The sequence below is a fragment of the Anser anser genome, assembly GCF_964211835.1.
Source record: "Anser anser genome assembly, chromosome: 16".
Taxonomy (NCBI): Eukaryota; Metazoa; Chordata; class Aves; order Anseriformes; family Anatidae; genus Anser; species Anser anser.
The window spans coordinates 10,417,875-10,485,991 of NC_139737.1; the positions used below are offsets into that span (position 1 = coordinate 10,417,875).

The 68,117-nt window shown below is 54.6% G+C and overlaps 4 protein-coding genes and 1 long non-coding RNA gene across 9 annotated transcripts in view; 3 read left to right on the top strand and 2 right to left on the bottom strand.

Annotated features, from left to right (window-relative positions):
* The first annotated feature begins 10,004 nt into the window (after nt 1-10,004).
* On the top strand, nt 10,005-27,398 carry PKIG (cAMP-dependent protein kinase inhibitor gamma). 3 transcript variants are annotated; one of them, XM_083801051.1, is made up of 4 exons: nt 10,005-10,637; nt 17,357-17,424; nt 25,181-25,356; nt 26,460-27,398. In XM_083801051.1, exons 3-4 carry the CDS (start codon nt 25,206-25,208, stop codon nt 26,537-26,539), a joined length of 231 nt encoding a protein of 76 aa, XP_083657177.1. In that variant the 5' UTR covers nt 10,005-10,637; nt 17,357-17,424; nt 25,181-25,205; the 3' UTR covers nt 26,540-27,398. The 3 variants fall into 3 exon arrangements, with proteins under 3 accessions (XP_083657177.1, XP_083657176.1, XP_083657175.1); XM_083801050.1 differs by lacking the exon at nt 10,005-10,637 and adding an exon at nt 10,708-12,063; XM_083801049.1 differs by lacking the exon at nt 10,005-10,637 and adding an exon at nt 12,072-12,320.
* LOC310882376 lies at nt 12,327-25,170 on the bottom strand. Its single transcript, XR_014572922.1, has 3 exons — nt 19,124-25,170; nt 14,364-14,477; nt 12,327-14,281 (listed from the first exon to the last, which is right to left on the bottom strand). It is a non-coding gene; the product is annotated as an uncharacterized lncRNA (long non-coding RNA).
* A 1,782-nt stretch (nt 27,399-29,180) lies between the features above and the next one.
* On the bottom strand, nt 29,181-46,317 carry ADA (adenosine deaminase). 2 transcript variants are annotated; one of them, XM_083801032.1, is made up of 11 exons: nt 46,216-46,317; nt 39,602-39,663; nt 37,392-37,514; nt 37,152-37,295; nt 35,832-35,947; nt 33,858-33,982; nt 33,152-33,223; nt 32,917-33,018; nt 32,458-32,525; nt 32,041-32,170; nt 29,181-30,891 (listed from the first exon to the last, which is right to left on the bottom strand). In XM_083801032.1, exons 1-11 carry the CDS (start codon nt 46,249-46,251, stop codon nt 30,790-30,792), a joined length of 1,080 nt encoding a protein of 359 aa, XP_083657158.1. In that variant the 5' UTR covers nt 46,252-46,317; the 3' UTR covers nt 29,181-30,789. The 2 variants fall into 2 exon arrangements, with proteins under 2 accessions (XP_083657158.1, XP_083657159.1); XM_083801033.1 differs by lacking the exon at nt 46,216-46,317 and adding an exon at nt 40,124-40,214.
* Nucleotides 46,318-62,660: 16,343 nt separating this feature from the next.
* On the top strand, nt 62,661-67,682 carry CCN5 (cellular communication network factor 5). 2 transcript variants are annotated; one of them, XM_083801188.1, is made up of 6 exons: nt 62,661-62,858; nt 64,825-65,032; nt 65,558-65,583; nt 65,686-65,809; nt 65,971-66,164; nt 66,703-67,682. In XM_083801188.1, exons 1-6 carry the CDS (start codon nt 62,799-62,801, stop codon nt 66,709-66,711), a joined length of 621 nt encoding a protein of 206 aa, XP_083657314.1. In that variant the 5' UTR covers nt 62,661-62,798; the 3' UTR covers nt 66,712-67,682. The 2 variants fall into 2 exon arrangements, with proteins under 2 accessions (XP_083657314.1, XP_083657313.1); XM_083801187.1 differs by having other exon boundaries at nt 62,673-62,858; nt 65,558-65,809.
* Nucleotides 67,683-67,821: 139 nt separating this feature from the next.
* The window catches only part of LOC310882431 (P2Y purinoceptor 1-like), a 4,295-nt gene continuing 3,999 nt past the window's right edge, over nt 67,822-68,117 (top strand). The window contains exon 1 of the mRNA XM_083801186.1: nt 67,822-68,117. This exon is cut by the window's right edge and continues 3,999 nt beyond it. The gene's annotated coding sequence lies outside the window, so the exon portion shown is untranslated.

The following is a 68,117-nucleotide window of genomic DNA, read 5'->3' on the forward strand; positions in this document are numbered from 1 at the left end:
GAGTATTCAAGGGTCCCTGCTCTGCATAGGCTGTATTTTTGCAGGTAACAGATCCAGGTTATAATCAAAAATCCTTTGACTGACCAGGATCTTTCAGACAGGTGTTTAACTGGGGGAACTGCAAATTAGAATGGCTGAGTTAAATCAACTGTAAAAAAATAAAAAATAAATAAAAAATCGGTGTTTCTGTATACAGGACCTGTATACAGGTCTAAACATCTTGTTGTGCTCCTGCCTGCATAAACTTCAGAAGTTTGAAGTATTGGTGTCAGCTTTCTAGTAAAACTCACCAAATTACTGGGCTCCTGTGAAGTGTTTAGCTTAAAGCAGTATTTTTAACTGTGCTTCGTTTGGATCTCCAGAGCATAGTTACAGGGTTTTCTTAGGGGAGAACTGTTTTTACAGCTGTTTAGTTCAGGCTTTGGGTTGAGCTATATTCCACAGTACTGATCTTAAACCATGCTTTCAAAGTAGCCATCGAAGCACACTGTCTCTGAGGAAGTTAGCAATTAGATAACGGGCAAAACCCTGCTAAGGCTGAAACCACTAGTGGGTTGAGTTTGCCTTTACATGGATAGAGTTAATAGTTTCTACAAAGTCATGATGTTCCAGCAGGGTAGAAAGTCCTCCCAGGTATAAATATCATTAAGTTTATGGAGCTCCCAGATCATTTTTGGTGGGGCATATTCTTATCACATGCCATGGATACAAGTATGCATTCCCCACTAACACGTCAGGGCTGACAGGTATCATTTGGTGTGATTCCCCACGAAGCACGGGGACCAGTGCCAGCAGCATGGTTTTTCATGGCTTACAGGCTGGCTTTAGGCTCACAGGTCCCTGCAGCTGGAGACCAGTGAAAATCAACCTAGTCCACAGTCAAGTTTTTAAATATGCTAGCTTCTTTTCTTCTCAGTCCTTTGCTCACGATTTTATAATTTTCATGTTCCCTTCACTGCATGCATTGTGACTGCATTAACACCTGCCTCTGCTCTTCTTAGACTATTTTCCTATCATGTCATGGACACATGAGTCATCTTATTTGTGATCTGCTGAGCTGAGTGAGAGTCATAGTAACGTTGTGCGCTTCAAGGCCATTAGTAACGCTGCTAAAACTTGCATAATATATTCTTCTGTGTCTAAATCCCTAAGAGATTGAGTAACTGTTTTCTTTTTCACCCTAAGTGACTATGCAACTGCATGAGTCACTCCTGTTACGATAGAGAAATTGTAATCTTTGTGTCTTTCCAGTTTTGTTTGGCCAGAAATTTATTTTATAGGACACCTTTGTTCATTCTCCTCCAAGTCCTTATATGTCACTGGAGATGTTTTCGCTGACTTTGGTTCACTTCAAATCATGTGCTTTCGTCTGGAAACTGCTTTAGTTTTGGTTATTGGTAAAACAGATGGAGAAACATTCATTTTTACCCAATGATATTACTAAACTGTTTCATCTCGTTACTTATGGAAGCATTAGTGAGACTTAAACATATTTAAATAACAACAACAAAAGCTTATAATAATAAAAGAAATTTAAAAAAAAAGGAAAAATAAATATGCTGGAGGGAATATTTTGTACAAAAGATCTGCAGTGACAGCTGTGAACGAACCATGAAAGGGACTAGCAACAGATGGCTGGTAAAAAGGAGGAGGGAGTGAAAGGTGTCCTTCTGTAATAGGTGAACATGATACCCCTGCAAACAGCACAGGGCGCTCCCCAAACGGAGCGGGATCTTGCACGGAAAGGCCATCACAGCTCTTCCAGGGCTGCTGAAGCAGCATTAGCCCTGCTCCGCCGCTGCTGTTAGCAGCTGTCCCAGGAGGAGCCTTGCAGCCAGAAGAGCTGCTGGACCTGGGCACCTTGTTCTGTCACTGCGAGCAAGACTGTGTTAGTGCAGAGCCAGGTGTCAGCCCCTGCTCGTCAGCAGAGCTGAGCTGGGCTTGGCTTTGCTGCTAGAGCACCTCGGGCTGGGCAGGACATCAGAGGTTCTGCTTTCAAGTATCCACTTCAGCACTCAGTAGTCACAAAGCAAATTGATCTCCTACTTGAGCAACGCACAAGTACACTTAAAAAATGTTGCTGAATTTATTGCTCGAAATGTTTTCATGATTTCCCTCTTCTGATACGCATTTTTTATTAAGCCAGGACCTTTTTCCCCTTCTCTCTGTCACCTCATCTCCCCGCCAAAGCCTGCACAGACACCCAGCTGGGCAGCCCCGTTGGGTCAGCAGTCACTGCGGCACAACGTACACCGAAATGCCAGTGGAAGGAAAAGTCAGGAATTTCTGGATTTGAGCCTGCCTCTAGCAGCGACGAGCTGTGCAGCTTCAGATGAGCCACAGGACTATGTGAGGCAATACGTCAAGTGAGAAAAGGAGCGTATCCTGCAGCGGCGTGGCAGTTCATCTTTCAGAGAGGGAAATGCAGATCCCGAGCAGCTGCTCCCCAGGCTCGCCGTTACTCGGAGCCGCAGCCTCGCTGGTGCGAGCGGCTGCACAGCGGGACTGGGAGCCGGCAGCAGGCAGGAGCCTAAAACTTAACCAGAGCCCATCCCCAGCTAGGTCTGAACTGACTTAACTACTTGAGCATTGCCAGCTTAAAATCAGATGAGTGCTTCACCAATCTTTTCTCACAATAGAAAGCAATGTAGGATCATACCGGCTATGGCCATTTCTTTTAGCTGTTTTTATTTTATTTTTTTTCCCCTCTTTTTCCACTGTTCCCTATTCTAGGGCTTCTGCTTTCCAAGAAGATATTCTGAAGCTGATTTTTTTTTCTCATAAATCTTTTACATCATGTAAATCCCCTCAGTGTACCAGCTGACATTTTAGAGGTTACATTTTTGCACTTGAGCCAGGAAGCGTTTAGCATGTTACAGTGGCTTATGTTGTTGTATTTTTTTTTAGGAAGGGAAAACAGTTCCTTCCTCTTGTGTCTCCAACAGAGACTGTTTCTCCTTGGGGAAGGAGTTCACATGATCGTATAGATGCGTCAGATAAATCCCTTCCCACGTTTGATATTTGCTAAGTTGAATGATTGTTATTCCAAGCCGATAGCTGGAATGGCTGTGTGATTTAATATCCAAAACTTCTTTCTTTTCTTGTGTTCACAAGCTTTAAAGAAATTAAATATAAAAATGAAACCCGTCAACTTAGACTCACTAACCAAACACTCTTGACCACATTATCTACACAAATATTTCTCCCTGTTTGTTTGTTTAAAGCTGGCCAAGAGTGAGGCCGTGAGTTCCAGAAATACTTTTAAGATAACAGAAATGGGCATCCAGATCGAAAAGGAACTCTGTATTTAGAAACTCTGAAATACTACTGGGGGGTGGCTGTGCTGTTAACTGTTTTCTGTCTGCTCTGCATCTCCATGGCTTTGGAAAGTGAGTCATGACATTCTTCTTTATATAAACGTTTTTCCCATCCTAGATGACTTTAAAAAAATACCCTATGGGAGTCTAATAATACAATACCCATCTCTAGTCACATAGCTGTTTTCAATAGGGCTGTTGCTTGAGTGAGGCTAAATCGAGCCATTTCCCAAAGGCAGTGTTGGGCAAGAGCTGACAAGGCTCAGCATTCACGGAGCCCACGTGCACCCCGTGCAGAAGCAGGCACAAGCGTAATGCTGGGAGGGAGGGCAGGGCAAGAACTGAGGGGTGAGTGTTGGCTTATCGAGGCATCTTACAAACTTGGCCTTCTGCTGCAGAACACCCTTGGGAGCACACTGGACCTCCGCTAAAAATTCACACAAATTTTAAAACACCTTGGGCAGGTGTCACAGTACTGCAAAATGTAAAATATTCCCAAGAACACAAAAGTAAGGCACCTCGCTGAGCTTGACTTCCGCTGGCATTTCAGAATCAGAGTAATTTTCCCTTAATCTAAATATTAGCTCAGTTCCAAATTTACTCTTCCTCAGAGAGAATGGCAGAAGTTTGGTGTGGTTTTTTTTTTTGGTTAAACTAAAGAACTGCTTACAGTTTTTAAAATGTGTGTTGGTATCATTATATTTTTTACCGTGTTTTAGGGAGTCATGTGAAACCGAATGCTTCGACAGGCCAGCAATGCACTTCTCATGGGTATTTTCTTTCTAGATGGAAGAAGCCACTGCTTCTTAGTCCCAGCCTCTACTTACTGCCATGGGTACATTGGTGTCTTATCTTTAGATGAATTTTTGTGGTTCTATAATGTGAGTCTGCTTGTAGCCAGATATTAACTTCAGTGAAGATAATAACGTGCAGAACCTGCCGCATCCTGGTCAGCAAGGAATGTGCTGGGCAGCTGTGATCTCTGCTCAGTTATCTGCAGAGGCTGAAATTTGGTTAGTGTTTTATGCTTAGGCACCAGATAGAGCTAAGATATTGCTTAACTGAAGAGCTATTATTTACCGTTAATAAAACTGACACCATGACACATTCCTTATGGCGTAGACGTGCTATCATATCTTGGCAACGGTAACAGAAGGAATTATTCTGCCTGGCTTGCAGTCTTTTCTTCATTGTAAAAAGAAGAAATAATGAGGCTGTAATTACCCAGCTTGGAACTAAATGAACCCAACTGAAAATGCTGAATGATGAGCGATGACTCCTAACAGCTTCCCAAACTTAGCTTGTTTGGATGCCATCACTGATAGTGCCAATGCCAGCATCAGATCCCGGCTCTCGCTGGGCTGTTTCCATAGCCAGGAGTCATAGTTCATTTGTTCGGACTCAGCGGTGCCCCAGCCTGAAGTAGTGGTGAATAAATAGTGGTAAGCATACCATAAGCCCTGCCAAAATGATCCGTTTACATGACAAAGTCAGTGTGTTGCAAATTAGGATGAAATTTATAGCACACAAACCACTCCACCCCACATTTTGGGGTAAAGATCTGTAGTGGTTTGCTTCAGATTAGGAATTACTTTGCATGAAGTTTCTCCATGCAGTGTGGTTACTAGTTAGCATGCTATAAACTTCCTCTCCAGCCCCAGATGAACCATATTCTCTGCGTAGGCAGGTCTTGAGGACAGGCTGTCACCACGCAGCGAGCAGTCATTCCAGGGCAAGCAGGATCACACACTCCTCCCTCCAACCTTTCCGTATCAAGTCTGTGAGGCTTCTCTAATTTTGCATCTTAAATTTATCTAATAAACCAGCCGATTCAAAGTCGTCTTTTTTTTCTTTCCTTCCTGCAAATGCAGAAGGGGATCTGTTATTCCATTAATTCTGTTTCTCAGTGTCACACAATGTCTTGTTAGCCAGATATGCAACAGCTCACAGACTTGCTTCCCGGCTTGGTATAGACACTGCAGAGCTGGTGGCCTGCTGCACCCAGCACAGGAGGAGCGTGTTTGGCAGAGCTGCAGGAGAGAGCCGGGATGAACTTCCCATAGCAATGAAGAGGCATAAAGGAATGCTTCTAGGTGCCCAGCTGGCTCCATTCTTGTTCAACTCATCCTTTAAGACTGCTGAGAGTTAATTGTATTAGGAACAATATGTTGCAATGCCTAGAGACCTGGCTAAATACCAACTAACGAGGCATCTTAGTGAAAAGAAATAGGATTTTCCGTCGTGGTTCCTCTGTTTGAACCCTGATTTCTGCAGGAAGGCACACAGAGCTGCTAGGAAGCGCACACCTCTTGCCCAAACGCTGTGCTCTCTCGCTGGTTGCCATAGCAATGGGGAGAGCTGAGGCCATTTGGGTTGTCGTTCCCAAGGCACACGCCAGCGAGGTGCAACAGCCCTGCGCCGAGCCTCAGACACCTTCCAGCGACCACATCCAGCCCGAGGAGGGCAGCTCCCAAAGCGTGGCCGTTTTACAGACACGTAGCTTGTTGTGGAGGTTGCTCCCTTGAAGGAGCCTTTGTAGGATGGCCAAATATTACCCATATAAAAACAACGGCACGCCTGTCACACCAACGGCTTGCAGCATACGTGGCAGGTCACAAGCACTGCAGCCACCTCCGCACGCAGGGGAGAGCTATCGGGCAGCAGAGCGCTTTGAGCAAGGGATAGTTTGGATGGGGACCAACATTTACTTCTCGCTCACTAAAGGGCGAGGAACACTGGAGCAAACCCAGACTTGGGGATCAAATATGACTGACGCCTTTGGACGTAGGCAGGACAGCCTGGATGGCGGGCTTTTACTGAAGGGCCTTCTGCCAAGAACTTCTCAAAAGACATCTAACTCAGGATTGTGTGGAGATAAAGTTTTAACATATGACTTGAAAAAGCTGATGTCTATTTAAACACCACTGCTAGATTATTATGATGGGTAATCTGAATAAAGATACTTGATGCTCTATCAGGACAACTTTTACAAAGTTGGAAACGATTACTTTAGAGTTGTTATGAAAAGAAATAACTTAATCCACACAAGTGAGTGACAGCAGGGAACTGTATGGAGACATTAAACTCTCTGCCCCAAAAGCTATAGCCCTGCATAAAGGTGAAGATTTTACACCAGTTTTACTGTCTCCTGGCAGGTCCCCACATCCCGCCTGCCTCCCTGGAGCCATCATCGTGCCCTGCCCACAGTCAGCAAGCAACAACCAGCTCTTGTCAGTGTGCGGTGGCCACCACCTTGGTCAGGAGCAGGCATACGCCACAGCCCAGGCCTGGGAGCAGGGGCCTGCACGCGGCGCCTCAGTGAAGGCTCCCAGCTCACCAGAGAAACCCTGCTTTTATTTTGTGCGTGCTGTTAGCACGAACAGAATATTTTGTTCCCTGACCAGAACACGGAGCCCTTCCCACAGAGCGCCCTGAACTCCTGCTGCTTTCCGAGCGAGTCACGGGGAAGCTGGCTGCACCTCCCCGCTCGTAGGCCCGGGTCTCCAGAGCAGCTGCACCCGCCGTGCCTGAGGGCACGGGCGCAGGGACGGCTTTACTGAGCTGCTTCAGCACTAGCACTAGTTACACGTACCCCTTCACCAGGCACGGAAAGCAGGGAACTGCCAGGAGGGCAGGCTGAAGTCCTTCCTAACCTTAGGTAGGGGGTGAGCGCACGCGGTGAAGCCCGTTGCCTCACCAGAGGATTAACCAGCCGCGTCTGATCCCCCCCACGCGCCAGCAGCGCCCTGCTCACAGCCCTGGAACAAAACCACGTGGAAGCCCGTTGAGCTGGGAGCACGAGTCAGGATCAAAATATTTACAGGGCTTCTGCACATCTGCAGCAGGAATCCTTCTCCGGCTGCCAAACGCTGGGAAAAACTGTAATGGTTGCCTGGGTGGCTCTGGCACATCTTATATAGAGCTGACAGATGACTTTTTCTCATTTATTAGTGTACCCCTTTCCTCTCCAAAAGGGATAATTGCCATTGCCAGCCTAGCCTGCTGCTTATCTTTCTCTAGCTCTTGCATCTAGCAGAAACAGAGGGACAAAAGGAAAAAACAACTGTGTGGGAGCCTTTGAGGAATGCCTGCTTCCCTTGCAGTAAGACCTGAACCTCATACATCCCTCGTTATACCTTCTCATCCCAACAGTTATTTTCAGCCCTTTCTGAATATCTGAACAATCTGGACAAGCAGAATGAACCCATCTAACTAATACTCGCATATTTCCCCCTCCCTGAATATGTCCCTGAGCTGACACAGATGCTGCTATCCACCCCCTGTCACAAACAAGAAAGCTTTGGCCAGCGAGATGATTTTCTGGTGAAGCATGTGCTGGATGCGTGACCTTTGTGGGTTTATACTGAAGAAGCTTCTGGATTCCTTTAGACAAACAAATCCCTTAACAAGCAGGATTTATGCTTGTTCTGTAGTCTTTGTGCTGCTAACCAGCTGCCACGCTTTCTCCTACCAGCAGCAGGTAAAGTGCTTCTTATATAGTGTGCAAGGGAGCTTGTAATGGGCTGTGGGACCCTCACGGGGAAAACATGGCACGAGACAGTGCTGTCACTGCGTGGTCTTGGCTTGCCAGGAGATGTGACTTTGAGACCTTCTTGTATTTGTTGCAGCTGCAGAGAGGTAGCTATCAAGTGACTTAATCTGCAAGGGCCTTTGGCTGGAAGGAATTTTGTAGAAATGAATGATAGGAGGTGCACGGCCAAGATTTGCTTTCCACAAAAGCCTCAAAACAAATTTTGGAGGCTATTTAAAAAAAGGTCTTACTTTCCAAACTGAATGCCTTCCCTAGGGAAAAGGAAAAAAAAGCAAGCCTGGGATGAGGTTCCAATCAGCAATCTAACCAGGGTGAGCCCCTGGAGGTGTCTGGCTCGGCAGACTGAGGAGATAACATCCTGCTGTGGCTGAGAAGGGGGTGGGATGAGTTCTTGGGGTGAAATTGCCCAGGAGCACAGCACAGCCACTCACTTTGCATTGCAAAGCTTTATCATCTCCGCGCAGATTACTGGAGCCAAAAATAGCTGCAGCTTAAAGCAAACAGTTTTTTGAGCGCGCTCTGCCCTGCTGGCACGCCAGCCCGCGCCGAGCCCCTGGTCCAGCCCTGTGTGGCCCCACGCTCCTTGGCGCCAGCCTGGGCTCCAAGCCCCTGGGGGTGCTTCGCTAATGAGCTCAGCCTCGTTAACGCTTCTCTGAGTTCCACTTGTTGAGGAACCTTTCTGGGTTAACAACTGTAAAAGCGAAATTGGTCTGAATGTCAAATAATTCACCGAGGCATACTGACACCCACTCTCATCCTTAATCTAAGCAACCTGTCCTTCCTGTGGCAGTTAAAAGGGTGGCTTGTCGCTAACGCTGCTTCTACCTGCCGGTTTCTCTTCTTCTCATGAATGCGAGTACAAGATGTCATTCGAGGGCTTAAGACATAAGCATTTTCCTGAGGGAGCCCAGCACACTGTTGAAATATGTTTTGCATTTTTTGATCCAAAGTTTATTTAAAGTATTTGTTCTGGGGGGTGGAAGTCTGGAAAAAATCAGTTTACCACATTTTTTCCACGTCTAATTTGTGCCATTCCGCATTTCCTTGCGATCTTGATGACATCAAGTGACACAGACAGCTCAGCGCCTGGGAAATGCCATGAAAGTTGCTCTTGCGTGAGGAGGTTTGACGGTACAAGTGAGGGCTGTGGCAGCACGAGCTTCGGAGGGACATGAAGCTCAGGCTGCCAAATGTTCAGGTCAGATCCTCCTGTAATGACAGTTTGGCTCCTTTGGCTTCGGAGCCCCTGGACAGTCCTCTGCACCGATGATTTTTCACGCTGGAACATGCAGAGCACGAGCAGCACTGCAGCGCTGCTCTGGGGATTGATTTCTGTATGTTAGCACCCTTTGGGATACTCTCACCTCATCTGGGGATGTGCCCTACAGGCTTGCTCCTTGTCCCTCTTCCTTTTGGCCACCAGGCGGGTGGTCACCCCGTGGGGCAGCTGCTTGCTCCTCACCGCAGAGCAGAGGAGTTGGTACCTGCAGTGTCATGGTCCCACCCCTTCCTTGCGGTGTTGCTCCCCCCAGTGAAAAGCTGCTAACAGCTTAAAAAATAATAAAATAAAAATCACCACAATCCTCTGCAGACCAACTGCACCATCAACACCAGTATAACAGAGCAAAATGAGGCCTGCTGTTGTGCAGGGCAGCGATGGCATCGATGCCATCCCTGGGCCACGCAGGGTGGCAGAGCGTAGAGCAGCTGGATGCAAGAGGCAGCAAGAACCTCAGCAAAGAGGAGCAGATTAGTCAGCTGGAGTAAAAGCCATAGGAAAGAACAGAAAGCCACAAAAGGCTGATTGTGGCTTCGTCTGAGTCTGCTCGACACTGCAGCACAGTCTGCCATTCAGAGCGGGCCATGCCAGGCATCTATAACGTCTGCTCTCTATTGTGAGAGGAACTGCATTTATTCCTTTATCCATAGCCCACAGCTCAGGGTGAATGTCCTGGGGTGTCTGTGATGCCAAAGCCTCTGGCATCTTGTACAGAGCGATAGGACAAGAGATGGTGAACCTCAGAAGTAGCCAGAAGTTGGGGTGGATTTCCAGAGAAAAATAACAACTTTCATGTAAAAATAGTAAGAATGAATACATCGAAAGCAATGCATTTTTAACCTAATGCGTTAAGATTTCAGCCAAACTGAAAACTATTTGGCATCTCATGGCTTGGTTTTCCCTTGTGGAAAAAAAAAATGTTCTGTAGAAAACACTGTTTAATCCCAAAGTACATTTTTCTACTTCAGAAGAGTTTTGATGGAAAATGTTAGGCCAGTCCTTGCAGGGATGGTCCTGGACAGGGAGGGCACCGTCAGGACACAGTGCGGGGAGGAAGGAGAGGGCTCTCCTGATGGGTGCTCTAGGGAGGTTGTTCCCAGGACCAGGGAGGTTTGAATATGTCAGACAGTTAGTAGACATCTTATTTATAAAGCTCACGTGCTGTGCTCCTGGATTTCTGAAGTGTTTTGCTATTACCACTCCTACGCGCTGCACGCATTGCTGTCCAGGCAAGGCCCGGCTGCTGGTGTGGCAGCACTCGTATCTTCGCAAGATCTGGCCTCCAGACTCCGCGGTCTGAGTGTCAGCATAAGCACAGCCTTCTGGATTGCTTTCAAATATGAGCTGGAGTAAATGCAGAAAACTTCAGCTCTTCCAAGGCAGCCGAGCTGCCTCCCGAGGCCGTGGCCACCTCGGCACGGGGGCAGAGCCCTCCCAGGCCCTCTTGCCCGGCAGCGCGCCGCAGCCAACTCCTTGCCATCACCGCTGGGTAAGTAATAATGCATGACCCAAAAGCACTGGGGAGAGATTAGTTTCAGTCAAATGATACATCTCTGGAAATCAAACTGTCTTCCCGAAGCTGGTTTTGAAATAAAATAGAGGAGAATCGAGATGTGGAGCTATAGGAGGTCAGCGTGGCTGCACTAAGCGTGGGGATGTTTTGTTTTATTGAGGTTCTTTCTCCTTCCTCAGCACCCCCTCGTCATCAGGGTGTTTCCTGCACTGCCAGCTGCTTTTGTTGGTATTTTTATCTCTTCCTGCATGCGATGGCAGGGCGTGGGTATCCGCCGTCACCAGCAGCTTGCAGGCACCGATCTCATGGCTGGGAGGGGACGGCTGCTCGCCGGGGTGGGCAGCAGGGGGGCAGAAGCACCACTGTCGGGCCTTGTGCTCTGCAAGGTGGCAGCCTGGGAGCAGAGTCCTCCAGCTCACACTGCTCACTGGGCTCTCAGCCCGAAGTTAAACCTTCTGCAGCTCCAGCAGGGACTGGATCAGGTTCCCGGCAAATGCCCTCCAGCCAAGTCATGCCCTCTAAGTCTCCCCTTTACAAGGCTGCGGACGGTAGCACCCTTACAGCAGGGAAAGACGCATCCTCCATGCTGCTGGTGAAGCAATTGGCACTAACGAGCCCTGGTTCCAGGCTGGGCTGCGGGGCACGATGCCCCAGTCGGGTGCCCACAGCTGCCAGCAGGGCTGTGCCAGAGGAGGACAGGCACGACAGCACTGCCATCAGCTATCTGTGACTTCTGTCACGCCGAGTCGCCTCCAAGGCGGATGGGACGCAGGGAAGTGACACCACCCAGGGTGACATTCCTGGGCAGGGCTTCCTCTCCTCCTGGAGCAGCGCGAGTTTGCCAAGAGCCCCCCTGCTGCACTCCACAGCGGGGTGGGCGCAAAGGCAGGTGCTTGGCACGCAGCGTTGCCTCGCCATGAAGACCTTCCCCCTTCCCTTCGGATGCTGTCACCAGCTCCGCATTTCACCCCCAAATAAGGCTGTCACAAGGGCAGGTGAGCACAAGCACACTTGAATTTCACCAAAGATACCCCTCAGGAGCCTACAGTGCAAAAGGCACTCCAAAAAGACATGGAGCTATTTCCCTGGGAGGCTCTTCCACCCAGCAAAGCCGCCCTGGTGGTGTCAGGTGCGATGGAGCCCGTGGCTTGGCCCCCACAGAGGGGACAAAGGGCACGGGGCAGCTGAGCCGCGCATCCCAGCGATGCGCCCGAGACGCCTCGCGGAGCTGCGGGTGCTGCTGGTGACAGGTGGAGCCCGCAGAGGAAGCGCCCGGCAGCGAGAGCCACGCATCGAAGGAAGGATGTTCGGGCACATGCAGCTGCCGGGAGATGAGGTTACAACGCAAAGCTAAACAAAGATCTCAGCGAGAAGGAAACGGATCCCTCCTGCCGCCTGTAAGGTAGGAGCCGAGCAGCGGCTGCTTGACATCATCGGGACGAGCATTGGATTACAGCAGGCTGGGACTCACCCGGCGGGGAGCAGAACACGCCCCTCGGCCCCACAAGTGCAACTTCATTTAGCGGCTCCCAGCACAAGGAAGCCGTGAGTCTGGAGCTGGCTGCGGCCAACCTGGCTGGCGGGGCGCGTTTCCAGCCTCGATCCCTCCGGCAGCAGCGGGGCTTTGGGACTCGAGTAGCAGCCGGAGCCGTCGTGCCCGTAAGTGAAGCGTGGGGAGCAGGGTGCGAGGGGCAGGATGCTGCCAGGGGCTCGTCCGCGGCTGGGGGCTGCTGATGGGTGGTTTCTTTAAAGGACAGACTTAACTTTTACCTAACGGACTGCCAGCAGCGGGATTTTACCCCCTGCAAGCTGTAGGCTGAAAAGCAAGGCTGCGTGCCGGCTTTCTGCCGTGCTGGTGGCAGGGAGGTGGCTGCGTTTCACTTTGAAAATCGCGTCGCTCCGTGCTTGCTGCGGAGGGGAGAGCAGCTGTAGCAATCACAAAGGACTGTGGCTCAGTGACCCCCGTGGGGATTTCTGGCCTCCTTTCTGCCGTTTGTCCATTTATTTTGAGAAACTGGCCAGACAGGATCCCTTACGACACAGGGGCCACGCTGTGCCTGTCCAGGAGTAGATGCCAGGCTGCGAGACACCGGGCTCCGTGCCCGTGGTGTGGGTTGGGGCCACCCCAAGCCCTGGCGCAGCTGAGAGCCTCACAAATGCGGTGGAAGCAGGCTCGGAGACTCACAGGCATCCAGCTTCCCAAGCAAGTGTTTTAAAAGGCACAGAGTTGGGATAAAAAAAGAACTGCTGTGTGGCGATATTCTCAGGAGGCTTTGAAAATTCCTCCACCTCGGAGCTGCCTGTCGCTCTCCTCTCTCCGGTTTCCCCTAAGCAGCTGGTAGCGAGCAGCAGCGGTGAGCTGGCACACGAGTGCAACGCCTTGGTCCTAGAGGAGCATTTGGGAAGCATTTCCCTTGCATTGGAAGGGGTAAATGCGTTCACGGAACAAGAACCAAGCTTAGCTGTATTCCCAGGAGCAATGCCCCTGGTGGCTGTGACCGTGGGACGAACGAGGAGGACATGCCAGTGCCGGATGAGCAAGAGGTGGCTGTGGTGGGGCAGCTGCAGCAGTGAGGACAGCTCCACGGGGAGCGCGTGGCCAGTGGCAGAGGCCGTCAGACACACGCAGCCCTCGGGCTCTGGGCTGTGCTTGCTCATGTGAGGTTGGCGTGCTCCGTTCAGGTGGCTGTGGGACGTGCTTTGGCTTCGTTGACTCTTGGCTGGAACAGGCCACCTTGGAAATGAGGGGCCACCCAACTGAGAAGCCATCACGTGTTTACTGAGATGAGGGACAGTGTCTGGGAAACGAGGATGCATGAAGAGATCCTCTAAGGCTGAATTAATCCATAGCATGGATACAGATTAAATGGCTGTTCACAAACATGGCTACACCAAAGCTTACTGTACCCTAAGCACAGGACAGGGCGCTGGGCTCCATGTCCTCCATGCCATGGACACTTGCCAGAGGGTGAGGACTTGGATGCCCCAAAGAGCTGGAGGCCATTAAAATAAAGCGCACAGGCTGCCAACACAAGTAGCATCATAGTGGATATGCTAAACCCCAAAGATATTCATAGACCTGCATCTTCCAGCTGCTCATTTCTGTACTCACAGTGGCTGATTCTGACCAGGTGTAAAGGCTAAAATGCTGTTTCACTTCCCCATGCTCTTAAACCAAAGAAAAGAGAATTTTGAGCCCACTTGGAAGCCTGCGCACAGACATACAACTCTGCCCCCCAAAACACAGCTATGAAAAACATTTTCCAGGTTGCTAGTATTTCCTGGATCTCCCATGTTTCGGGACCAGTTATTGCATTGATCCCTCCAACCTGCCTGGATAGCCAAACACTAGCATCATCCCTGTTTTACTGGGGCCAGGCACAAATCAGGTGTTTTTCCTGGGCTCATACAGGTCTGTAGCAGAACCAGGGGATGAATCTCAAAGTCTATAAAGAACAGCAGAAGCTTCAACACTGCTTTTTATTTGCCTTACTGCACCACCTTGATCTCAATTTTCACGTTCAAAGCCTCAATCTAACTGCTGAGGGTTTCCATCGAGTCACCAGAGCCATACAAACGGAACAATCCAGAAAACAAGTTTTCCAACACAGTACCTGTTCCTTAGAGAGGATGAGAAAGGGGAAAAAAACAAACAACATGCTCCCAGCCAAGCCATAAAGGGAGGTGCTCCCAGCAGCTTACCGGTACCAGCCGGTGTGGTGGGGAGGGTCGGCGGCTGCATGCACTTTGTCCCCAGCTCCTCCCGACGGCAGTGACGGAGACGCGGAGATGTTGCTCCAGGGCTCAGCCTGGGACCTGTAGCACAAGCAGGAAGAGCAGCGGTGGACTATGAACCATTTATTCCCCTGTTTCTAAACTTTCACTACTTTCAAGCCTGCAGGGCTATGTACTTTGCACCACTCATTTCTGGCTTGCGCTGTGGGTTCCTAAAAGCCTTCCTTCCCGGCACAGCCCCAAGAGGCACAGGGCTCTCTGCCTGGCTCCTCCATGCCTGCACGCTGCTGGCCACAAGCTGCTGCCTCGGGAACTCCCAGGCCAGGACCAAAATGCCAACATTTGTTGATATTGACAGTGATGTAATAAGCCAAACATCCCCACCAGAGCGTCATCAACTTTACTGGAATTACTCTTTCCACAAAGTAATTAGCCAGTGGTGCTCATTGCCTCTAGATATCACTGGCACTCAGTTCAGAAGGCGTTGTATTGGATGCCAGGTTGTTATGTAGGTAACAAAGCTATCCTGGTTGCAGTTATAAGGATATTGCTTTTAAAGGATTATAAAACCTCCTGGTTCAGGGCAATTAGTAACTGATGAAAATATCCCATCACAACTACGAGTCTTCTTGCACCTCTGAGCCAAGGATGCCAGCTGCTGTTGGAGACAGGATACCGAGCTAGACAGTCTTTCAGCCTGCCCCGGGAGGAGCAGTCTCCCATTCTAATCAGTGATGCATTTGGCCTGATGTTTACCCATGAGTCAAGAGCTACGAGAACGACCTTCTGTCTGCTGCCACCACCTTGGTTGAAACCAAAAAAGGATTTCCTCTCTGGATCAAAAGCAACACCAAGACATCTGCTGTATAGAATAGGGCTGAATTCTGCCAAAAAGCACTCCGGGCTTCTTGGAACATGTACTCATTTTGAAGCAGTGCATTTGTTTTGTGTGTTCCTTCTGGGTAACAGCTGAAAAACAGAGTGAGAATCTGGACCTCAAGCAGTGTGTACCATGCTGATGGCAGTGCCCTTGTAATTCACTCCTCACTGGGTGTGGATGCTTAGCTATCCTTTGGACATTTCCACAAGGTCCCTGAATAACACCTCGATGCACTATAAAACCAGACTAGGAAGAGTAAAATATTATTTCAGAAGTTACTTCAGCCCATCCCCATCACCAGCCTCAAGCCCCCAGACCCCCCATGTGGGATGCTGCCTGCCTGTGCACATTGGGTCTTGCAGCTCTGCCCACCCCCAGGGCTGGGACAGCCAGCAGAGGATGGAGCAGGGCGCCCACCTGCCGCTCTGCAGGACTCCCCAAGCCCCCAAGGTAGGGCCGTGGGGAAGAAACATCCAGCTGGAGCCAGTGCCGGAGGGATAGAAAGCCAAGACGAGTCACTGCAGGGCTCCTCTCTCCAAAATCAGCTCTTTTGAGAGAAAACAGGGCTTCCCCAACAGCCCCTCAGGACCAGGATTATTTGGTGATGGCTCTTCTAGTTCAGAGCATCCTCGTTCCAATTTGCTTTAAGCATCTCCTGGCACAGGGCCACAGATTTGAAGAAGTTTTGCAATACACGCGAAGTGCCAGAGGTTTAACTGCTTGGGCTGCATGACATGGGAGCCAGAGTGAGGCAGGAATGCAAAGAGGGGAAATCAAGGATCGAGAATTTCCAAAGCTGGCTTTCTTCCTTCCTGCTTTTGTTAGCCCGGTTGGTGCCCCGAAAGGGCGATGTGTATTCCCAGAGTTGTGGGAATGCTGTTTCTTTTCCTGTCTAGCACTTCCAATAAGTACTTCACTGTAAGTGCAGTAAACACTAACAGAAGTGTATTGTTAAATCCTTGTGCCTTTGCTTGGATACTGCCATGATCTTAATTAGTATTTTCCACTTCTGTAAGGCTGTCATCTGCAGATCTCAAAGCTTTACGAATATTTGAAACATCTAGTGAGGAAAGAGTATTAATAGCTCCATTTAACAGATGGGCAAACTGACACACAAAAGCAGCAAGTGCCCTGTCCTTGAGGCAGGGATGGAGCAGGCGAGCAATCCTCAGCTCCAACAATGAGGCAGTTTTAGAAGTGGGTCAAGGAACGAAGAGGAAGTCTGCAGATCTGTCCTGGTTTGGAAAATGACTGCAGTCAGAGTGGCCCAGAGCCCAGGTGGACGAGGCAGAATTGCTGAATGAGCTACTGCTTGCTTCCTTAAATGGTTAATCTCTTGCTTTTTGTCTGCTAGTATGTGTCCCTGGGACCAAGTTAAAAAAAAAAGCAGTCCATGATGTTCCAAAAAGTCTGAAAGCTGAAACAGCTGCTAAAATAAGCAAGTGTCTTGTTGGCTGGGCTCTGCAGGTCAGGAGATTGCAAGTCATCCGCAGATGTTAAGGCCACAGAGGAAATGTCTCTGAGTGGGGCTTAGGGACAAAGGGAGAAGGCACAGCTGTGTGCAGAGAACCAAAGAGCACCAGGCAAACCAAGGCAACTACAAGCACCAGACAAACTTCCCCTTCTTTTCCTCAAAGCAGCTAACATGGAAGTTTCGCTTCTTTAAATGGCAGTGGGGCTGCAAACCAGTATTTATTTATACTTTTGTCAGCAGCACCGATCCCCCCAGGCCTCCCTGTGGTGCAGGTCAGGGGACCGAGTGGCTTCGGTTCTTCCCAGCACGCTCAAATCAAGTTGTTGAAAGGAGAAGTAAAACCAAAGGGGACTTCTGTGAGGCCAGGCCACTGGTCAGGCTTTCTCTGCTATTAGACCCAGCAAAGCAAACCACTTCTAATGCAGAAAAACACATGCTGAGAACATTTCTGATGAACACCTGTATCCTGAGGCCTCTCACTGCTCACCAACCCCACATTCCTCCCCTGTTACAGTCACAGGTGGTGGAAAAAGCTGCTGAGCTTTCTACCTCCTAACATGAGCATGGACACTGTTTTCTTACATTTATTTTGTTTTCCTTCCCCAGAAGCCAGTGCCCTGCTGTGTATGAAGCTTGTCTGAAGTCATGTCCAGAAGGAAAGTCAACTAACCCAGGTAGGGATGCACACTGCAGACTGATAAGATTTTTATTCACAGGGAAGTATTACATAAACAGGGAAAAGTTTTCTCCTTCCTGTTTTGTAAGAAGTCATTTCACCTCCTCTGTATTCCATATTACTAGCTGCTAGAAAGTTGCTGAGAGGAAACCAATATCCGCAGTTGTGCTGTAATGACTTCCCTGCTGCATTTTCCATACTTTGCAGCCACGCACACACCAAGCCACGTCACGGTGCCAGCTCTCTGGGCAGCCCTAGCATGAGCTGCATAGCACAGCCCCCCAGCGTGGCTGATAGCTCGGGAGGGAGACACCACACACAGATCCTGCCCTTCCTGCAGCCTGCTCCCACATTGCCATGCCAGCTTTGCTCTGCAGATAGGGTCAGCCCAGCAAGATGCAGGGAATCCCCCAAAAGATGCAGGGAACCCCCAGCTCTGAGCCTTTCTGTGACATTTGTGGGAGTGGTGAGCCTGCTGGCTCAGACGATCCTCCCTGTGCCTTCACTCCCGTGTCTCCTGCTCAGAGCTTCTCAGCCCCACGTCTGGCTGTGCAGGTCACCTTGCTGCTTTCTTTCGTCACTTACAGGCTGTTTGCACTGAGCAGGTGTCTGCAGATCTGGCACCAACACATCTCAGGGCTGGCCGGTGCACTGTCATTCACCCTGCAGGTCCCAGAGCAGCTCACCTATACCCAACGCCTTTCTGTGCATGCTGGAGACATCCCATGTCCTTCTGTGCCCAGGCTGCATTTCAGTAGACCATAAAATATTTGGCAGTTAATTTAATTAGGCACTTTCCCCTCTGAGACTACAGCTTGCAAGGATCTCTCCAAGTACACACACAGTGTTTTGGTGCATCTCGAGCACCACTTCAACTCATGTCAAGATCCCACATCCCTGGTGACTCACGCGCAGGGGACTTACCCTGCCTGCAGCAGGGCTCAGTAGCTGCTACACCTAACACAGATGTACCAGAAATCTCCCCCCACCACAGCAATGCTGTGAGGTGGGTGCATGGGGCTCCAGCAAGGCAGCACAGCCAAAGGGGCTGCTGCTTTCAGTGGGTCACAGGAGCCATGGGGTCACACAGAAGGACTCAGCTCAACCAGCTCCTACCAGCTGTTTTTTACTCCTACATTCCCCATTTTAACTGTCAGCAAATCTCCAATAGCAGCAGCCCAGACGCTGACCCTTGTCACTGCTCCCGGGGCAGACTTTCCCCCATTTCCCAAGCAAGCACTACCCCTCTCCTCTGAGTTATGTGAGTGATTTTTCCTCTGTGCAGCAGCACGAGCGAACCAGCCAGGCGAGCCCCAGGGAGCAGAGCTAAGCCCATTTTCGCTAATCAGCCTGTCTCATTCCACAGTGACACTTGTAAGAGCTGCCCTGGTTATTTTTAGGGACCGCTGGGAGCTGCCAGGGCTCTGGCCCCTCAGGAGGCCCCAGGGCTTCTCCCGCAGCCCCTCACACCGCACTGAGGGGGAACACACTGCTCAGGTGTGGACGTGACACCCGTGGGGCTGTGTGAGCCTGGATGAGGCAGGGCCAGGCAGGTGTGTGCACCACAGCTAGGATCTGCCTTCCTGCAGCGCTTCCACACAGCAGCTAAACTCAGCCCTTCAGACCACAGAACAAGGCCACGCAAGATTTGCTCTTTGTCCCTCTCAACATATAAGTAAAAACCCAGGCCTACATACCTCTGTCTTCACAGAAAGGTCTTCCCACAAACAGAGCTATCCCATCAAGAACTGCTGGGGCTTCCCCCCCTCCTTTTATACATACAACAGCAGCTATGCTAGAAAATAGGTCCCAGCTGCATCTCCTCTGGGCTGAGGGAAATCCTCCTCACCTGGGGAGGCCGCAAGGTGCTGGTGTGGTGGGCGAGCATCCCAGGCAGGGGTTGAGGAGGTCACCGTCTCTGAATTCAGTGCCCTGAGGTGCTCAGAAGAGCTGTGGGGCCGTTGGGTAGTTTCCAGCCTTTGGAGGAAATTTGAGGTGAAAGACAGCAGGGACTTTACTTCCAGAGGCCTGGATGGTCTGAAGGGAGGCAGGGGATTCGTGGGGAACCCCGTTACATAGGAACCCACCAAATCGCCCGGCCGTGCTGGGACATCACAAGTGGGGACAATACAAGGGTCCTCCTAGGACATGACTACAACAGCAGCTGTGAGACTGTTACAGCTGGAGGGTTTAAAGCGTCTGGTCTGTGGTTAGTCTGTTTTGCAGATTCAGCCATTAGCAAATCTTCCACAGCCATGGTTTTGCTCATGTGAAAGTGCATTCACGTACAAAGGCAGCTAAACAAGAAGTGGGGGGAAAAATAAAAATAATGGTGGGTGGAGCCCTCCCCTTGTACTCTTAACAGCTTTGATGGGGTCTCTGTGGGGGACCAAGGAGTGGGGACTCTTGGGGCCAAGGGTGCTTGGATGAAGGGCTTGGGCTCGCCGGTCTGCACAGCGCGGGTGGTGGAGCCGTGTCTGCCTGCACCGGGAGGGGAAAATCAGGGGAGGGCAAGGCCACCGTGTCTTCTGCCTTATGGGTGCTCACCCTGCATGTTGTGGGGCTGCCCCAGCCCCATCCCATGGCGCTGGGGCTCATCCTGACCGGCCCTGTCTCCCTGAGCCCCGAGGGATGTGTGGCTGCCCGAGGGATGGGGACAGCGGCACCTCGAAGCTGTGGGATGCAGAAAACAAGCTCAACCTGGGAACAAAACACAAATACAACCGCTGTCACGGCAACTGGCTCCAGATGCACGGAGAGACCAATTATTTCCATTAATCAACTTGGTGAGAAGCTGCAGAAGAGGCTTAAAATGCAGATGAGGTCTGGATGCTGCGGGAAGGGAGGAGCCCCAGAAAAGCTCGGTTGCCAAGGAAAAATGTGATTTTTCCCCTCGCGGAGGGCAATTACTGGCATCCTTATGCAGCCACCAACACGGGGCTGGAGCCTGATCCAGGCCAGTGGGGAGATCGGCGCTGAGTAACGCTAACAAAGAAGTGTCATTGTGGGCTGGGGGGGCTGAGCGATCTCCCCCGTTCCCCCACAGAGACACAGAGCAGGGGTCCCCAAGACCAGGCTGGGGATGTGCTGAAGGGCAGGACTGAGGGAGAAGCTAAATGCAAGGGGTGTGAAGTCCTAAGTCCTACAGGAGTCAGGCTAAGCCACATCTTAAATCGGAGGCTAAGCAGTGAGTTACCAGCTCTACAGGCCTCAAGCGATCTTCCTGCCACAAAACGAGGCCAAAGCAACAGATGGGATCTGTTTCACACGCTGAGCCTCAATCTCCCTGCTGTGCCTGTTCTTCTGCTTTATGAATGATATTTTTCCACCAAGTCCTAGAGAAGCCTAAAAGCTCTGTTCTTGCAGAATCCCTGCAGTGGAAGGAGACGCCGTGATGTTGGGGTTGGTTGAATTCACTGCATTTAGTGTCAGAGCCAGAGGGTGCAGAGTTACTATGAGGAATCCCATAGCAAAAGCCTTCCAAAAATACCAATGTGACATGCCCAACCTTGGCATTTCTTCACCACCACAGCACAGTGAGGCTTTTCCACGCCGCTCAGCACGTGAGGTGGACACCCGTGCCTTGGCAGGAGATCAGGCTGTTGCCTGTTTTCTCTCCCAGCCATGAAATTGGGGGCCCTGCAGCTCAGAGCACATCAGTTTGGGCAGAGGCAAGGCCACCACCACGTTTCAGAGGATGCAGGCCCAGCAGGAGGGCAGGGGAGCTCTGTGCCATGAGCAGGCCCTGCTGCCAGCCCTACCAGCAGCACCAGGACTGGGCACCCTGCAGGGCTTCTACTGTGTCACCCTGGTTTCTGGCCCTGGATCAAAGCTCCAAGACACGGGGGTCTTGAGCCATAGTGAGGTCTTAAAGGCACTGGCACAGGTCTAAAAATACTCCCTAGCCCTGATAACCCCATTATGGAGCCCTCATCCTTTGGTGTGCAACCTCTCACGCATGTTCCCAGACAAGAGCCAGTGGAAAATTTGCTGAAATTCCAGCTGGAAGCTGTCAGACAGTTGGTGGAAACCCCCTGACCTCAAGTGCTGGCTATTGCCCTGTGGGATTTTTTCCCTCCTGGCTGGATGAGGCTCTCGCAGCAGGGAACCTCGCAGCAGACCGCAGGGAGCACAGAAATCCTGGTGCTGCCGCCTCTGTGCTCTACCAGGCCCCCTCGGCAGCAAACCATCTCACGCTGTAAATATTTTACAAGCCCGGCAGGGCTGTTGAGTGTGTTTTGCTGTTGTTATGGATCTGCCCCCAGTAGGAGAGGGCTAATAATAGTCATGGTACCCAGGAATGAAAGGGCAAGGGGTGCAATGCGGAGATCTCGATGGCACTGTATGTCTCCATGCCCTCGTCCCTGCAGGTTGGTGGTAAAGGGAAGAGAAGCAGGATGCGAAGCCTGAACAGAAAAAAGGGGCAGTATCCCTCTTTGCATGCTGAACTGCAACACAAAGAAGAAGTTTCACCCCAGAAATGCAGCAAGGTTTAGTTTGGTTTGGGAAAAAGCTTGGCTGGACCTCCAGAAGCTCGTAGGCCAACAGCAGCAGTTAGATCCTCTGGTGTGACACCAGGAGAGCAGGACCCGGCCCTGCGGGCACGGAGCTGTTGGTCCCAACTGCCGCTCACAACGGGCGGTGGGAGCATTGGGGATGTAAGTGTGGGGGACTCCTGCACCTCAGGGCTCCACGTCCCTGTGCCAGGCCTTGCTGGCTGCCTGTTGTGGTCACCGAGACGTTCCTCAGGTGTCCTAGGGGAGAGCGCGCCCTCGAGGAACGGGGACATTTCTGTGTGGCCCCAGAACCAACGGCAGGCACAGGCCCTGCCCTGCCCAACGCCACGCCTGGGAGCGGGGGAAGCAAGATAGGGCCCAATTCCATCCCGCCCCGTGAAGGGAAGCCGTGTGGGCTCGGGCGGTGCTTCAGGCTCAGTGCTGCAGAGAAACCTGCTGCTGTTTAACCTTCGCGCTCCCTCCCTTCCAGCCGCCCGCTGGGCTGGGCTGGCTCCCCTAAGGGACAAGTATGTCTAAGAAGTGCTCAAAGGTGTCCTGTAGCAGCAGGTGCCACGAGGAGACGTGCAGAAATTGGTCTGACACAGACAGTTTATGCAGTTACTGTGAAGCCGGGTTAGAGGTAGAGCAAAAGCCTGACACGAGCCTGAGGTAAGAGAGGCAGGCCGGGGGCAAGCTCAGCACGGCCATTCTGCCTGCCGGTAGCCCGGGTACACGTGCAGTCTGAAAATAGCTCTTCCTAGCCATGAAAATAGCTCTTCCTAGCTTACAGGTTAACCTAGATGAGGGACAGATGCAGTGTCACGCAAAGGGCTTCCTTTGAAACTGGAGTCCAGGGCTGGGTGTGACTGCAAAAATCCACCCGAGCCCTCCAAGCCATGGGACACAAGCCATGGGACATATGTCTGCGCTGCGGGTGCATGGCCCTGTGGTGTGTTTAACCCCCCAGGGGTGTTTCCAGGCCGTTGTCCACCTCCCAGTGCTTGCAGTACCTGCGTGCTCGTAGTGACGGGCCTGGGAGCTGTGCTGCAGAGGAGCAGGCAAGGGGGAAATGGGGATTTGGTGCTGGCTTGTCAGTTGGACAGAGGCGGTGAGTTCACCTGAAAAAAGTGCCCTCCTTTCTGGCTCTCTTGCACACTGGAAGGCAGAAGAATCGTTTAACCCTTTAATTTCTTAGCATCCACACCTTCTGAATGTGTGAAATTCCACCTGGCTGTGAGCAGGGCTCGTTGGTCTGCAGCAGGGAAGGTCAGACCCCCGAGGGCAGAGCCCTCCCGCTCCTCCCGCTCCCCACGAGCTCCCCGGGGAAGGACAGCGAGCCCAGCCGAGGTCTGGCACCAAAACCTGCCCCGAACGCCACGTCCACGCCAGCAGAGCTGAGACCGCTGCGGCTCAGATCTCCCATTTCATTCCAGTCCTCGCAAGATGCTATGGAAAAATAAGCTCGAGCCAAACAGCAGGCTTGGCAGGGCAAGGTTATTTCAGCAAGGCGAGGGAGCTTTAAACTCCGGAGCCTGCCCTGGGGAGCCACTGCTCCACAACCATCCATCCACAGTGACGGCTCCAACTCTGCGGGCAGGAGGGAGGTGGTTCTTTCTTATCACTGGCCGATGCTAACAGATATTTCACTGTCTAAGCCCCACCGAGCTGGTTTGGGCCTGCCAGGAACTGCAGAAAAATCACATCTCGCCCTGAAAATTGAGGCAGTGGCTCCTGGATGCGGGGGCTTCCCGGCGCCCTGGTGGCCATGCGGGCGGGCAGGGACCCCCTGGCCCGGCCTGGGGGAGCTGCAGAGCGGGACATGAGCCTGGAGCAAGGGGCCGGGACAAGAAGCAAGCGGCCGGCGCTGCGGGAAGCGGCCGCCCCGGCCCCGGTGGCGCTGCGGGGCTCCGCGGGCTGAGCCCGGCGGCAGAGCTCAGCCGCCACCTCCCGGTAGCTTCTGCCCCAGCATCGTCCCCGCTGCTCCCCACGGAGCTGCCGAGCTTCGGTAAGGACTTGGAAGGGGATGGCCGAGCGCTCGCCGTGCCCCAGGATGGGGCGCTTTGCCTGCTGGGGTCCGCCAGCCTCGGCGGTGGAGGCTGCGAGGCTCCCGAGGCTGCGGGTTTGAGGAGCTGGGCTTCCCAGCAGGCTTCCCTGGTAGGAAGATCAGCATTAAGCAGGATCGGTGCAGGAGCTGAACAAACCTCTCAGTGGCACATTGACCCCGAGACACAAAAGCAAGCGAATGCTACAAGTTGCCTTTTTTCCATTAGATGCCGGTGTTCCTGACCAGCACCTCCTCCACGTGGAGGAGCAGGGCGGAAGGCGTCCTTTACAGTGGGCAAAATAAGCCAACTGGTAGCCTCGAACTTCCATGCAGAAAAAACAAACCGAGTGCCAAACTCAGTGAGCAGGAGCGGGAACCAAGAGCACCAGGTTTACAGCGCCGAGGCAGCATGTGACAGCTAGCTCCGTGCCTGGGCGCCAAGACGCTTGCGGTACATTCCCAAAGCTGCTCAGCTCCCTGCACTGTGTGCAGGACAAACGCTGGCAAGTTAAAGCCTCAGCTAAAATGAAAACCAACAGCTTAAACACCCCCCAGGCTGGACCAAGAGCTGGCCGGCGGCTTGTGTTCATTGTGAACCTTTCTTTGCACTCTGCGCTTGGCACAGACAGGAGCGAAGGGATCCAAAAACCTCACAGAAAGGTTGATTTTCACATGTTAAAGTGCTTATCGGAAAGCCATCTCACTGAACTCTCTATCAGTTACACGAATGTGACAAACACACCGGTACTGATGTGAAGCACTCACCGGCTCCTGGAGCTTTTGGGTGGCTGCCTGCTGGAGCCCCATTTCTGATTACAAATTCGGGTTGGATCAGCCCCCCCAGTGCGGAGAGCCAAATTCAGCCTTCATTCAAAGCTCCTCGAATGGCATTTGGAGGAGGAAGAAGGGCTTGGGACAGGCTGATGTCGAGCTGAAATGCTGAGCTTTGAATCCAAGACAGCCTCTGTTCCCCCACCGTGCCGGGGAGCCGAGCGGCAGGCGCGTGGTGTGCGCTGAGAGCAAAGCTGGTGACAGCAGAGCCAGCAGCAGGTCGTTACCTGAGATTTCGGTAGCTGCTCCGACTGGGAGCGGAGTTGCAGGGGCTTTTTTTTTTCATGCTGTAATTTACCTGCGTAAAGTCATCTAACCTGGATGCAGCCATGCATCCAGGTTGGCCAAGCATCCTCGACCTCAGAGTTGTGTTTTCTCTGCAGGATTTTGGATGTGCATAGAAATTCAATGGAGGTAGAGTCCAGCACGTACACTGACTTTATTTCCTGCGATCGGGCTGGCCGGAGGAACGCTGTCCACGACATCCAGCGAGATGCAACCACCATCAGCATGCGCAAGCTGACCGAGGACATCAGTGACCTCACCGTCGAAGGGGCAGGTGAGCTGCCGCAGGCACTGGTAGCCACAGCTCGTGGTGCCCAGCCTAGGAGGGCACATCATGAAACGGCAGGAAAGCAAAGTCCCTGGGAGCCAGGCACAACGGGGGGATGCTCAGGGGGAACATCCCATCCCTCCCTGCAGCCAGCAGGAGGCTCACAGGCTGAGGGTCTCTTGCAACCAGCGGGGTGGTCCCTGGGGTCCTGGTGCAAGAACACTGCAGCCAAGGTCCTGGTCCTGTTTTAACAGGATGAGCACCAACCAGCAGCCTTCCTGGGGCAAAGTACACGTCAAAAATACCTTAGGCCTCATAAAAATCATGGGGGCGGGGGCTGTAATTTGCTTTTTCCATTTCTTAATCACCCTTTAAATAGTATTTTGAATAGCAACAGCAGTAATTTTAAGCACCACCAGCCATCTCCATGCCTTTCCCCATAGCCCAGACATGGCAGCATCACCCTGCTCAACGCTGCTGCCCAGCTAGCTATGGCATGCACGAATGCTCAGCTCTGAGCCTGAGGCTGGGTTCACTAACAAGCAACCAAACACACAGCACAGCTGCAGAGAATAAACTCCTTTCCAGCCCTTTCTCCAAGCTGCACTCTGTAACTATAAAAATGCTTTAAAATGCATTACCCCAGCTGTACCTCTTCAAATATGTCCCTAATAGTACATGTCCATACACCTGTCTGCAATAAGCACAACCTGGAGCTCATCTAGAGAGAGAACCAGGGTAACTGCCTGGCTGTCCACTTGGAACTTGCCTACACAATTTAGGCAAGGAGAGCTCATCCCTGCTTTGAAAGGGACTGTTGGTTTAGGACTGCTGTATCGATGCACCCTGCAGTCATATAAAATCCTTGCACCGTCCTTTGAGACCCGAGGCACCCTCCCAGCACCACCAGCTACCCTGCTTTGAGAAGGGTTTGTGCTCTGGGAACGTGATGGGACAACCATATACATTTAAGCCAAATATCTGGCCACAGGTAGGTGGCAATAGGGCTTCAGCTAGCGAGCTGAATGAAATCAGCTGTAGCAATGACTGATCCCTTGTGTCCTGAGCACAGCGTAACCATGCTTTCCTCCCACTCCTCCCTTCTGCAGACAGCGAAGCACCTAGCACCTCTTCTGAGAGCGACCCTGGAGCACGACCAAAGGAGCAAGAAAACAAACCCTCTCCATGACAGCGTGCAGGGGGCGGGATGGGGCAGCAGGAGGGACTTGCTGTGAATGTAAAACGAGAATTTGCTATTGAATTTGTGGACAAAAGCCAACCTGGACCAGGCAGTTGTCTGTCACACGCCTCTGCAGCAGCCATTTTGTTTAGAGCACCGCAAGATGCTGCACAAGGACTGGTACCTCCAAAAGACTTCTGCTCCCATCCCTAACGATTTAGAGCAACACTGCAGTGTTTGTAGTGACATGAGCCATTCTCAAGATGCCTTAGCTGCAATTTTCCCCTATGGGAAAAAGCGATTTCAGTAATAATATACACACCAGACTTTCCTGTCCAAGGTACCTTCCCACTATTGCAAATTTAGCCTATTATTTATTCCGTTTCCATAGATTAGAAGTTTAGACAATTGGTTTTTCCACACACTGCCCTCATCCTGCATCTCACAGCTGAGCTGGCCTCCGGACTGCCCGTGGGGCCGCTCGCCAGGGCAGGCAGCAGGGGGACCCGGCCGGTCCCGAGCGTCCATGGCCAGCCCCATGCAGCCCCACTGCTGCTGCTCAGCACCAGGAAAGGACCAAAGCACAGCCCTGTGTGGACAAGCTCCACCGAGAGGCCCAGCAGCATCAGCCACAGGCATCTTTTTCTTTGGGTTTTAGCATTTTAAGGTATTGTTAAGGGGAGGGGAGAAACATTTTGCTGTTTTGACTGTTGAAATTCAGGCTTAACTTCGCAAGCTGTTAGCTGAGATTATCTCCGGTAGGATCTCACACCATTCTCTCTTTTAGGAGACATGTTTTGTGTTAAAGATGGTTTGATAAAACTATATAAGCTGTTGGAATAAATAACACAGCCTTCAAGTACTGAAAGTGCTCTGCCTGGATGGTTGTTCTTCCTCTGTTTCACCTTGTAACAGGTTGGGCTGCAAGGAGGTTACACCAGCCTCTAACAGGGAGATAGGGAACTGTATGACAAGAGAGTCCCTTCTGTCTGGGGCTGTGAAACCTCCCCAAACATTTGCAGCCCCCAGTTAGAAGCAGATTTAAAGTTGGGGATGGAGAATGCCAGAAATCTGCCCCGACTTGCCCAGGTTTGCTGCAAGGCAGTGCTTTTCCAGGTTTACTGGAAGCCAAGCAGGGTAAAGCTGGCTTAGGACTTGGCAGAGCAGCTGAGACACCAGGAGAAGAGATGCCGGTGGGAAGAGATGTCCTCAGCACAGCACCAAGCTACAAGGACATCCATCACTCACATTTCACCCACCCAGCACAGATGATCCCAGCAGAGCTCTGGGAGACGGCTCCAGCCCCACAGGGATCGGTCCTGCAATGGACAGGGCAAGGCAGAGCTGGCCTGAGAAAGCCTCCAGCAGTGACACAGGGACAAGCACCTCCTTGACAGCTTCGGGAAGAACTGAACGTTACAACTTTGAGATTTATCAGAGCAAACAAGGCCATAAATAAGCAGAGAAGTTGCTGCCAGACAGGGGGCGAATTGTCTGTGGGTCTCCAAGAAGCGATGGCTGCGGGACCAGGACAGAGATGGATGTTGCTCCAGCCTGCCCAGGAAACAAGGACTTGGCAGCCAGGTAGAGGCTGCATCTGCTTCCTTGGCAGCCCCACACAAGCCCCCCCCGAGCTGCCTGGATACTATTGCAGCTCTGTTCCCAGACGGCGGCCAACAGCCTGCTCCCTTTTCCCCGTGCTCAGGGGCAAACAAGCAGGTAGCTCCTGGTCTTGGCTGACAGGCGGTTTGGTCTTCAGGCCCTATTTCCAGCTCTCCTCGCTTCCACCGAGCAGTATTTTTGGCTCAGACACGCACACGAAGCAAGCCGAAAGGCAGTGCAGAGGGACTGTGCACCACGCATGACCTCCAGCAGTCAAGAGAGGGCTAATCTTGGGTCTCCCTGGTCAGAAGATAGCTGCCGCAGTTATATTTAGGCAGATCACCAGTGACCCGTTGGCCAGCCACCCTCGGAGCACAGGCATCAGGTTCCCCCCACAAGTAAAAGAGCCGGGTCAGCTGCCATCGCTGCAGGACCAAGGGCACCGGATGAATCCAGCGATGTCCTGACTTGCAGAGCTGCTGAGCGCACAGATGCTCTGAGCCCCTGATTTCAGCTGAACATACAGGCATGAGGGACCTCCGCCAGCTCCACCCGAGTGCTAAGCGATGGGAAAGTCGATCAGAAAACACCCAAAACACCCTCCTGCCTGAGCTGATACCACAGTCCAGCAGCCTCGCGGACCAGACCGTACTGCTTCTGGCCCTCAGCATCAACAAAGCGTGCAAAACTCAGGAAGGGGGGAGAAAATATCAGCTATTTGTGACGCGTGACAGAAAAAGTGATAAGGATTCTGCTTCTAGGGGTAAGATATGCATTTCTACGATTACTGAAAAGATGCAAGGTTGGAACAACTTGCATCAATAAATCCAGCTTGTAAGTCTAACAAGGGAGTATGAGTACCTTCCCTCTTCTGTGCCCTACATTAAAACTTTCAAAGCTACCTGCTAGCAGTGGGAGGCAGGAACTGGGCTGCCACACCAACCGATTGACCCCTCTGCCTCTAGCAGGGGTACAACGGCTCGCATTGCAGCCCACGGAACACGGCTCCTACCAGTCTCCCTTGAGCAGAAAGGCGAGAGGATTTCTGTTTTAATATAAATTTGTTATTTTATTAAACGGGATTAACAATCAACTGTCCAGAATCCAAACAAGCAGCTTCTTCAGAAACAAATTTTGGAGAAAAATTAACTCAAAAAAGCCTGGCTCTAACAGCAACCATATTCTTAAAAGTGATGATTTATAATTTGCTTAAAAAAAAAAAAAAGTAAGAAATTCACTCTCTCCTATCTATCTAGGTGTATGTATGCACCACGTATTTCAGAGATGAGTATTTTACTCAGAAGACAAATATGGAAGCCTAGAAAGAAAGGAAACATTCCCAGCACTGGGGCGCTGCTGGCTGAGGCTGGGCAGCCACTGTCCAGGACCACCACGGCCCTTCGCCAAAGGCAACTTTTTGGTGTAGTATCTTTGGAGCATGCACCTTTGCAGACGCCTGGGATGCTGCAGCATGCCACACACACCACGCTCCCTCCTCATGTGCATCGAGGAGCTCTTTGTCAGCAGGAAAACTGTCACTTCTCTGGCTGCATGGCTCTATTGCATATTAAGTAAAAATACTGTAATGCACCAAAACGGCTTAGGAATTTTGGTGAATATTTCCTTGCAAGTTCTCCACCAAACTGAAAGTCTGACTCCTAGCCGGTGTTGTGGTTAAGCGAGAAAAGCAATTCAGATGGGACCTGAGTCAATATTTGATATTGGGCCCTAGCTTATTAATCACTGAGTTTAATAGTGCCGTAAGATTATGTCACGTTAGGAAAAGCGCAGAATGGTTAAAACAGGCAATCGAGCACAATTTTTCTAAGGTCCTAAACAAGGATGCAGGAAGAGCAAAATGCAGTTTACAGGAATCGTCTAGGATGAGTACAAAACTGGGAAAGTCCCAGAAGGCAGATTTGGGCCCAAAATGGTAAAAATCCGTTCCAACTTCCTATGCATGTGTGAGCACGCTCACGGCCAGCTGTGAGCTCAGCTGGAGCCCACGGTGTGCGCTTCCGCGGCAGTGACGTTGTAAGGCCCGATACACAGAACTCCTTGGCTGAGGGAGGATGCCAAAAAAGGCTTTTAAAAAAAAAAAAAAAAAAAACCACCCTTCAGACCTGTGCACCAGCTTCCAGCTTGTTCTTGTCCTGGGCCTGTTAGCACAAGACTAACCACAGGTAAACACAGCTGCAGCCAAACCTCCCTACCCACACGGATGGGGATAAACCCTCACACCTACTCACTCCCGACCTGGCACACCTTTTTCCTAGAACGGCGGAGATTAACCCTGACAGTCAGAGCCAGAGGAGATTATTTCTGCACCACGGGCAAGGGCTAAGGCAGGTCAGCAGGGCACGAGAGGTCCTTCTGCTCTCGTTTATGGTACAGAGGGAGCAGCAGCTGAAGGGAGGCGTTTGGGTCTACGTGCACAACAGCAGAGGAAGCTGGATGTCCATTTGGGAGACGGTTCACGGGGGCGATAGGGGTGTGTGTATGATAGGAACCTGATTCTGCTTAGCACTGTAAAGGTTAACATGGGATGCCAGGAATGGAGACTGACCCCAGGCACCTTCTGGCGCTCCCACAGCCCAGAGGAGAGTTGAGCACACACGAAGAAGGGCCACGGCTCCACGCTGGCTTGCAGGGACGCATCACGATGCGTTGGGCACCATCCCGTAGGCTTCATACAGCGTATTGAGAAGTTCCTGCTTTTCTTTCTCGGGTAAGAAGCTGGACTGAGCTGCATTGATGTTCTGGAAAGGCAGACGGGGAACAGAAAGATGTTAAGGCACATCGGAGATGAAGATGTGGCTGTACACATCCAAACCTATCTCTGACCATCAACGAGCCAGGGAAGGTGAAGTTTCCACTCCAAGATACATTTCCACAGCCTCATTTCCCAGGGCAACTGCTCTGGCCCACCACTAGCAGCAACCCCGAAAGGAACGAGGCAGGCACGAGGAGGAGGCCTTTAAGTACTCCGGAGTTTGCAGGGTACACACTTTAGAGCTGTTCCTACACTCCAGGTGTCCCTTTGTGCCAACACAGCTGGTGGTGGCAGCCTGACGCGTGCTGCCATGACAAAGCCCAGCTGCACAAGGTCCTCTCCAGGGACCTTCCTTCTGTTACACAGAGCCAGGACGGCTTTTGCAAGGGCAGCAAAGGACGGCTGGCATCCAGGGACCCCAGGCTCAGAGCTGCCCTTGTTCTCCTGCACCCGGGGAGCCAGGTCTGCAGTAGGGGCTCCAGGCAGGACAGCACACCCTTCAGTGCACCCCGCATTTCCAATTCCAAGCAAGTGTCTTTGCAGACGTGGAGGTGGCAGTCATGAGCATGACTGAATGCTAACCAGGAAAGCTCCCTGGATATGCAGATAAGCCAGACTCCCAACAGTTATCCTGTCTTTTTGTCTTGGGTGAGTAATTCAGAAAACTAACAAGTAAAGCCAGGTTTTGGGATGTATTGAAAACACATAAGTGGCTGCGCACCAAGCCAGCGGTCGCTTTGTTTTCAGTTCAGTTTACAAGTGCAAAACCTGCAAGCTCTTTTGTATATGCGGAATCTTACTAGCTTCAGGGCCAGGCCTTGAAATAACCTCCCTGCAATTCCAAATCCATGGAAAAAAAGCAACAGGCACCTTCCTTCCTACAGTTAGATCTGTTTTGAAGACTCTGCTAGACCATTTCCACCCTAACCTGTTCTCCACACAGCCCAAAGCAGCCACATGGGGGCTGCCACCCCCAGTGCCCCCGCTGCACGAAGCCGCGCTCAGCTCCTCCTGCTCGCTGCACCCCCAACAGGATTTTATTTTCCCTTAAAACTCTTCCGCTTATAAAGAAAACAAGCAGATGTCTCTGGGCTTCACCAGGACCCCTGCAGAGCACCAGCTGAGGCCAGCTTACCACTCTCTTGAAATCCTCCTCAGTGAAGCCCATGTAGTCCTTCACTATGCTGTAATCCGTGTCGATGTTGGAATTGAAGATGAGGGGGTCATCGGTGTTTATCGAATAGTTAGCCCGATCCTTCCTAAATCTGTAAGGGAATATAAAAACGGTGGGCGAAGCTCTACGCGTGGCAGTGTTCATGCACTTTGCAGGGTGAGATGTGGTAAAAGCAAAAACCTCCCAGCAGCAAGGAGCAGAGCGCGGGGTGCCTGCTGCGTGCGGGTCCGGGCACCCAGCTCTCACCCACCCGCACCCCAGGGACGTACCACGCTGTCCCAGGTGGTTTGCCTTTCCCTCACACAGCAATAAAGCAGCTATAAGTAGCCAGGATTTGGGTTAATGACTTCAAGATTAAACGTTACGCGTGTGTCTTACTGCACGGTTGGGTGTTTCCTGAAGTCCGGCAGACATGCTCCGGTCAGATAACTGGACCAGGGGCAGACCTGGTTGGGGGAGTTAAAACAAACACGAAAAACAGCATCAGCCACACAGATCTGAACTGCAACTGTGAACGCAGATAGCGGTGAGCAGGCAAACCAGATGGAGGTTCAGGGCTTTGTTCACGGCCCGGGCAGCTTCCACCCTCCACCCAGACACGCTCTGGTAGTGCAGCCTGCTTTGTGGGATAATTCTGCAGGCTTGAGGTCCATAAATCAGCAAATAAGCTGTCCAAACCATATCCTCAGCCAGAACAGGATCCGTTTCCTCTGCCACACGCTTGCTGTGAGCTTCTGTGCGCCCTGTGTGGCCCAGAGCCCGGCCAGCAGCCAGGCACCAGCACCGCTCCTGCTGTGGAGCTCGGGGCACCCGGCTTCCACCGCAGGGCGTCCTCACCTCAAAGTGCATCTTGGTTCTCAGCAGCTCCTTGTAGAGCTCGGGGTCCTCCAGGACGTGGTAGCCGTGGCCGATGCGCTCAGTCTTCAGGAGATACACTGCCTGGAGAGCATGGGGGAGCAGCTACAGCCTCTGAGCCGAGCCACGGCCCGGCTCCCTGCCCGCCACGTGAACACAGAAACCCCTCGGGATTCCCCTGGGGCTTCCCAACCCCAGTGCCCTGAGCAACTCATACCTCCTTGATCATGGCAGGCGGCCCGGCCTCCCCGGCGTGGACGGTGCGATGAATGCCGCATCGTTCGGCTTCCTGAAAGGCGAGGGAGGAAACGCTTCGGTGCGAGGGCAAGGTCACCAAAGCTCTGGCACAGCCAGCGGGCTCGGCTCCCGGAGCTCCCAGCCCACGAGGGGTCAGGACAGTAAGACCAGCAGCAGCAGCACTCAGAAAGCTGGGTCACCTCGCACCCGGAGCCCAGCCTTGCTTCAGGCTCTTTTAATAAGCACTGGGCTGTCCCCTCCCCAGAGGGCAGCAAGCTCGGGGCGCTCCTTCCTCCACCCACTGGCCTCTGTGCATGGACTCACAGCAATTCCCATCTGTGGGGCTTCTTCCTACTCCAGCAGCAGCCAAGTGGGGGGATTTAAAGCTGCTGGGGCAGGGGACGTGATGCTCAGCAGCCTCAGGGCTTTTTGGCTTGATCTGCCTGGCGCCGTGCGCTGAGCTCCAGCTCTCAGGATGCGGTTAGGCAGCGATGTCTGCCTTTAATCACTGAGATATAAACATGGGAATAGCTTTTCTATTTAACAAAACATTTTTAATTGCTAAAGTTAATTTTTAAGCTCTCCCAGCTGCTTGTGGTCTGGGTAAAGTGCTGCATGTCGCCTAGCCAGGAATAACTCAGCGTGTGCTTTCTTAGCGCTTCTTTTAAGAAGCTTATTTGACAAACCTCGTAAGCCGCCTTATGGCCAGAGGTATTCTCCACCTTCAGCGACTCGTCCCCGGCCAGGTCTATGGCCACCACGGAGTCGTTTCGATACTTCTTGCAGAGCTCCACCACCTCCGGAGACCAGCCTGGAAGAGACAGCAGCAGGATTCAGGAGAAAGCTTTCGTATAGTCACACTTTGAGATTTTTTTCCTAAACACGGAAGAAAATGTGCTTTCATGGCGTGGTGTCATGGAATAGTTTGGGAGGCACCTCCAGAGGTTCCCTGCGCAGCAATCACCCTGCCCTGCTGCACAGCATCCTCCGCTCCCCCGGACAAGATGACGGATGCTACTTCTGGTGAAAAGGAGCTGCACAGCCTCCTGGAAGGCTGACCTTTAACACACGGTTTTATCTTTTTGGCATCAGTGGGAGAGAGTAACAAACGGCCAACAACCACTCAGGAGTTATCTCTGATCAGGATGCAGTATAATCTCTGACAAAGCAAACACATCTATTAGCTGATACTTCACCTACCCTTCGCAAAAAGGCCAAGAAACAGAGATAAACTGCAGAGTTAATAATTAACCGGCACCTGCTGTGCACGTACAGTCCTGAAGTCACATGAACACACAAGAAAATGGGTGCAACTGCAACTTCTTTTATCACCAGTTTCGAACTCGCCAGGTTCGAGCCATTCTTTCATTGATAACTGAGATGTAGCTAGCTCTGGCTGGTATTTCTGCCTCTCTCTTGACACTTCCTAAGTTTCGGGGTGGCTTCCCAGGAAGAGCTCGTGCCCAGAGCCACCTCTTCAGGTAGCACACGCACAAAAATGCAGACTCAGCTGTTTGCAGGAGGAACTCCAGCCGCTGTGCAAGCGCACGCTGCACGTGCTGCCGGCTGCCCCCGCAGACACGTGGGACACAGGCTCACAGCTTCCAGTTTCTACAAAGAAAGAAGTTTTCTTCCTAGAAGCCAGAAACCCGAGGGTCAGGATTTCAGATTATTGTTTGGTCATCTTTCCCCGCCCCCCCCATCTCTACTTGGACACCCTCAAATCTTCCAGTTTCCAGGATTTTTTTTTTCTATTTTTTTTTTATTTTCATTTCTAGCAACAAATTAGCCGTGTGTTTGTTAGAAAAACTTTCTGCCCTATTAAACCTGCCTAAAATTTATCAGGATCTGAAGGCATTTGTAGCAAAGTTTCAGTGTAAGACAATTACTGCCAGACAACTCACTCCTGCTTTGCTTCTCCCCAGGTGAAGATGCTCACAGAGCTCAGCAGCCCAACAAAATGCTGAGAATTATTTTTTTCCTATTCTGTGTCATAGTACCTGCTATTGAAGAAGTTCAGAGCTGCTTGTTTTGGGAAAAACACTTTATATTTGTGACTTAAACATGTTTTACTTGTTTTTCCGGCTTAAACCAACAGTGAGCTAGCAGCCAGCGGATTCTCTGGCTAACCCACGCTGGGGCTAACAAAGGAGCGTGCCGCTGCAGTGGCGTGATGGTGAGCTGGAAAGTTTAATTTCTGCCTCCAGAGCTGTGGGACATCAGCCTGGCCCTCCTCTGGGACCACTTCTTCCCAAAGCAATGTGGCCGCTGGCTTTGGCAGTGGCTTCAGCCAGCCCAAGGAGAGCTCCGAGCCCCGGGCAGGGAGCGAGGTAGGAGCAGAAATCCCAGCTCCCACGGGAGAGGCAAAAAAGAGCCCTGTGTCCCTTTAGCAAGGCCTCCAGCTAGCTCTCCTGACGCTGGCTGCACCTACAGCCCCGCTTTCACTTCCAGCAGACCCTTTACGAAGGGTGAGGGAGCAGAGGACCCTGACTGAGAAAGAACAGCCCGTGCTCGGCACCATGCGGTCCCACATCACACACAGGGCCACGGGGCCGGTGCTTTCCCCACATTTCCGCAGGGACCTGAACCCAGGGGACATCCCCCCCCAGCCGCGCGTCAGGGAAGGGGAGCAGAGCAGCAGGGGAGCTGCAATACATTACTTGGCATATGGCGCATGCAGCATAGAATAGACCTGGCTTTGATGTGGAAATCCCTTTCTCCATCCTGCAGTCCCTGATTTACGAGGTGAACAACTTCATCCGGAGTGAGGTCTCCCCTGTGGGGCAGAAGAGGTGGTAGTGAGAGGCTGGGCACCGCCTGGGCGGGCGGGCAGGAGCTGCAGGGACGAGAAGTCGGAGACCCCACAAAGCCCGGGCCCCGCTGGCGGTAACATCCCCGGGAACCCAGCTGGATCACCCCCAGCAAACAAGCACATTTTGCACCCACGCCACGCGGACGTGTCTAGGACGATTTAGAAAAGCCCCAGGGAATTAGATGCCACTGCTGCTTGGGCACTTCTGCAGCAGTAGGTGCCCAAAGAGCTCTGCACCCAAAGGGCTCCCTCCTACCTGGCTGCGCTGCAGAGCACCTGGGCCAAGTTTTGGCCAGCGAGCTACCCAGAGGCAAGGCGAGACTTCGGTCACTGCCTGTCCAAGCAAATGCCCCGAGGAGCCGAGCCCAAGAGCCTCTCGTTTGCCAGGGCAACTCATTAGGATGCACAGCTCCCTGCAGCGTGGCGAGCACAGCACACCCAAAGCTACCACGACACGTCCTGCAAGGGGCCACCGAGCCCAGCACTGATTTAATTAGCAGCACGCAGCAGCGCGGGGGTGACATTTAAACAAGGGAGCAGATTGCCAGCCCCTTGCAACACTGCCTGCTGGCTCAAACTTCTACTTTGCAGGCAGGCAACCCCTGTCCAAGCCCTGCTTCCCCCCGTCCAAGCCCCGCTTTCCCTCGCAAGGGGAATGGCTTCAGCCAAAAGCTCAAGGGCAGCTGCCTCGCACATGCTGAATTAAGTGCCTGCAGCAAGGCACATCAAAACACGACAGCACACAGAGGTATTACAAGAGGAAAAATGCTACGGACAGGGCAGGGAGAGGGAAAAGTGCCAGAGCTGGCTGCACCGGCGGAGCGAGCAGCCCCGGGTACCCAGAGGTGCCGGCTCACCCACGCGGGTCCCAGCTCCTGGGTGCTGGCCGGGGAGCTCAGGCAGGAGCATATACAGGTACAGGGCAATTAAGTTAAAGGCCGTGATGAAACCTTACTAATTAACGCGCTGTGGCAGGTTGTGAGAGGGAAAAAAAAAATTATTAGTCTTCACGTCTGACCGCGTTGCAACACTTTGCCTGCAGCTTTTCAGGAGAAAGGATGATGGGGTGGCCAAGCGGAGCCGAGCCCGCCCATCGGCACGGCCCTGCCCTGCTGCCCCCCTGCCCCCCTGGGACGGGACGGAGGGGATGCTCGGGGGGGTCACTCACTCGGCTTGTCCCCAGGGGATGGGGCTGACGGAGCAGTTGGCCAGGAGGTGAGGGCTGTAGCGGACCTCCACGTAGACGACGCCTTCCTTCGCTTTTGTCTCCACCAGCTCGTACGCGATCCTCCGCACCGCCTCGCGGTCCCCCCTGCAGGGACAGCGACGGGACCCGTCACCCCCCGGCACCGGGAGGGGACCCGCAGGGACGCCACCGAGCGCGGACAAGCAGGCAGGGGGTACTTACGCGATGGCAGGCATGTAGTGATCAAATTTCTCTAGAAACTCGGTAAGCGACAGCGGCGTGTTGTAGCTGATGTGCTTCAAGAGGTCATCAACAGTGTCGCCGGGGAGAGGAATTCCTCTTTTCCTGGAAAACAAGTCACATTTTACCAATGGGGAAGGCTATCATGTTTTTAAGAGGTCTCTAAGCACGGCCTTAGCTGGCAGCATCGGCCTCCGTTTCTTCACAGAAAAGATATGGCACAAGCTGTCCTTCCAAAAGCTCCTCGCAGACGTGGCCCTGGATCTCCGCGGGAAGCACGGCGATCCGAGACACCAGCAAAACACAAGCAGATCGAGATGGAAGCCCGGGGTGACCCAGCGGGAGCAGGGCCAGAGCACATTTCAAGCTTAAGACAGAGCTCCTCGGGAGGGGCTCTGCATTATTTCTTGGCATCTCCCCCTCCTCGAATTGCCAAAATTCCTTAGAAAAGTTAATTTCTACTTATGGAAGCTCAAGGGCCTGAGAAATGACAGGGAAGTGCGTGGGCTCAGGACCACCCAGCTTTGCTGCGGGGGAGCCCAGCCCCAGCAGCGGCACAGGGGGGTCCCAGCAGCGGCTCCCATGGGGGGCTGCGGGTGCCAAAGCCCACCCAAGCTCTTCATCATCCCCACGCACCATCACCTGCCCGCGGACACCAGCCTAAAATCGGGAATAACAACCAGACATTTGGTTCTAATCCTCTTTCCTTCCTTCCCGGCGCTGCCGCGATGAGTTACGGCCGGCTGATGGATGTCTCCCTGCTGACGGAGACCAAACCCCGGTGACAAGTCCAGCGACCCGCTGCCAGCAGCTGTCCCGCGAAGCAATCCGCAGGAAAGCGGCCCGAACGCCGCCAGTCCTGGGCTGAGCGAGCGCTGCTCCTTTCCCCATTCGGGCAGAAAGGAAAGCAGCCCCGGGCGCAGCGTTCAAAGGCAATCTGTCCGGATTAAGTTGCTGGCACTCAGTGGGGGCCGCTCAGCGCTGCCAAGGCATCAGCTTTCCCCCCCACCTTGCCCTTTCCACGGCAGTGACACGTCGCTGTCTGCTCCGGGAGCTCTCAGCTCTTCCTCTGCCCGCCCGGGGGACACCAAACACGGAGCCCCGCAGCCAAGCTGCTCTCCTGCCCCCCTCCACGCACCCCCAAAGCATCACCAGCGGCAATGGTGCTTCGGGATGACCCTCAGCACGAGGATGCTGAGGCTGGCTCTCTGTTGGAGCGGGGTGGTGGATGTGGCCACCATGGCTTTGGAGCTGCTGTGGAGCCCAAACCCCCAAGAACCGCAGAGTTCAGGGCTGCCCCCGGGGGCTCGTGCACCCCAGCAGCTTTGTGCTACCTGTACACGTCCAGCCACCACCTGGTAAATTGATTCCCAGCTCTTTGCCTTTAAAAATAGACCACAAACAGCTTTGTATGTCCAGGGTGAGGTTGTAAGGCAGTGTCCTGCACTGCCCCTTGGCTTTGGGGTTTGTGTACACACTTGTTTTAGAGCCTGCAAATAGCACAGCCTCGCTCCACCCCAGCTGAGCACCGAGGGCTGGCAGCGCCGGGGCTGCTTAAAAATAGGAGGGAGCTCAGCATGCTCCCAGGGAACCAAAGTTCCTGCCCTAAGCAAGCAAGGAGCAGGGGATCCTCGGCCAGGTGCTCTCTCCTGGGCATCCAGGCTCCTGCTGCCCTGCCAGGCACAGCATGGGCAGCGGGGACCCCACTTGTTTGCCCGCAGGGACTTTCATCCCCGCACCACAGCCCCGCAGCTTGAACCTGACGCCACAGCGAGCAAGGGGGACGTTTTCGCCCCGGCCTCTGCATCCAATTGATGGATCTGTGGCCATTCCCAACAAAAAAAAGCAGCTTTAGAAAGAATAGCTCCCCCAGGATCACTTTGCCCAGGAGCCCGCTGGGCTCACAGGATGCCAGAACCACTTCCCACCCTCCCCAAATCGACTTCTTCCCTAAATTACCAGAGCTGTGCTTAACAGCTGTTTCCTGAAATCTCTAAGCTTGACACATCCTTGATCTGCACGTATCTGCTACTGCTGTCCCTTCACTTTTTCAAAAATCTCACCGGAGGAAATCCTAAGTTTATTCTGCCTCCAGCCACGGAGCCAGGTCCTCGCCCCAGTTACTCAGCCAAAGCTAACCAACTACCCACAGCTAACCCATTACTCACAGCTTTCTTCCCCCAGATACTCACTTGCCAAAGTATAGGATTGTTTCTGGTCTAATGGCTCCATCCAGGTGGATGTGAAGTTCTACCTGCAGTAAAATAAAGAGAAATCAGTGATGCAGCAAAAGCTTACAGGTAGGCGGGTGGTGCTAACGCAGGTATAAATGCAGCTAACAGAGGGCAAAGTCATGAAAAGAAAGCTCAAAACCATTTAAAAAAATGATTATTTTTTAATATCTAAGTATTGTCCAATTATTTTCTTATTCCTACTGCAGATCACAGATTTAATAGATCTTGCAAATTTATCGTGTCTTTAGTAATCTGCACACTGCTTCGGGAACTGTCCTACCCATACTTAGCTTGCATGGCTTGGAGTTTGGGAAGATTAAAAAACAAAAACAAATTAAAAAAAAAAAAACAACAGCAAAACCAACCCTCAAACAAGCATCAATTAACTTGATAAGAGCATCATTACACAAGAAGTCAGGCTTCACTTCCACGAATCTACTCCAGGTTTATTGGTAATTACCTGGCATTATTGGTAATTACCTGGCATTATCACAGCCTGCAGGATTTCTAATGCTACACACAGAGTCCCAAGGTACAAGGTGCTGTAAACAAAAGGACAAGAGCTGCCCCACAGTGCTCATGAGCTTCTTTCAAAATAAAATGGTTAAGTTAAAATGGGACAGTAATTCAGGTCACGTTGAAATCCCGTTTCCTTATTATTGCTTAAACAATGAGTTTTGGAAGAGGAGCCACAGAAAAGAGCCAGCTTTTTCCATTAGGCAGCTGTGACTTCGGAGGGACATGACAAATACATGACAAATGTAATTTGGAAGTTGAGCTGGGAAGGAAAATCTTAGCTGTAAAACATTACAGCTAGATCTTCTTATTTCCAGAACTGCCTGCTTTTAAGCAATAGAATAGCCTACTATATATATTATATATATATTAAAGGAAGGACAATCTGAAGCACAAAGCAGTTACTGGGAAGGAATGGCTGCAGGACTGGCTTTGCTCATTCCAGGTCTTTCAGATGTGGATGAGTTGAGGCATCTGAGTACTAAGATGCCCAGAGACAGACTGCCACATTGCATGGGACACGACTGGGGCCATTACCACCTAGGAAACAGGTTTGTAAGAGGTGGCTCAGGGACATTTTCTCTAGTCCCATAACGCCCCGTGCAAGCCAGGTGTGCTTGGTGCCCAGCTCACGGTCAGGGTTTTCAACAACCAGGGCTGCTGCAAAAGGCCAAGGCTGCTGGTGTGCAGCAGCACTCGGGTTTGCAATATGCGTGGGATGGCCGTGAAGCTACTGCTGAGATGGTGCACGCAACGGTGCAGCAAACACCGGGATGCAAAGTGCAGGCACCAGGCTCGGGGCAGCGCGAGCCACCGACCCTGTGCTGCTGCAGCCAGCCAGCCCAGGGGCCAGGAATATGCCCACAGACGTGGCAGGCTGTAAAAAGATATTGCTGTCACTTCTCCTACCCTTAAGACACGATCTGAACCTAGAGAGATGAAGATTTTTAAAGGGCAAAGCTTGATCTTTCCCCCTGCCCGGAGTTGTGCAATTCTGCTTACGAGGACTAAATGTCCTGAGAAGCAGCAGATAAAATAACAGGCTGTGGACACGATCCGCGCTGCCAGATGTGGATGCCTGGCACGTTTTCCACTCTTGAGCTCCGATTCCAATTTCAAAACCATGCGAGCTCCATTCCTTGAGGTTTTCAACAGCCCTTGTGACCTCCTGGTGGAGTTACAGGCTTGAGACACGCTCGCACTGATAAGAAAACCCAGCAAGCTGAACCCACCGGGGTCTGCATACCCCAAACGTCTCTCGAATGTTCCCTACAAGAACATCCCAATGTGACACTTCTAACAATGGGACAGCAAATTTAGTGGCGTCCTTCACCATGCAAGCCACCTCCTGCTGTTGCAGGCGAGATGCTCGTGAAGCAGCAAGGCTGCTCTCTGACACCAGCGGGCTCCTGCTCCGCGATCGTGCATTTCTTGGGGCCTGGAGGTACCTAAGCGAATCGCTAAGAGCCTTGGACTCAACCTAAAACTTTGTGGGGTTGATCCCAGGGGTCATTTCCTGCAGCTAGCAGCTAACGTTGGCTATTTAGATTCCTGGGACATTTAGGCAAAGAATTAAAAGCAAGCCCACAAGGGCGAACGCGAGGGCTCAGCTCCCCTCAGCTGCCTCCTGCGTGAGCTCCGCAGGCCCCGGATCCGCAGGAGGCTGCAGAGCTCCGCTGCAGCTCTCTTCTTCTGTGTTTGCTCTGGGCAAACAAAGCCTAAGACTTTTGCAGATGGAAGTGGGTGACACGACCTTGCTTTAAGCCCAGTGCCCTGATAAAGATGAAAGAGGTTTCACTGAGCCGTGGCTCCAGGAGATGCTGCCTGAGCAGAGGCCAGGCGGAGCTGGGAGACCCACACACAGGGATCTCACCTCGAGCCCTCTGGTTTATCTGAGGCACACGCATTAATGAGGGTCTCCACATTTGGTCCAGGACCTGAGCAAGTCAATAAAATCCCCCCAGTTCTGCTAAAGAGCGGTGCAAAGCCCAAGCAACGAGGTCAAAGGACACAAAATGCCCAAACGTGTGTGCTCTCAGCACACAGCACTCCCAGCAAGGCTGTTGCAGCAGACAGCACTTGCCGTTTCTATGCAAAAATAAGCAGTTTTAGATCAGCCCCAGTGCCCGGCACGCTAGGGCAGTTATCAGCAAGATGTTGTGGCTTTAAGCAAAACAAAGAGAAGCTTTAAGAGTTCTGGCTTGACCTCTCTCTTCTGAAAACACTGTCATGTTTTATTTTCGGCCTAATAACCTTCAAAATAAACTCAAACACAGAATATGGTACTGCAAACAAACACGTTCCAAGTCGGATTATTTTCAATTTAGTAAAATAAGGAGGAAAAAAAATTAAGTAAACATTCAAAGCATTTCCAGCTACAGCCAACCCACCAGCACTTCTCTCTTATTCTACAGTTTGCTCAGCGGACTGTGACAGATCAGTTCGCTGCTCAGCTTGCCTGCTACGTGGCACGAAAAGCACCATCCAGCCCAGGGCACTCGAGGGAGTTTGCAAACCAGGTGTTTGTTCTTTTTACTTTAATTTTGTTTTGATACAATGACCAGAGTCAGCTGGTTGGGGCACAAGCTGAAGAGCCCTAATGCCGGGGTAAAACCTTCGCCTTTTTATTTTGACCACTTCTAGCAGATGTTCATTGATAAACCAGGCAGCTCCTGAAGTTTCATCATTTTAAAACCCTAGCAGTGACTTTGGCAAGGATTATTTATCAGCACATTAAGAGGTGATAATCTGAGGTTTGCTTTATTGATTTCAATAACTGAGTGATTACAGCTCTAACTGGTCAAGACACAAGGCAGAATAACAGTAACAGAGATCAAAATTCCACAAGAGATAAGATGAATGCTAACCCCTGCAAAAAGAATGAACTGTGTTCCCCAAATATAGATTATTTTTTTCTCCAAATATAGATTTTTTTTTTCCTGGGAGATACACTCCCAGGAGCTAAGCTGTGAACTTCATAACCTCGCCGTAAACCCTCATTTTGGAAGCAACCGGTGAGGCTGGACCAGGAGGGATGTAAGGCAGAAGAGACACGGTATTATTCCCAAATCTGATGAAACCCCTAAATGCCTACTGGCAGACAAACCTGGGGGTTTGAGTCTTTAAAAGAGAAACAGGTCGGACTGCAAGACCCAGGCGACCTGCTGCTCCGTGCAAGAGATGTTTGTGCTTTCTAGGGAAGCATTCACACGGTGTGTTGTGGCTTTGGTGGCTGGCCAGGAGGATGCTGAACGGCGTTTGGTGCCTCCCCTCATGGCACCAGCGACTCAGCCTCCCTGCACAGAGCTCCTGGTGCTGCTGGGCCATGGGATGCTGACAAGAGAAGGGGGCTCTGGGGCATCCCCCAGGGACAGCAGCGCCGTGTCCCTGCCTGAGCCGTGCGGGGCTGGGAGAAGGCAAGCCTTCGGAGCAATAAAACTGAGTCCTTGCCCTTCGAGCGGCACCAACCGGCCTCAATTAATGCCATCACTGATGGGGTTATCAGGGAATGTGCCTGCGCTGCATACTGGAGCACGAGCACCCACAGCAGTGCTCAAAGCACGGCAGAGCCCGATGCTGCCGGGGGTCCCCAGTGCACTGCCAGCACCATGGCTCAGACAGCACCGAGCTGGCTGTGCCCAAATAAACTCCATCCTCCTCGGGGCAGCCAGCTGAGACCTCGTGCGAGGGAAAAGCAGTGTGAAGGCAAGGGGTGCCCAGCCAGGGAGTGCTGGGAGACCGGTCGTATCTCTCTGCAATTACCAACAATTTATTATTATTATTTTAAGCTTTGCACCCAAGACAAAAGACCTGTACTATCTGCTCAGCACAGCTGGGCAGCTCTGTCTTACACAGCGGGAGGACAGGACCCTAGAGCAGTGCTGGCACCTTCAGTGACTCCTGGATTGGGTCACCTGGAGCTCTCCTGGCCATTGACGGGGACACCGACATCTACAGCGAGCTCAGGGACACCTCTCCCAGCCCCCAGGCAGGAAGGATACACTGGATACAACTGTCTTGCTTTGGATGGGGGTCCCCAAAACACCCCAATGCCCACTGTGAGCCCCGCAGCAGCTTGCCCAACCGCCTGCCCAAAGCAACCTGAGCTTATTTTGGGAGCAGCCAGCAGCAGGGCTGCAGTGCCTGTAATGGGGTGGGGGCCATATGCCAGGAGCCCCCACTCCTGCCCCCCACAAGGCTTTTAGGGCTGGGATTTCAGCTGTGTCAGGCTCCCCGTTTTGGTGGCAAGCTGAAAGAAAAGCCCCCAGGTGACCCACAGAAGTGGCGCAGGGTGACCTGCAGGATGAGCGCCACGTGTCCCCAGCCCCCCGCACGGACACGGGCTCTGCTCGGGGTTTGGAGAGCCCGGCCTCAGAGGGAAGAGGCTGATGGTTGGTGTCCTCAGTCTTTTCTGCTTTTTTATGGCCTACGATAAGCAGGGGTCAAAGTCACACCGTGGCAGCCCCAGCAGCTCCCTGCCCGCCCGCCGCAGCAGCTGGGAGTCAGCGCGTTCCCGAAAAGCAGGCGGCAGCCCCGGCCCCTCGCCCGGTTACCAGAAACGTCCCTAACGCACAAAACTGGCCGTTCCCAATGGCAGAGGGTCCCGGGGGATGAATAGGGGTGATCAGGGCTCATTAACTGACTTCAGATCTCGTTTTTTTCCCAGTCCTGACTTAGCAGGTTCGCAGGACTGAAAGGGACTGCCTGACTCATGAAATCCGGGCTCGTAATCGCCGGCAAGCAGACAGCACAAGTTTGACCTTAGCGCACAAACACGGCGTGGTTTCCCCAGGTCTCCCTCTTCTGCATCCTACTATCCCACACAGAAAAACCAGGAAGAAACACAACTGAAAGGAGAACTTAACTTGCTTCTTTCGGACAAAAATGTAAAACCGCTGGGGTAAACCAACAGCTTTCGTTCTCAGCGGAGCTGATGAAATGCCAACGTCTCCTAAAACTGAAGTGGCCTGAGAAAGGCTTTAACCACCCGCAGATATCAGTGCCCCCTGAATTTCGGTATCAAGGTTTGCCTGCTGGTGCACGGGTCGCCTCCCCTGGGAGGGAAACCTCGGGCAGCAACCGACTGCGGCGTGCATCAGGCGTGCGCACGGAGGCTTTTCCAAGTACGCCGCGCTGCTCTGCTGCAAGCTCAAACGGAGAGATAACTGGTTTGGGAGTGGTGGGGGATGCAAACAGTAGAAAATAAAAAACACACACTCAAAACCACGCTCTGAGGTTTTCAGAGGCAATCTTCTTCCCCAGGAAACCACACACACTTGCTGCCTCTCACGTTCTCCCAGAGCTGCTGGGAGACCCCACGTTGCTTTCTCTGTCTCCTCTGCCCCAGCCCACAACCCACGGAGCCCAAAGACACCCAAAGAAGAAAACCCCTTCCCCGTGTGCCAGCTTACCCAAGACCACAACCCAAGAGCAGAGGTTTCCCGAGGAAAAGGCAGTGCTCTGCCACCAGGTAGGTGGCTCTTGCTGAACACACCTGTCTCATCTTCTTCCCTCTCACCTCTTTTATAACCCGATTAAGAAGCACGTTACTAGATGATCCTATTCGGGGGATATTTATACAGCAAACAGTGAGACCGGAACGGCGGAGCACCCTGTGACAGCAACCACCGAGATGGTATCTCAAGAGTAACAGAACTGAGCGCTTAAGGGACTGAAGAGAAAGAAGAAGAAAAAAAAAAAAACCTAAAAGCGGTGGGGCTGCCGGCCCCCGCAGGGACTCGCCACCCCCCCAGGAGACCATGCCCTGCGGGGGTCCCAGCGCCTCGCCCGCCCCGGGGTGCACAGACCCCGGCCGGCACAGGCGGGTGGCACGGCACGGCACGGCACGGCACGGCACGGCACGGCACGGCACCGACCCGGTGCTCGCCCCGGCTCCCAGCCGGCTGCACGACGGCCGCTCAGAGCCCGTGCACGGTGCACGGCCGGCTCCCAGCCCGGTGCACGGGGCAAGGACCCGGGGCACGGTGCACAGCCCGGGGCACGAGGCACAGACCCGGAGCACGGCTCCCAGCCCGACAGCACCGCAGCCGCCTCACCTTGGGCCCCTCGAAGACCCGCAGCCCCTGCTCCATGCCGCCGCCGCTGCCGCCGCCGCCTCCGCTGCCTCCCGCGGCCGTGCCCCGCCCCGCCCCGCCCCGCGCCGAGCACCGGGGGGGGACCCGGGGGGGCCCCCGGGGGCTCCCCGCCCCGCTCCGCCCCGGCTCCGTTCCCCCCAGGCGGGGCTGCACCGGGCCGGCACCGGCTGCGGGGACAGAAAGCGAGAGGACACGTCCTGCCCTGGCTGCGGTGCTCAGCCGGTGCGGGGATGCGGGTTTATGGGGGTTTAGCCCCAAAAGAACTGCCCTGTTCTTCGGTTTTAAAGTATTCAGCCCTCACTCCCCCCCCCCTTTTTTTTTTGCTTGCAAAGGCGCTGCTCGGCTGCTCCCTTGTTTTGCCTGATGGCTTTTCAGGATTTTTTTTTTGGCCCATTTTACATCTCCTGCTCAGAGTTAATTCTTATTTTTAGTCCCCCAGCCACGTTTTCTGCTTTACCTCCCTCCTTGCTCTCCCCCAGGTGATGCACGTGGCAGCCCACATCGCCGAGGGGTGGTGGGGCAAAACACCCTGCTCCCCCCCGCCTGCAGTACCGGAGGAAGCCGAGCAGCACTCGAGGAGCACCCGAGGGTGCGGGAGCAAGGAAGCTGCTGCATGCCTGGAGCACCCACAAAGCAGCACCCATTCGGTGCATACAAAGCTGCAAGGCAGTGGTCCTCCCTGGTCCTCTGGGAAATGTCCCCTGGGTCCTGAGCCGCCCAGAGGGTGCTGAGCAGGCAGACGGTGTCCCCCATATCACTGCTGAGCCAGGGACCATGGTTTCGTCCTGCCCTGCTGGAATTCACCTGCTCGGGTGAGGCTGTCCCCAGCCCTCAGGGCTGATCTGCGGGGAGCTTTGGGCACAAAAGCCACAATATCAGCACAAAACCCCATTATTACTTGCGTGGTATGTAAGCACACAGAGCGCTTGGAGCCGCAAGCGTGAGCGCTACCACAAATGGATGGAAAATAAAGTTCCCTCTTCTCCTTGCCCAGCTGTGTTTACAGCGGAGGGACAGTGTTTGGGAAAGCCTCTGCGGGGGATTAGCAGTGCTGCAGCCCTGCACGGGGGACGAGGAGGGCTGCATGCTCTGCCAGCACCGCCGCGCTCCCAGCTCCACCATGGGACACGCCGCACAGACCTCGCTCCACGGGGAAACATCACGGGTGATCCCTGGTCCCTCTTCCCTGGCTTTGATGGGATTTCTGCCCCAGAGCCACGTAGGCACTGGGAAAAGCAATTTTTCAGCTCCAGTCCCGAGCTAATTTGGGTGAGCGCACTGCAGCAGAGCCTGCGGGAAGAGCACGGAGCCAGGCACGGGGCTCGGCTGTGGAGGAAAGCTCAGCAAAACGTCCTCTGTCATCAGCAGCACCTAGCAGAGGTGCCCTGACCGCCTGCCACATCCATACCGCCCAGCTGAAAGCCAAAGTTAAATGGCAAAAAGCATCCTCTGCGACTCAGCAGCTGGCAGGGAAGGTAACCTCCAGCTGCGGGGCACGGGGACAGCGGGGATCAGGAGCCCGCGGGACGCAGCCACGCTGCACCAGGCCGTGGGAAACCAGCGGGAACGAGCAGCGGGAGTTTTCTATGCTAAAACTTGTGATTTCGGGAGCCACCAAGAGGTGGCATTTTCCAGGCTCCCAAAGCTTTATGAGTGTTCGGGTAAACCTCCCGCTGTGTGTGCCCAGAGGCTCTGTGCAGAAATTAAATGCTTGAACGTGCAAATCAGGGTGTGAAAGCAAACTGCCCCTTTGAGCTCCAGCTCTCATGGCCTATTTCATCTGTGTCATGGGCTTTTTAGCATCCACTTGGAAACATCTGCTTCGCCTGGAGAGCGTCACACACGTGGAGGTCTGACTTCTGGAGCAAAACAGCCGCAGCACAAACGGGCCCAGGGTGAACGCACAGGGCTCCGCCGGTCCCCCGCACACACAGCCGTGCTGGCTGTGCCACCTGCACCAGGAGGACAGAGGTCACTTACAGCCTCTATTTGAGGTTAAAGGAAATCACAAGGAAAAAGAGCACGGGGGTAATTTTCTGCCAGGAGAAAAGTTGTTAGCGAAGGTCAGGAAGGCGAGAGGAGCTGAGTCGGCCCAGTGGACTGGGGACCAGCGCAGTGAGATGGGGTTTTCTTCCTGCTGAGCAAGTGCTTCTGCCTGCAGACTCAGCTTTTTCCAGGAGAGTCAGCATCAGGACTGTTATTGGGAGCACCCAGCTCTGCCGGAGCCTCAGAAATGAGGCTTGGGCTGGTCTGAATTACCCAGATCCACTGCATCGATCTGTACTGCTGGCCTAATCAGGCAGTCGCCGTGCTGCTGATATGAAGTGAATGCTTTCCTGCTGAGAACATCTCAGCCCTCTGCAGCCAGGAGGTTCATGCAGAACAAAGGTTTGTGCCTCTTCATGGCCAGGGCTGGTTTCCCACCTGGGACACTTTGGTTTTTTTGGTTTCTCACCCTGGAAACCAGCAGGGCTCAGCCAGGGACCTGCCTGATCCCAGCAGCTGCTTGCTCTCCTCAGCAGTTTATCAGCCCAACACTTCAGGTCCCTGTCGTTCTCCCAGTTCGGTCACACCTTTAAATCCCTCCTGCAAAGGAAGATGTCCCCGCGCTCGGCTCAGCTTTGGGGAACAGCGCTTCCAAAGCAGGGAGGGGACCCAGCCCCGCAGCACCAGACACTCCCCATTCGGAACAGAAAGCGAAACAAGTCAGGGCAAAAAACAGGGTGATGAAGGGCCCCAGTGTGGTTTTGCTTGCTTGGTTCACATCACTGCCCCGAGTTCAGAGGGAGGGAAGAGGGACAGGGGCTCACCTTCAGCTTGGGGGGCTCTGGGCACACACCGTGACCGCCCCTGGGGGAAGGAACAGGCTCTGCATGGCCTGCCCACGGTGCTGGTCTGCCCTCGACTCTCCTCTGTAGCTTTAGGAAAACCCCAGGCAGTAAATTAGAGAGGGAAGTGTGATCTTGGTGGATACTCCAGCACTTATTTCCCAGGGGCTATATTTAATCCAGCTCCTTTTTTCTTGTTTCCGCAGGTGAAGACCAGCTGGGAGCTGGTTGCTGACACCTGCTTCCCCCACAGGCAGCTTTCCAAAAATACTGGAAATGTACTTGTGCCAGGCTTAGATTTTTCCAGAAGAGACTTGTTTTCACACCTTTGTTGGCTTTTGTTGTTGTTCTTTTAAAAAAAGACACCGAAGAGTGTCACACTGCAGCCCATTATAAGTGACCAAGCAAGGGAAAAGTGTTTAAATTCTATCAGTAAGGGATTATAAGTGCTGATGTCATGTATAAACATGACACTTTTGCAGGAGTGGAAACTCTCAGCTCAAACACCCATCGCAAAAACGTTTGAGGCAAAGCCCTAACTCACATCAGTATTTCTCATTTAACTTCTGCAGCTTCCCTGTGGGGCCAACCTCTGCCCTGTGCTGAGCGCACCCCAGTCCCTGTGCTGGAGCCGCTCGTTTCCAGCTGGGAAGCCTCGGGACCTTGCACAGTTAGTGGGAAACACAAAGAAAGCCCTCTGCTTCCCCAAAGGGACTTCTTCATTCCCACACCACACTTGGAGGAGTGGAAGCAGCCCCAAAGCTGAGAGCAGAGGGATGTGCTCAGCTGCACTGGGGGCCTGGGGGGCCACCGAGCACCCCTCGGGGCTGGCAGCTCCCTGGCCTTGCCCAGGAGGTGCCGAACACCCAGGTGATGGCAAGTGCCTGGTGCTGCTCCAAGGGCGGTCACAAGGCTTGCTCCACGGAATGCATCGCTAGCCTGAAAATTGGAAAAAAAAAGTTTGATTTTCACAGTGGAAAAAAAAAAACAAAAAAACAAACCACTGACAGGTACCCTAAGGTACCAATGGTGCTGTCCCAGGGACACCAGGGCGTGCCCAGCTGGGTGACAAGCTCAGAGGAGCGCAGGCACACTGCTAGGTGCCAGGGCACAGCCACCCGCAGAGCCACGTGGGGTGCTGCGAGCTCATCCCCTAAGTGGATTACAGATAAAACAGCCAACTCGCACCGGGCCATGCTGAGGTATCGCGACCTGTCCTGGACATCTCCTGGGCCAAAAGGCAGCTCCAGGGCCCCCAGGACACCGGCACAGCACAGCTTAGGTGGTGAGGCAGCAAAGGCAGGGAAACAATGTCACTGCTTCGGGCCAAGGAGAAGAGCAGTGGCCTGGGTCTGGCAGTGCTTCAGACCTGGAACCACCTCCAAGGCCTGCTCAGAGCCACAGGTTATCCCAGGACAGCAGGAGCCTGCTCTCCCCCAGCACTCAGCACCTGTAGGTGAGAGCAGCTCAGTGCCTGCAGTGTGGGGTGTCTGCGCTGTGGCTCTCTGCATCTCCAAAACCAGAGCTCTCCTGCGGGTCAAACCTGCCCAGAAGCAGCAGCACCATGTCCAGACCAGTGCCTGCTCAGCCCCACGGCACACCAGGACCATCCTGCTCACAAGGAGGAGCAGGAGGAAGGGTGCCAGGTCCCTTCCCTGCATGCTTCGCTAGGAAATGCTGCGAGGAGCGGGGCGGTCACAGAGCAGCACAAATACAGCTCCTGCAGCTAAGTGCAAGCCCAGCTTTGGCTGCTTAATGCTTCCCTATTCAAACCCAGTTCTGAACAAGTGATCAGGAGGCACACGGCTGATTTTATCTCCGCAGGACGGGGCCCGGAGAGCTGAGGCTCGTGCACTTTTACACGTAGACAAAGCCCTGCAGAACAAACCCCACGGTGCTCCCACAGCTCTTCCTCCCATTATCCAGCGCTGAGCAGGGTGAACTTCCACACTCCCCAACCACTCCAGCCCCGAAGGAGCTTGCTCAGGCTTCACACCCAAGCACCACCCGCAGTCCCTGCACGGGGCAGGGCGACACGAGCCACAAAACCTCTCCAGGCTGCGGCACGCACACCTGGCAGCCGCCCATGGCAGAACAACCTCCTCCAGAGCAGAGGATAACCCCAGGCACGCAGGGTCTCTGCATGCGTTGAGCAACCCCGGCATAAACCAGGTAACGGGATTATCAGTGCTCGGCCATATTCTGCCACCCGGGCACTAAAGGACAACGCAGCCCTGAGGACAGCACCCCTCCGGCAGCCTGCGGGGCTGGAGGTCAGCACCACGCACCCCCATCCCTGCTAGAGCAGAAAGGAGGAAATGCTCTCACCCAGCCTGACCTCAGGGATGCTTCGGTCGGGCACAGTGAGCACAGCAGAGTAACATTGCCCCCCTCAGACACTCCGTAACATCGCAGCTGCATCCCCAGCACGGTGCTGCCGCGGCAGGAAAACCCAACGCCCAGCAGGCAGGGCCCAAGGGGACCCGGTGCCACCTCTCAGCCCCCCCCAGTGCCAAGGGAGCACTTTCTGGAGGCTTTTTTTTTTCCCCCCCCAGGGCTCCACACAATTAACGTTGTGCTTCTGCTCCGGCTTTAACTGGGCTGCCAGCCCTCCATCACAGCATTCGGGATGGGGCCATGTCCTGGGCCTGGCTGGCATGAATTAACTCCTTTTTGATGCCCGGTGTGGGGCTCAAAGGGCTGAGATAACAGTCGATTTGATCAAAACACTTACAATTAACATACTTAGTTGTGAGTCACCATGTTTTCTGGTTTGCTGTTAATATTTTTCTATGTGATCGTATTTTATGTGATCCATGCCACATTCTTCCTTCTACTGCATATCAGGTCAGAGTCTGTTAAAGTTTTTTTGTTTTTTTTCCTCTCTCCAGTTTGCTGTGCTGTAAAGCACTGACCTTGAGCCTAATCTGGTATTCAGGCCCCACACTGCTATCATCTCTCTCCCTTGGGCACTTATCTTTGAGAAAATTAAGAGCTACACTCTCCTCCTTCCCGCCCCTGGACGTCGGTCTGTGGATGATATCACGAGTGGTACCTCCTTTCCCTGCGGGCTAATTACAGCAGCTTTGGAGTATTTTGACCATCTGTGGGTAACCAACATGTTCTTATTTCTAGGTCTGTAGAATGTGTTGCTTTTCTCCCAAAGGCTAAGCGCTTGGTTAAGGATGTCACCTTAAGGACACCACCCAAACACCTGCCCCGAGACAGCGCGGTGGTGGGTGGCAAGGTGTGGGGCAGGCACCTGTCAGTGTCTCCTCCAATGGTTTTGAGCTTCACCCCCAAACAACTGCAAAATCCTGAAAACCGATGGTGTCTGAAAGACATACACTGACCCTGGCAATGCCAGGGAACCACAGCTTGCAGCTCTGTGCTGGGGCCTGACCTGTGTCTACCCAGCAGGAGTTAGCACTGCCCAGTTACCGCCTCCTCTTCCTAACTGGAGCCTCCCCTCTCCTTCCCCACCTTTTATGGCTCCATGTGACACCCTATGGCTCAGCGTGACACCCTCCTGCCCTGCCGTGGCCAGGCACTGCCTTGGAGAGGAGCAGGGCTGCAGCAGGACATGGGAGCCCCTGCATGGGGCACCTCAGCACCAGGGGAAGCACCCACGTCTGAATCCCACCACACCGGGGGTGCAGCGCTGGGTTATCACAGGCTCCAACCCAGGCACCCAGCTCAGGCCGTACACAGCACTGCCAGAGCCCAAAGGCCTCCCTGCTCCTTTTAGCACCACCTGAAGCACAGAACTAGAGTCCAGCACCATTCCTACCTTCGTCTCCATCCCCGGCCAGACAGGTGGATGCGTGCCCAAACCCAGAGGCAGCAGCCAGGGCCAAGCAAGAGCTGCATGAGGCAGCAGCACCACGATGTGACAGGTCCCATGGTGAGCCAGAAAGTCCGTCTGCAGGTCCTGAGTGACAGGGCAGGGCTAACACCATGCCAGGAAGGCAATGGGCACATTGGGACCCCCAAGGCCAGACTGAGCTGGAGGCCAGCACCCCTCCTGCACAGCTCAGAAAAAAAGTGAGGTCCTGAGCTGAGCTTAAATAGAGCTCCTGGGCTGGGTGCGGGGACCCAGGTGAGGCTGGTCAGGGCCATAAGGCCCATTAGTGCCCTCAGTGACACCTGGAGCATCACAGCAAACCAAGCCTGGGGGCATGCGCTGACTCCTCTGTCACCCCGACGCAGGGCACAGCGAGTCCCCCCGTGTTGTCAAACCCAGCAGACATCAGGGTTTGGGGTCCACAGGGCTGCGGGTTGGGGCTCTGCCCCTTCCCCAGCCTCTCTCTCCAGTCAATCTGATCTGCTGGGAGCCAGGAGCGTTCCCTGAGGATGCTGGAGATGTGGGGATCATCTCTCCTACCCCACAAATCTCTTGGCACTGACAACCTCCGTATCACGGACAGCCCATGTAACTATTATGCCGGGTATTGGGGTTACTGCGTGGGGTGCTGTACGAGGGAGAAGCAGCAGGAAAGGACAGAAAGGCAGGTGAAGGGGAGGAGAGGAGCAGGGGGCTCGTCCCGTCGTCCCTGTGCCGGGTCCCATCAGGGATGGTGCTGGGGGGGCACCCGGGGGCTGCCTGGCTGCTGCCCCGGGCAGACTGGGCACGGGCTCCTGCTCCAGCAAGGAATGTCTGCAGAGAAAGCGATCCTCCCCGCCTCGAGCTGGGAACGTCTGGAGACACTTTAATTCGCCTAATCCAGGGCCCCAGCCCAATTAATATTCTATAGGATCTCCTGGAGCTCTTGTTTTGTTCTGTTCTTGGCTCGAAGGGCTGCCGAAGAAATTGAAAACAGATTATTGGGAGGAAAACAGCTTCAATTTTTTGACAGCTGTCTCTGGCGAGGCTGGCTGCGTTTCCAACCATTCCCCGGGTGTGAGGCAAGCCTGGCCGCGGTGCTTTCCCCCGGCGGCAGCAGGGGGGCTTTGCTGGAGAGGAAAGGCGAATACCCAGGGATGGTGCCGGCCTCGTTCACCCCCAAACACCCTGGCAAGATCCCCTAGGTGCCACCAGGGGAAGGCAGAGGCCGGAGCTGCCGAGGGGCTGGGGGCTGCCTGCAGGGGGGGAACCGGGGCTGGGGCACCAGGGTCAGTTGGGGACAAGCAAACGAGCTGTGGCCATATATACGAGCTGTTCCTAAAGAGCCTCCGGAGGGATGTCTGCTCCTCTGCTGCGCCGGGAAGGAGCTGGCAGGGGTGTGCTGTCTGTCCCCACGGCCGTGGCTCTGTCCACAAAGAGCTCCCGGTCAGCCCTGGTTAATTCTGCGGCCGGGTGCAGGGGACAGCTGGGGACAGGATCCCGTTCCCCCTGCAGGCTCAGGGTCTGGGACACAGAAGCAGCCCAGGGAGTGGCTCGTGATAGCCCGGTGACGTCTCAAACACCTTATTTCCCGCTAACTGAGGGCTTTGGGAAGAACAACCTGGGGTCAGGCAGGTGAGCTGACGGAGGACGGGGATCTCAGCCTTTTGGGGGAAGGATGCTGCAGGTGGAGTGGCGAGGCTCTCACCCAGGGCCTGTCTGCCTCAGGGCTTCCCAGGACAGAGCAGGAGCCCAGGGCTGCCCACCCGGCCCCTCACCACGTGAGGAAGGGGCAGGGAAAGCAGAGGAACGTGCCCCAGCCCCGTGGGCTCATTCATCCTCCTGTTCCCGGCGGCGGTGCTGCAGGCAGCCCTACCACAACGCCGCCCTTTGTTCGCTGTGATCCACCCGGCCGCACGCCCGCCTCTCATCCCCTGCCAGGGCCTGCTCTCCCGAGGCACCTCGAGCGGAGCCTGTAATAAATCAGCCTGCAGGCTCCATCCAAGACACGCAGGGCCCGCGTTGCCCTGCTGAAACACGAGCGTGGAGCTTTTCGTCTGAACACCTGCAGCGGGCAGGAAACCGCGCTGACCCGGGGGCGGCATTGCCTGCTGGATGAAAGGCGTGCTGCTGCTCTCAGACTGCCTCCCTGGCAGGACCGCCGTGCTCCGGCATTGATCTTTTCCCCATGCAGGGCAGGAGCAGGCTCCCACGTCCCGTTCCCTCGAGCTCTCGGGTGCCTTGGTGCAGCCCGGTGCTGCCAAAGCGAGCTCGGACCCGCCAGCCTCTTGCATTCGGTGGTGCAGGTGTTGGAGGTGGTCGTTTTAAAATGACCTGGTGAGAGACTGGCAGCAAAACCCTCCCCTCTGCACCGAGGGTGGCTGCAGAGAGCCGCCGTAGTGTGGGGAGGGATGTGCCTGGGGGCTCCTGCCTGACCCCAGGCACCCAGGGAAATGTCTCCAGCAGGAGAGATGGGCGCAGGTGCAGCGGTGCACCAGCACATCCCGCTCCAGAGTGAGCATGGCTCTGCTGGTCACGGCAGGAAGGACCACACCAGGAAGGACCACACCAGGAAGGACCATGGCAGGTCCCTCCGCAGCCCCCCAGCCCCTCTCCCTCTCCCCTTGCCCACTGCCCCAAGCTCCCCATGCTGCTTGACAGGCAGAGCCCTGCCTGGGGAAGCTGGAGCTGAGGCCAAAGCCACCTTGCTTGGCTTTGCTTGCTGCTGAGACCTTTTCTTTTGGGTTTATTTTCATGTGGATCCTCAGACTGCAGAGACAAGCAGGATAGCGAGAGCTCCAAGAAAACAGGAAAAAGGCAGGTTCTCTGGATTTCTATTTTTAACACTGCAAACAGCATTAGTGTCATTATATTTAGAAAAAAAATTCAGAGCGTTTCCTGGCTCCCCTTTCAATACCTTCAGCTATTTCCTTGCAGATGTTTCCAGGGGCCAGCGCTCCGAGGCAGGAGGAGACAGGCTGGGCTCTCGCCTCGCAGACTGGCCCAAGGAGGGGAAGGGCCTGAGAGGGGAAAAACGGCTCAGAGCAGGTGCCCGTGGCCATGCGTGGGTAGGGGGAGGACAACCAGGCTGTGCACGACGTGGCCAGCTCCAAGCAGCCAGCAGCTCCATCACCTCCTCACGGCCACGTAGCCTTTGTGATGGGGACCATCACCTCTGGAGATGGGCAGCAGCAGCACCAGGAGGTCTGAGTGGGCATGGGGAGATGGCAGAACACAGCACTTGCTGCTCAGCTTTGTGCGCCACGCTGCTCAGAGGAGCTTCCCCCTGGCTTTGACAGCCCTCGGCTCGCTGCCCTGCGCTCGAGGACTGCGGTCGGCACGGCGTTTGTGTTCAAATCGCTGGCAGGCGAAGCACAGCCTGCTTTCTGGAGGGCAGGCAGCGGCGTGGCTTCGCGCGGGCAGGCGGCAGACCACATCTCAGCAGGACCGGGGGGTGTAAAGAAAACTGGGGTTTGAGTGCGGTCAGATTGTGGCCGCAGAGCGTGCAGTGAGCCGCTGGGAAGCGGCGCTCCTAACCCCAACCCCGCCGTGCTGCATGTGGTTTCCAGCGATGTCCCGGCCGAGGGAGGCCAGGATTTCTCCACGTGGCCTGGGGAGCTCTGCGCTCGGAGGAGCAGACATCAGAAGCGCAGCACGGACAGCGTGCACAGCAGCCAAAAGCACCTGAAATGCAGCCTCCAGCCGGGCTGCGAGCGAGGTCTGGGTGCACACAGCGCTCTGCCCGCACTCCTGGCCTGGCAGCACCTGCAGGAGGCTTGTCCTTCGCCCAGCCGGAGCAGATGTGTGTCCTTGCTGTCAGTGCGAGCTGCGGGGCTGTGTTCCCTGGAGCCGGGTCCACAAGAGGAGCTGCCTCCTGAGATGCTCCCTCGGAGCCCTGGTAGCTCCAACCAGGAGAGGAAAGCCTGGCTGGAGCAGGACGGGCAGAGCCACGGCCGGGCTGCCACCACCAGCCGGCCGCAGGCAGACCCCGCAGCCAAACCCTCCCATTCTGTATTTCCCCCCAAAGCCCTGCTGCAGGTGGAAACCCAGCCTCAAACGGTCTGTGTTTGAGGACTCCGGGAAGGAAGCTTTGCAATTCCCAGCCCAGCCCGTCCCAGTTTCCACGGTGGCCGGGGTGCTGCAGCCAGCTGGGCAGGGTGCTGGTGCTTGGCGGGGTGGTGATGCTCCTTCGGGCAGGGTGCTGGGTCTGGCAGGGTGCTGGGTCAGGCAGGGGTGCTCCACGGGCTCCTCTCACCCCAGGCTGTCCGAGCCCCCTCCTGGAGCTCACCAGCAGCATCCCCTGGGGGAGCAGCGTTCAGGGGCACGTCTGGAGGCAGGGAGGAGCTGATCTGCTCGGCAGAGCCAGAACCAGCCCAGTTAAACAAGCAAAAAAGGCAACCCATGGGGAAGGGGTCCAGCTCAGAAGCAGATGCTAATCCAGAACCTGACACATCCCCCGGAGTCACAGGGGGGCTGCTTTTCTTTTCTGTGATCACCACAAAGTGCCCCAGGCAGAAGAGCAAAACCTTCCAGAGCAGCCTCCCCTCACCACCGAGACGGAGGGAACCCGCAGGGACCTATTTCCACGGCACAGCGCGGAGTTTTGTTGGACAGAGGGCAGGGCTAGCGTGGTGAGAGCCAGCAAAGACCCGTTAAATAAGAAATGGGGAGTTTGCTAAGCCAGCATCTCGTGGGAGTAACATCAGGGCAAGGCAGGTGGGGGCCGTGCCTTGCAGCCTCACCCTGCTGGCTGAAGGTGGAGATGTCACCAAAGAAGATAGAGATGTCACCCCAGGAGATGGAGAGGACACCCCAGAAGATGGGGATGTCACCCCAGAAGGTGAAAAGGGCACCCCAGGAGATGGAGATGCTGCCCCAGAAGGTGGAGATGCCAGCATGCAGCAGCAGCTCGGATCCGCAGAGCAGCGTGGGCTGGTGAAATGCTCCATCTCCCTGCTCCTCCTGCTCTGGCAGTCCCAGGGGAGCTCCCAGCCCAGGAGCTCTGCTGATCTTCATCTCCCATCGCTGCCTCCCTGCGTCGTGGTGCCCGGGGACGCTTCCTGGAGGAGAAGAAAAGCAGGAGACCTCCGCAGGGGGGTGCCCGGTCTCCCAGGGGATCAGCAAGACAAGAAGGACCCTGTCACCCCCCTTTCCTCACCACATCAAAGAAAGCACCGGTCTGCAGGAGACCTCCGCGCCCTGCGGGGGTGCCAGCCCACCCAACACCCCCACGCCACGGGGGGGGCAGCGTGAGGCAGCCTGGCTGCGAAGGGCCAGCCTGGGCTCTCGCCTTGCGGTCGGGGTGTGAAACCAGCCCAGCCCGGCCGTCTGCTTGCTCGTAATTAGCATCGGGACCTACGTGAGGCAGCCGCCTCTGCTTCTTCGTGGGGGATTCTCGTTAGGGGCCGTGGGTTTGCAATTAGCAAGCCACCCCTCTGCCCCCCCCCGCAGCAGGTCCCCAGCCCGTGGGCAGCCTGACAGCAGGCAGCAGCCCGGAGCCAAACACCTTTTACAAATCACCCTGCATAGCTCGCATTCCCGGCCGGTTTATGAGCGTTTCAGCTCCTCGTATTGATCAGGGCTGGAGCCGGAGTAATTACGTTCATCAGAAATAATTTCCCCTGATTTTGAGTCATATTTGAGCCGGTGCCCACCTCCTCCGCTCACCCCTCGACGCAGGCGGCGCTCCGCTCGCTGGTACATACTTTCCGGGCGACATCGTTGCTTTTATAACCGTAGTGAGACCCAGAGGCTTGTTTTTCTCGACTGGATCCCACACACACACTAAAGGTTTCAGTCGTGCCTTTATTGCCTTGGCTGGGGATGCAGAGAAGAGGAGCTGTTTTGTGGGACGTGCATGTTTGGGAGATGGCTCCGGCGTCAGGAAGGGGCGTGGGGGAGAGCTGGGGGCCTGGGACCCCTCCACACACGCAGGCAGTGCTGGTCTCAGACTTTATAGTCTGGTGGGATGCTTGTTTAGGAGATGGAGAGCCAGCCGAGTGCTGGCTTCATTCCCTTGGGTGCAGGGAGGAGGCAGGGCTCGCCCCAAAGCCGCCGGTGTGAGCCCCGAGGAGCGGCAGCATCTCCCCTCACCAACAAGTTTTTGATGGTGACAATTTGGGCTGGTGGTGAACAAAGCAGGGGGGCCTGGCAGGTGGACGGGCAGCTCTCCTGTCCTCCTCGCAGTGCCCATGGTGAGCCCTGTCAAGGTGCCCAGTGCCGAAGCTGAAAGCCCTTCTGTGCGCTCCTCCACCCGCCGTGGGTGCTGAGACGTGCCCGTTGCACGGGGTGCTCAGGCAGGTCCCTGCAGCCTCCTGGCACCTCCTCCTCCTCAGCCTGGGTGCAAGGTTCCTCTAGGTTCATGCTCAGCGTCTGCTGGGCCCTCAGCCCCTGCAGCCCGGTGCTGCGGGACGTGGGGAAGGGGTGGGTGCAGCGGGGCCGAGCGCCAGGCCAGCTTCTGGAGAAGGAAACGGCCACAAAATCACAGCCACACCTCGCGCACCGCGCATCATCCTGCAGGGCCCTCGCGGAGTCCCACAGCCAAGGCCGGGAGGAAGCACGGACGTTGCCCAAGCTCTCCCTCCACCAGGCAGAGCCGGCTGCAATCAGAAGGGGAGTTTGGTGACACCCCAAGGCATCGCTGGCTCTGTGCACGCCTCTGTTCGCAGCACCGTTGGTGCTGCGAGAGGCATGGAAGTTGCCTGAGAACACGCAGCACACCCCACCAAGACAAGAACCGGAGGAAAAACACGGCTTATTTTAGGCCAAAACCACAAGAGAAAACAGAGATAGCCGAAAAGCATGAGCAATTTGATCAGGAAACAAGAGTTAGCCATGCAGCTCCATGGAAAATACCAAGGGTCTGTCAGGAACCATGCAAGGTCAGGGTCTGGGTTTTATATCTTGTCTGAAAGACAAAACTTGTAGCGAGATTTTAAAAGAAGCTTATGCTTGGTGATGCTTCATACCAAAAATAAACTCTCAGGGGACCATAATATTTGATACGTGATGATTTCTGACACTGTTTTCCAAATAATAATGGGAAGACTCATCAGGCTGAGGTTTCCAGGCTTTGTTTTACAAAATTCTTATTCCATGGGTTATCTGAATGTTTAACTTATGGGGACGATTACGAATAGCTCTTGTCTGGGCTTCAGCAGAAAATCTCACAGAAATCTTGCCCGGGGTTTGATATGCCTATTGAGAAAAAGCTTTCTCCTTTCACAACAGTTGATACATGGCTGGGCCGTGGCAGGGATAAGCCCCTCTGTTTGAATTATGAGGTTTTCCCACAGTTTTGGCTAAGGAAGCCATTTCTCAGTTGTGATAGTCCATTTGCTCCCCCAGGCAATCTCTCAGCTCCTTCCTCTTGGCAACCGCAGGGTTTTGGTCACGAGCACAGAGCCCCATTTATCAGCTTCTTTTTAATGCAATCTACTTCAAAGCACCCCAAAACCAAGCCAGGACCAGCCTCCTGTCACCTGCTCCCGTCCAGCAGACCCTTTTGGGGTGGCAGAGGGCTGTGCTCGCCCCCGGCCCCGCGGCTGGCAGCCCGCAGGGGTTGGCCGGTCCCAGCCGAAGCCGAGGTTTCTGCTGCCGTTGCCTGACCATCAGGAACTGGACGGCAGCCCTGAATTCTTTTCTCACAAGTCACTTGGCCGGTCACCAGATGGTAAATACTTTCAGTCTCTCCTAGCCCGGGCTCGGGGTAGAAGCAGTGACCTCAAGGTAAAGGATTGCCGGGCCCGTCCCTCGCCCCTCGCCATGGCCGGTTGTCCACCCCAGTAAAGGTGCAAGAGCAAGGGGGAATGAAGCTGGCTGGATGGGATGGAAATGGCCATAACGAGCCCTCGGCTCTGCTGCCTGAAGCTGGAGCAGTTCGTTCTGGGTAGGAAACAACTTTACCATCCTGCCAAAAACATAGGTATTTCCAAGGTTCCCAAAGCCAGGGTGTTTCCAGAAGTCTCACGAAAAAGAGCCAGCAGCTATCCCAAAGGGCTCAGCAGCCAGGGGAGACCTGGGATGTGTCCTCTTCATCTCGGGGCTCCTGGCTCTCCTGAGTGTGGCATCTGCCCAGGTTCCCCAGCAGTGCTACCCTCCCTCCTGCAGCCACCCTGCTGCGGGGGTTGAGCCTCGGCTGCCCAGGAGCAAGAACGTCCTCTCCTCCAAGGTGCAGGGCTGCTCTTGCCCCTACCTGTGACAATTTCCCTATTCATACAAAGAGGAATAGACCCAGAAAGCAGCAGGACAGCCTTGGTGCCCAGCAGAGACTGACGTCCAGCCCTGCACCAACTTCAGCCAGCCCCGGGGATGCTCAGCACCCGGCGCAGAGCAAAGATGGGGAGAGCCCGAAGCAAAAAGAAGCTACAGCTTATTGCAGATGGGTGCAATGCCAGATGAGCGGGGTGCACACTCACAGAGCTGTTCACGATGGCATGTTAAATGTCACAGCCATGAAAAAAAACACAGCTGTCTAAAATGTAAATTCGCTGGGTTAGTTCCTTCATTCCTATAGAAACGGCAGAGCTTGCCAGCGGCTAACTCAAAGGAGATGTACTCAGATCCCTGTATCAACTATTTTCTTGCACAACTGACCACAAAAAAAAGAAAAAAAAAAAAAAGCTGACAATAATACCATGGAAACTGTGGAGCACAACATGTGGAATTAATTAGTAGCTATGAAATCACACACATGGTACAGGACACATATGGGGTACATGCTCCAGAGGGGAAGGGTTGTAAGTGAGTATTTAGAAAGTGAGCTGCTAACGTGCTGCTTCACAAACCAGAACCTGTGCGAGGGCTCCTGCGCTGCCCCTCGCTGCCCACAGCCTTGTGCAGTGACCTGGGGACACGGGGACACCGTGAGCCTGGGGACACGGGGACACCGTGAGCACGGGGCCACGCTCGGGGCAGGCAGAGCCCCGTGGGTACAAGACGTGGCTTTCCTTCCCTTATCAGCACGAGATCCTGGTTTCTAACTGGAAAATGAAGTCATGCCCGTTAATCTGGATGTGCCAATAAACAAGCCCGGGACAATGAATTAAATTCCCTGTCCCCCGCAGCGAGGCTGCATCAGGGCTCTGGCTCCTCTCGAGCCACTGCTGGTAGAGGCACTGCGGCTGCACCGCTCCCGGACACAGGGGACCGAACAGCAGCACGGGCTGCCACGGCCTCGTTAACAACCCGAGAGCAGCTAGCAGGGCAGAGCCGGAGCAGAGAATCCTGGCGGTGACCGCAGAGCTGGCCCCGCACCCTTCCATCCCTGCCCTCCCCGTGCTCGCGTGCGGCAGCTCCGTGCCCGCGGGGCTGAGCTCGGGGACAGCAGTGCTTGGGGCTGGGGACCCGTCACCCGCTTCGAAGTCCTCGTGGACTCGGTCGCAGCTTTTTCAGGAGCAGAATTTGGGTTTACAAGGCTTGAAATCAGCAGTGCCAGAGTTGGATGTCCCAGACTGGATTTTGGGTGGACAGCTACCCCAGATCATTCACAGCCCTGGAGAATGGTGCCGGCTCTGTTTGGCAGCCCACACTCAGCAGGCAGAGGCTTTGCCCATCCCCGTGGGCACCCCGGCCCCCTCTGCCATGCCCACGTCCCTGGGGACAGCGTCCCTTCCGTTCGCTTGCTCTCCTGGCAGGCAGCACGCTCTCACCTTGAGGGGAGTGGAAATGTCAGCTGGAATGTGGGCTGGAAAAAAAAAAAAAAAAAAAGAAAAGAAGCAAATCTTGAGGCTCGTCCAAACCTACTCCTGTTTATATTGGAGCCTGGGAGTGACATCAGAGCAGGGAGAGTATAAACACCAGCGGGACCCACTCGGGGCTTTAAAGCCTGCGAACACGCTGCTGCCTCTGGCCGCCCGGGGGGCGATGCGCTGAAGTGCCACGGGGCGAGCAGCATGAGGCTCCGGCTGGAGAAGCAGCTCCTCTTCCTCTCCCTGCTCTGCATCCTCTCCAAGGTAAGGGAGACGGGGTGCCGGGTGGCTTTAGCCTCGCTCGGGGAAGCACCCGGCTCTCCCAAAAGGAGGCTCAGGCTCCGGTGCTGGCTCGAGCCCTAGCTCCCGCTGTCAGGCAGGCTGCGTTGCTGCAGTCTCGCAGAGGCAGAGCTGTGCTTGGGAGAGTTCAAATTAACCAGCAGGGTCTTAATGCTCGTGGGCCAAACGCCGCCGTGGTGCAGGCAGGAATGGCAGCAACGTGCTGGGCTTGCTCGCCCCGTCCCTGCAGCCCTCCTTTCCCTGCGGCTTCGTGCCGGCTCCCGCAGGCTCCTCGCTCCGTGCTGGCCGGGCAGCGAGCACCAGCCCCAGGGGTACCCAGCTCTCTGCCTGCCCTGGGATGCTCACACGGAGCTGATGGATACCTCCGACAGGATTTGGGTTGTTCTATGATTTGTTTTTTCCTTCTCGTTTCTGCATGGCATCGCTCCCTGTGCAGAGCTTTGAAAGGCAGGGGGAGAGCGCAGCTCCAAATTCTTCTCATCGCTGCTTGAATCCCAAGTCAGACGTTGTGCAGGCAGGGACATCACAGCAGCTCCTTGCCCATTTGACTGCTTTCCCAGGCACTTAAAATCTCTAATAGGAGCCACATTGTCATCTAACGACAAGTTAATTACAGGGAGCAAGGGGAAATGGATTAATGGAGTTGGCTTGGCTAATCTCTCTAAAACATTGTTCTGTAATAGAAACCTGAAAGATGAAAAATGCTCTTGGCTCCTTGCTAAGCTGTGACTGAGGAATGGCTCCTACCCCGGGAGCACTCGGTGAATTTCTGGAGCATCACCAGCAGCCTCTTGTCCCCAGCCCAAACCTTGCCATCACACCACAGCTGGTCCTTCGGTCCCTGCCTGGGTCTCGCTGGCTTCCGCTGCTCATTGATAAAACTGGAACAGGGCAGGGATTGCCCAGCCCGTTTTGGACATATTTTATCTCTAGTTCCTGGCACAGACATTTCTACAGGCCAATAAAAAACCATCTGGTGAGCTGAACTGCTGCAAGCAGGTGAGCAGACAGCACACCTGTACCCATCCCTAGCTGGTCATGCCAGGCTTGATGCTGGAGGGAGAAATTCTAAAAAAAGAGAGGAAGATGGTTTCTAAAACCCACGTGCTCCAGCTGAATCCATCATCTCCTGGCAGGCTCAGCAGACACCCGTGTCTGGATCAGCACAGGGCTGGTTTGGGTTGCACGTTGGCTGAGCTGCTGCCAAATCGCAGGTGCTGGAGGCGCCGCGGGCAGAGTGCTGCAGGAGGGGAGCGCAGGGCTCACGTGCAGGCATGGCTCACATACACACCGGCATTGTCCAGGCCAGGATTGGAAAGAATTCACTTCCAAACTGCAAATTCCAAATCATTTGGCTTCAGGCCCAACATACAACAGCCCCAGCAGCCGTCCCTGTCAGACACAAGACGAGCGCTGCCTGCAAAAGCTGTTTGTGCCAGGGTAACGGTGTGTGCAGCACGAGCCGCGGGCATGAATGCCTACCTGCCTGGGTCAGCCCCTGCAGGCACGGCCCTGGAAAACAGCCAGCAGGGCAGACAAACAACCGTGGCGCACAGACCTGCCAAAGTCATTACTCCACGTAGCTGGGAGGAGAAATTTGGCTCCCGGTCCCTGAAAGCCCCTGTCTGCATGCTCCTCACCCGGTGAGCCGGGCAGAGGAGGCTGGTGGACCAGAAAGGACAGCAGTGAGCTTCACTTGGCTTCTGTTCCCCCACTGCAAATACGTTGCCCCATGTCTTGGCCCATCACGCCCTACGAGGCCGGTACCATTCCGGGCTGCTTTGCCATATTCCCATGGATGTGCAGAACCTCCCTCCACCAAAACTCTGCCCCCACCCCACCGCGGCCGACTTTCAGAGAGGGTTTCCTGGCCGTCCCAGTGAAATAGCAGCCGTCAGCCAGGCAGCCAGTGATGGTTTTGTCCCCGCAGGTGTGTGCCCAGCTGTGCCGCCGGCCATGCTACTGCCCCTGGGTGCCGCCCCGCTGCCCCCGCGGGTCCCCCCTGGTCCTGGACGGCTGCGGCTGCTGCAAGGTGTGCGCCCGGCGCCTGGGAGAGCCCTGCGACTTCCTCCACGTCTGCGACCGCAGCCAGGGCCTCGTCTGCGACTACAGCACGGGGACCGGAGCCACCTGCAACTGTGAGCACCGCAGCGCCCGCGCCCCCCCGGGCTCCAGGCACCGTGCCCAGGGACCTGGACACGGCTCCATTGAGGATGATGCACGCAGCCGGCCTCGGGGCTGTGCTGCTGCCCCAGCTCTCACAGTGGTTTCTAGCTGGGTTTTCGGGGTGATTTGAGCCAGGGTGGGCCCAGGGATGCTGCAGCACTAGTCGCCCTGCTGGGGCTGGACGTTGATGTGCTGCAGAGAAATTGCAAAGAAATTTTTTCAAGTCTGAAAACCCTGAGAGACGTAGGCAGAGCCAGAGGGCAGGGAGTTCCTCACCAACTGGTGAGCTGCTGCTCTGAAAAAACGTGAGCTCAGCAGAGAGGGCAGGGAAGGGGAAGTGGAGTGTTGCACATACTGCTGCAGGTGAACAGCAGCAAACCTGCGCCCACCCTGCAACTCTGCCCCTTGTGCCCCCCACCACCCCCCTCAGGAACCCCTCCGCCATCCCCACCTCACCGTCACCTTGTCCCTGACGGGCTCCGGGGCTGTCGTTGCAGTTGAAGACGTGGAGGAAGGCTGCGAGGTGAACGGCCGGGTCTATCGGGACGGGGAGGTTTTCCAGCCCAGCTGCAAGCTGCAGTGCCGCTGCCTGGACGGGGGCTTCACCTGCGTCCCGCTCTGCCAGGAGGACGTGCGCCTGCCCACCCCGGACTGCCCCCACCCACGGCGCGTGGACGTCCCGGGCAAGTGCTGCCCCGAGTGGGTCTGCGAGGCCGGAGACCGGCACCTGCTCCAGGATGCCGGGGCAGGTAAGAAGAGGACGTGGTGGTGAGGGTTTGGTGAGAACCAACAGGAGGCACCTCGCTGCACATCTCCCCGCCATGCAGGGTTACGCCGCAGCACCCATCCTGGGCATGCTGCGTGGTGCTGGGCTCCAACCTCTCTTTCTCCATCCTCTGTCTCCATCCAGCCCCCGCGGCAGCGTCCCCGGCGGTGCCGTACCCGTGCCGGCCGTGGGGCACGGAGTGGAGCGCCTGCTCGGCCACCTGCGGCGTGGGCATCTCCACCCGCGTCTCCAACCAGAACCGCTCCTGCCGCCTGGAGACGCAGAGGAGGCTCTGCATGGCCAGACCCTGCCCGGCCCTGCCAGCGGCACCCCCTGCGGTAAGCAAGGGCCTTGGTGCAGCCGAGACCTCTGGGCAACAGCTCTGACCGGGAATGGGGGTGTTCCAGCCAGCACGAGCCATGGGACCCCCGAGTACCCGTGCACACCCCATTGCCCCTCCCTGGCCACGAGCCAAATTTACTCCAGGGCAAGACAAACCACCCGCTGGTGGCGGGTGCACTCGGGAGACATACGCCAGCTATCCGGCAGCAGGAGCAGCCCTGAATTTGGGGGCTCTGGATGTCTGAATCTGAGAGCACTGTGGGTCCCGTGTGGCTCTGCACCCTGCAGCCGGGCTGGACCTGTCCCTGCCGCAGAGGCTGTGCCTGCAGCTCCTGCCTGGCTGCCTGGGTACACCGAGGCTGGGCTCTTCCATCCCTTTAATTAGCCTGGCACGACCCTATTGTAAACAGAGTGCACAACTGCCTTGATCAAACACAGCCAGCACTTTCCTGCTCCATGTGCCCCTGCTGCTCCCCAGACGTGGGGGCCACGTCACCACCCCCACCACCCCATCACTCTGCTCTGCCTTTCCAGAGGGGATGAGGAGGGCACTTGTGGCCGTGCCCACCCTGGTTGCAGCCCGGAGCCAACGCCTCGTCCCGGCAAAGAGTCTGGCACAAGCCCATGGCACTGTGGTTTCGGCGGAGATGGAGGACACGTCCCTGGGGAAACCGAGGAAGAACCGACGGACCTAGCCTACAAAGGAGGGTGGAGATAGGGAACAGGATCCCCACGTCACCCACGTGCACCCTGTTGCCCCGGGCTGGGTTACTGGGCAGCATCCCCCAGTTTCTTAGGCTGCACGAAACGGGGAAACCCCGTCCCAAGCATGAACCCACCTGAGAAGCGGGGACTTGGTCCTTTCCCGGATCGGTGGGGCTCTGGAGAGGGCCGGGTGGTGCTGCTCCTCTGCTGAGCACCATGCGCACTGCTCTGCGGAGGCTGGCAGAGGGAGACCCCCAGCGGGACCCCTGGTGCCAGGGCTCAGCAATGCACCCACCCGTCCCATTGCATCCCATTGCCAAGCAGCCGCCGCACGCCTGGGTGTTGGCAGAGGCGTCCCCGCGGCAGCTCGCGTTCACCTTCCCCGCATCCCTCCAGGATAAACAGGACCCTTCCTGCCCTGCCTGGCCTCCTCCTCCCCAAAGCCCCGGTGGTTTGGCAGGGCTTCGGCGAGCGAGGAGCTCAGACAGAGGAGGCACCGCTCCGCGGCACCGGACACACCACCTAGCACCCAGGCACGTACCCTGAAAGCTAAGGGCCAAAGCAAATGGCAGGAGAAGGGAAAACAAATTGGGACGATGGACTGGAGAGCTGCTGAGCAGCTCTGCGTTTGTTTTCCCCCAGCAATAAGCCTCTTGAGGGCCATGCAGAAACGAAGCCCAAATGCCCTATAACGGCCTCGCAGAGGCACTGCACATCCCACGGCTGGGCAGCAGTGGTCTAGGCTGCGTGTCCACGCGAGGGAAGCACGATTTGGATATGTATCCACGGAATTAAAGCATTGAAACCTCTGTGGCAGTGTATCAGCCTGGATTAAATGTGCCCCTGGGCCAGCAGCAGGAAAAAGCAGCGAGGCCAAGCAGCCGCTCGCCAGCTCCCCCGGCCCCTGCAGGTGCTGAAAATAAAAGGGATGTCAATGACGCTTTCAGCCGCCTCTTTGAAGAAAAAAAAAATAAAGAAAAAAAAAAAGTCTCACTGCTCACGCAGTAAAATCAAAACATTGTTTACAAAGAGAATTATTTACTGTGATGGGCTGGCGTGCTGCCCGAGTACAGGTGGTTAATTCAGTTTGCTATCGGAACACGGCAAACCTCTGGCAGGCAGCAAACTGCAGAGCGAACCTGGCCCCGGCTGCAGCTTTTCTGGGCTTTCTTTGTTTCTTTTTACCTCTGCAGTGGCTGTGCCACAAAAGCAGTGACATGAGGCTCACGTAGACCTTAAAACCA

Bases quoted from the DNA above. Each gene is read 5' to 3' on its own strand.
- PKIG (XM_083801051.1), top strand. From the start codon at position 25,206: ATGGAGGTAGAGTCCAGCACGTACACTGACTTTATTTCCTGCGATCGG. The intron at 25,357-26,459 runs GTGAGCTGCCGC...TCCCTTCTGCAG, and splicing joins CCTCACCGTCGAAGGGGCAG to ACAGCGAAGCACCTAGCACC.
- ADA (XM_083801032.1), bottom strand. From the start codon at position 46,251: ATGGAGCAGGGGCTGCGGGTCTTCGAGGGGCCCAAG. The intron at 33,019-33,151 runs GTATGAGTTGCT...CATGCTCTCCAG, and splicing joins CGCCTGCCATGATCAAGGAG to GCAGTGTATCTCCTGAAGAC. The intron at 32,171-32,457 runs GTAAGACACACG...ATTCCCTTACAG, and splicing joins AGGAAACACCCAACCGTGCA to ATTTAGGAAGGATCGGGCTA.
- CCN5 (XM_083801187.1), top strand. From the start codon at position 62,799: ATGAGGCTCCGGCTGGAGAAGCAGCTCCTCTTCCTCTCCCTGCTCTGC. The intron at 62,859-64,824 runs GTAAGGGAGACG...TTGTCCCCGCAG, and splicing joins TGCTCTGCATCCTCTCCAAG to GTGTGTGCCCAGCTGTGCCG. The intron at 65,810-65,970 runs GTAAGAAGAGGA...GTCTCCATCCAG, and splicing joins GCTCCAGGATGCCGGGGCAG to CCCCCGCGGCAGCGTCCCCG.